General features: G+C 61.2%; 1 protein-coding gene across 1 annotated transcript; it reads left to right on the forward strand.

The window, feature by feature from the left end:
- Positions 1 to 26,001: 26,001 nt before the first annotated feature.
- Positions 26,002 to 58,971, forward strand: GSE1 (Gse1 coiled-coil protein). Its single transcript, XM_065898869.1, has 15 exons — positions 26,002 to 26,218; positions 36,153 to 36,352; positions 41,579 to 41,754; positions 42,185 to 42,382; positions 42,994 to 43,185; positions 43,647 to 43,945; positions 44,734 to 45,058; positions 47,413 to 48,026; positions 49,391 to 49,503; positions 49,742 to 50,012; positions 51,383 to 51,496; positions 52,302 to 52,667; positions 54,324 to 54,602; positions 58,084 to 58,187; positions 58,837 to 58,971. The coding sequence occupies exons 1-15, from the start codon at positions 26,002 to 26,004 to the stop codon at positions 58,969 to 58,971; spliced, it is 3,603 nt and encodes a 1,200-aa protein (XP_065754941.1).
- Positions 58,972 to 60,948: the final 1,977 nt, after the last annotated feature.

Below are 60,948 nucleotides of genomic sequence, written 5' to 3' on the forward strand. Positions count from 1 at the left end.
GTTTGCTGTCTCCTTCTCATCCACTTCCTCCGCAGGCCAAATGTAAGTCGTTCTGTGGAGCTCCAACTGTGTTCCAGGCACGATGCAAGGCTCTTTCTAGCTCATTATCTTGTTTAATCCTCACCTTAAAGCTGGGGAAGGGGTCGTGCTGCTTGCACGTCAACAGCTGGCAAAAGTGGTGCACAGTGAGCAAGGTGGCCCTTTGCCCGGCCGGGTGGCTGTCACTCAGGCTCAGGCTGGTGTCTGTCCTTTGACCCTCTCCCCTGCACTCTCGCCTCCCACCCACACGCCAGTGGGCGCTCTCAGAAGCCGTGTTTTGTTCTGCGTTGTCTCTGGCCGAGCTATGCTGCTTCTGGGATCTCAGTTCTCCGAATCTGCGCCCCTGCAGTGGCAGCGCGGAGCCCTAACCACTAGACCGCCGGGGACTTGCCAGAAGCCATGTTTTGACATTTGTGTTTTGGATGAACCTGGAATGAGGTTCACACCAAGATGATCAGGAAGTCGTGTTTAGGAAGAGATGGTGAAAAGATCTGCCGAGGGTGTGGGGGTTCCGTGGCTGGAGGTAGAGTGTGGTGAAGCCGCAGGACAGTTTCATAGCTGCTCGGGGCCTTGAACGCCAAGCCAGGACGTGGCCCAGGAGCTGAGCGGGCACTGCTGGGACTGGAAGTGTTTTCCTGATGACGGCAGAAGTGGTGAGGACACGATGCCACAGGGCAGAGGGGATGCTTCTGGCGTGGTGTTTGCTTAATTGGCATTGTTGAAAATTACTCACCTGCCGTTGATTTCGGCCACATACCCTGCCGCCCCGCCTCCACCCTGGAAGTTTGCTCCTGCCCTGGAAAGCAGAGCCCGGGAGTCCACACTGCACGCCCCCTCATTTGCAGGCCTGCCAGGTAGACGGGCCGCGGAGCTGAGATCCCATGAAAGCCTGCTAAAATAAGACCACTCAGGAACACGTTCTCTCCTGGCTTTACATCACAAATGTTGACAGTAGGAAACGGCGGCCAGGTTTCTCTCAAATATGAAAAGTGGGAACTAGGCAGGCGAAGAAATGAAAACCCGGCCCCCTCAACCCCAGACAGCAGCCTGGAGGGGGAGGGGCCCTGCCAGCCCCCATTTCTCCATCCGGGCAATGGGGTGGCACTGCCCTAGGGGGCTCTGAATACAGACGGGGTCGAGCGCGCTCCCCCTGCTGCACGTTGAGGTGTGCACGGCGTGGGGAAGAGCCCGGCCTTCCGGCAGCCTGGCTTCTCGCTGGAAGCTGCAGCCTGGGGGCCACTTCCCCGCGACGCGACGCGACGCGACGGCTTGGGGAGAGTAGCCTGAAGCTCTGCCAAGGTGGCTGGGGGATGGGCAGGGGCCAAGGCAGGCCCACCGGGAGGGTGTGGACCCCAGCCCCGAGTGCTTGGCCTGGAAAGGCCTCAGAACTCCCACGGAATGCCCGGGCTCCCGGGGGGGCAGGGAGCTAGGAGGGTCTGTGCTCCACCCGTGGCAAGGCCACCCAGGCCTGCGTGCACGGCTGGTATCTTGCAGGAAGTAGCAGGGGCGTTGGGAGGGGGCAGGGAGTCGCCGGTGGCAGAGAAGTTCACAACTACCAGCCCCAGGGCCTCCATGGACCCCCGCAGCCCGTGAGGTCTCCCCCCAGCGCCGCCGCCGGCCCGAGAGTCCGAGCACCCCCCTCCATGCACCCTCCCCTGCCTGGGCCTGGCCTGCCCTATAAAGTTGAAAGGTTTTAAATGCAAATATTTCTCTTTTATAGATGCCAGCTGTCTCCAGAGAGCGCGTTTCCTCGCGGCTCGACTTTATTGTCCAATTAGCTTCCAAATCTGGGTACTGGAGAGCCTGGGGGGCTAGAGGGGTGGAGGGGGAGGGGAGCGCTGGCTCCTGCAGCGCCTCTGGAGCTGGAAGCTGCCCCCCGGGGTACTGTGTCGGGGGTGGGTCAGAAGGGGGAGGGGTGGGGGGAGGGGAGTGGGCATCCCTCCCGAGGTTGGGTGGGGGGGCACCCCTCAGATTCTGGGCTCCAGGAGAAGAGGCAGGAGCTGGAGCGGGGGCAGTTAGTGGGTATTCTTCTATTAAAAAATAAAAATAAAAGCAGCCGGCCTGGCGCGCACACTGGCTTCCTTTGAGTCGCTCTGGAGTGTCGCCCCTCCCCGCCTGCTTTCTAGCCGCGCTGCGGCTTCCCCATTCACCGGGGCTCGGCGGCTCACAAAGCCGGGCAATTAGAATTGAAAATCTATGCAAAACAGCTGTTAACTGATTGTGAAGGAGTGCAGCTGCGAGGGGGTTGCAGCTTGGAGGCCGGCGCTGAAAGGGCAGGAAGTGTCGGGGCAGCCCTGGGTTAAGAGGCCACCTCCTGCCACCTCGTCCACCGGGGTCGTCTGGGCCCGTGTTCCTTGGGGGTGACCTTGGCTACTGGACAGCCGGCTGAGATGGCGAGTCGGTGGAGGCTTCCCAGGCCAGGCCTGGATGTGCCCCCGTGTCCCTGGAGAGCCCGGCTCCTCCCTGGGAGGGCAGAGGGGGAAGGGGAGAGAGCTGCCATGGTTTTCCTTCCCTTTATCCTTCCTGCGGGTCTGCGTGAGATGTGAACGTGCAGAGGCTGGGGCTGTGTCACTGCTACGAGACGAGAGTCCCCTTCCCCTCTGGGTACCCACTGTCTCTTGGAGGGGTGTGGGGAGGGGAGTCTGGGGCTCCAGCAATCACTGGGGAGGCCCAGACACCCCCAGTCCTGCCCCCAGCTCTCGCGAAGTGTGCTCTTTCCTGTCCCTGACCCCAAACCATAGGTCCGTGGGGTGGCCTGGGAATCTGTATTTCACACGCTCTCCCCCCCATGCCCCCATTATCCACGACCGCTGCCCTGTGCGATCAGCATATAAGAGTGAGTGGGACGCAGTGCCTGGAGAGAAGAATTCCAGAGGCGGGGATGGGAAAAACCTCCTTGGAAGAGATAAGATTTAAGCCGGGCTTTGAAGAATGGAGAGGATTTCTGGGCCAGTGATAGCTGGCTGAAGAGAGAAAGGGGACTTCGGAGTGTAAGCGATGGAGGTTTGGCGGCAGGGCAGGGCAGGAGGGGCTGGGACTGGAGGGGGCGGCTGGGCAGGCCCCCTGTCCCTCAGCCCTTGAGGCGCCTGGGGGTACCCTCTGCGCTGGTAGCCTTGGGGTGAGTGGAGCACACGTGCAGAGGGACTGAGCAAATCTCGGGGCTCTGGGTGGTGGGTCCCCCAACCCTCCTGGAAGGGAGGCTGATTTTCGGACACCAGGACGGCCAGTTGGAGATGCTGCGACACCCCCCCTCCCCCCACCCCGCTGCCCCTGCCAGGCCCTGATACATCTACAGCAGGTAGCTACAGAGAAATGCTGCTGGTATAGGACAACCAGGGTCTGGATCAGGCTTGGATCGAATGTGTGTGCCCTAGGCAAGTTAATTAACCTTCTCTGGTCTCCTCACCGGGCTTTGTGATGGAGGTCAGGAGGCCGCCTTGCAGGGCCCGAGGGGATTAAATGACAGGAGCTGAGCAGCTTTGGCACGTGTTAGGTGTTTGGTAAATGGCAGAAATGAACCTCCCTTCACACCCACACTGACGTCCAGGTCCCTGACGCTTGTTTGCCAATCAGGTGCTGAATGGGGTGGCTGGGGTGATGGGAAAATGACGGTGACGTGCAGCCCTTATGTGCTAGAACACCTGGTTCGGGTGGACGACACAGCCTGAGTCCTGCTGACCCCAAAGGACGCAAGGTGATAACGAGCAGGACGCAGGACTCCCTTCCCTGGTATCCAGGGCCCCTCATAGGCCAGGGGCTGGATCCGTGCTGGGGCTCGGTGGTGCCTCCGTTCCAGGGAATCTCACCTGACTAGTAGGTGCCCAGGTGGTGGTAGTGGTGATGGGTGAGTTGCCAACCTGCTCTCCTGTCTTTCCAGTTCCTTGCTGCCTTGAAGTGCTTCTCCTGTCAGCACCTACCCCCCACCCTCCACCCCGGGGCCTGGCATTTACAGTTCTGTATCTGGAAGGCTGGTGTGTTTGTTGAGTGACTGAACGCCCACCGTGTTGGTTAGAGGCGTGCCTTTCTTTCCGGCAGATCCCTTGTCAGTTGCCTCAGGGGGTATGTTTACGGGGCTCCTGGGGCTTTTCCTTAACTGAGGGCTTTCTGATTTCTGCTTCCTGCTCCAGGAAGCACGGTTCAGACTGACCGAGTCTGGGGGCGCGGGCAGGCACCCACCAAGCACCCCGTTGCCCCTGGCGAAAAGGAAGCAGGAACCTGGTGAGCAGGGTCATCAGGGCAGGTGTCCCCACTCTGGAAAGCGTCCCCATACGTCCCACCTTAGAACTGACCCTGGCCTTGGGTAAAACTTCTGCTTTTACCCTGAACCTTCTTTTTCTGCCCGGTTTTCCAGGCATATGGGAATGAGGGAGAGGAGGTGCAGAGAAGCAGCGTTTTGCCCAGGGAGGGCTGGGAATGGCTGCGGGGTGGGAGCTGCCACCAGGAGGGGAACGAACGGCCCCGGAGGGAAATGGAGGGCGGCCAGCCTGAGCCCAGAGTGGCGGGAAATTGAGTCCAGCTACAAACCTCGTTAGCGGGGCGCGCGCAGGCTGCAGGAGAGCAATTCCCACCCTTAAACTCAGAGGCCGTGCTCCCGGATTACTAATTTCCTCAGGCCAGGCGCGCTGACAGTGAGTGTCATCCATCTCCGCTCTGCCAGCACTCCTGGTGGCCGCCAGCATTTTCTGGCCAGGGCGCGCAGGCCAGCTCGCTGCTGCCCCCCGGCGGTCTCTGGGGATCCCTGCAGCTCCCTTCAGCCTCCGCGGGCTGTTCTTGGAAAGGGAGACAGACTGCAGGTGTGAGCAGCTCCCAGCACAGCTCCCATTGCACCAGCGTGCACGTGACCTTGAGCAACTCTGGCCTCGACTTCCTCATCTGTGAAACGGGGATCAGGCTACCCCTCTCGCAACGCAGTGGAACCAGATGTCTACAGGGGAGGGATCTGCCAACACTAAAAACTAGCCCACAAAATTTCATGTTTGGCCATCGTGGTCCTTCTCAAACAGGTGGAAGAACTTGACCCCCCGCCCCAAACCACCACCGCCACGAGGGCCTCCCCAGGGATGAAGGGAAATAAACTCGAGCACCTCGTCCTGGTGAGAGAGATTGGGAGGTGGGGCCTGGGTGTCCGGACCTGGACAGGGCTGGGAGGAGACTCCGGTCCAGGTGCGAGTAGTTTCATTTGTAAGTTACTCCCCTCCCCCCCCCGCAGCCTGTAATCCAGGTGGGAAAGGGTTGGAACCGCCCCCAGAGGTTTTTAGTTTTGTTTTTCAGGCTCTAGGCCCGTTGTTGAATTCTCTAACTCCTCCCTCCCCCTCCCCCTCCCCGATACTCCCGGCGTGGACGGAGGCACCCCCTCGTGCGCGTCCCGGCCGCGGTGAATCTGCCGGCCATTGCTGAGGATAAATTACCGGAGACCGCGCTGCGGAGACACTGTGTGGTGCGTAAATTAAAGCGTCGTCGGGCGGAGGCCTAGGCCCGCAGGAGGGAGGCGCGGCCCGGAGCGAGGCGGGTGGTGAAGCGAAAGCGCCCCTCCCACGAGGTGCCAGGGCCGGCCGGCGCCCAAAGGTAGAAGCCAGTAACGGCCCCCGGCTCGGCCTCGCAGGTCCGTTTCCTTTTTCGTTTGTGGTCGGCCAGGAGCCTTGTGCAAGGCGAGGGGCCGATCCGCGTGCGCTCGGTGGAAGGTGGAGCAGGGGAGTGGGTGGCTTGGCGGCGCCCGTCTGGGCCCGACCCCTAGTCCCCCAGCGGGCACACAGGCGGGTTCTGCTCCCCGCTGGCGCGGGCTCCGACTGCTCCAGGCCCGCCAGCGTCATCGGGAACAGATGGATGGGGGGTGGCAGGCGCCCAGCGCTCCCTCCCGTCGCAATCCTGACTGGCGCGGGGAAGGAGGGAGAGAGGGAGGAGGGAAAGCGGGGGAGGCTGGGCCCGCGGGGACGGCTGCGTGCGCGCCTGCCAAGCGCGGCGCGGGCATGTCCCGGGGCAGGTTTGGGGCTGGCAGAAGCGCGGGCTGGCACCGGCGGCCGAAAGTTGAAACCCGCAGCGCGGCGCAAGGGCGGCCGCTTGGGGCGGGGGGGGGGGCGGGGGGGGGCGGGGAGTGGGTACTGGTTTGCCTCCGGGCTCAAAAGTATGAAAGCTGTAGAGGATTTTCAAAAGAGGATGTACGGGGAGAGACCCCGGGCCGTCCGAGCAACGTTGGGAGCTTCGGACGTGCGGGGTCGGAGCCCCGGGCGCCGGAATGCGCCAGGGCCAGGGGCGTCGGGCGAGGCCTGCGCCCATTAAGCCGGCGCTTCCGGGAGACGCGGGCTGCGCTGAGGGTGGGCTCGAGGCTGGTCGTCTGCGCTCGCCGTCGGTGGGGGCGGGGCGGAGCCCGGCGTTGGGGGGTGGCTGGGGCCCGCCATTCTTCGCCGTGCCGCTTGTGGGTGCCCAGGAATTTCAGGACGCTCCCTGAGTCATTCTAGTCTGTCAAGTGCCTGGGTGAGGTGGGGGGGGGTGGGTGCCAGGAACGGGGAGGCGTTGCTTTGGGGCCGGAGGCCCAGTGGGTCGTGCCAGTTTCTGGAGCCGGGCGGCCTCGCCTGTGACCGCAACCCCAGCTACTTAATGACCCCCCGGGCGGAGCGGCGCCTCCGTGGGCTCTCCAGCCGCTGGGACGGGGGTTCTTTAAAGAACTACCCCCTGCCCCCTGCGCTGTGGGCTTCCCAAAAGTTCTTTCAAACGAAACGGGAAGGCGGAGTTCCTAGAATTTAGGGAGGAAGGAACATAGGCCCCAGTTCTTAACATTCAACCTTTTCGAGGTGCGGCCGAAAGAGGGGTTTGGGGAAGATAAACGCACAGAGCCGACCTTGTATCTCCCTCCCCTCCCCCAACACAGACCGGCTCCGAGGAAGTTTTCCTCCAAAAGGTCTCTAGAGCACGTGAGTTTATCCATCCACTCCTTGTTGGGCCTGCTTTGTGCCAGACACTGTTCTAGGCGCCGGGGAAGCGGTCGTGAGACGCAGGGGCGCTGCTCGCTTGGCGGGCGTGTTGCAAGTGACTGCTCCCTACTTTTGGAAGCAAGTGCCTAGTCTTGGACACCAGTGTATATGGGACCTCTGAGCAGGCGAGCCAGGGGCCCCCGGGAGCCTGAGGGTGGCACTTCCCCTACCTCCTAGTGTCCTCGGCTCACCTGGCCGGCCTGGCTGGGGAGGGGCGTGTACCCGGGCGCTCGTCGCTGCGCGCGCGCGTGTGTGTTTGCGGCTGAAACCCGACACCTCCCGCTGGCTGAGGTCGGGGAGCCGGGAGCGAGCCAGTGGCCCGGGAGTGGGCGGCGTTGCGCTTGGGTGTGTCCTCGGCGGCGGCGACAGCAGCAGGTGTTTCTTGGCCGGGGCCCCGGAAGCTCCACCTCCCCAGCGGGCCCGAGCCGCCGCCGCCGCCGCCGCCGCCCCGGGTGAGATAAGCAGTTTAGACAAACACTGGGCGACGGTGGCTCCAGCATGTGTCGGGCGAGGCGGAGCTGCGGGGCCCTGGCATGAAAGGTGAGCGCGCCGCGCCGGCGGGGGGCGGGAGGCGGTCTCCGCGCTCGCCCCCCTCTCCAAGTTCGCGGGTTCCGCTGGGGCGGCAGCCAACGGCTCCGGGGCAACTTCCCCCGGAGTGTGAACGGCGATAAGAGCCAGGCGGGCGGGCATGCGACCAAAGGTCCCCCCGCCCGCGGCGAGTCGTAGCCTGGGCGTCCGGGCTCCAGGCGGGGGCTCGGGCCGCCGCGGGGCTCGCGCTCGGTGGCTGCGTTCGGCGAGGGGCGCTTAGAGTGTGCTGCGAGTGGGGAGCAAGGGAGCTGGGGGGCTCTCGGTGAGCTGTCTACACTCCGGCTCCGGAGTGAAAACTTTGCGGCGGCGGGGGAGGGAGCGAGGGGGGGCGGCGATACGCCCCCGCGGCAGGTGTTGGCTGCGGCTTGGGGGGGGGGGCGCTTGCCCGCCGGAGCCGCACGTTTTGGTGTTTTGTCTTTCTCTCCTCCCCCTTCCCTCGGAGCTAGGGAGACCGCCGGGAGGGCGGGACTGCAGCCTCCGGGGTCTCCGACCCCCACGCCCTGCTTCCCAAGGGCGCGCCCGGGGCTCCGGCGCTCCTTTCCTCCGTCTCCGCTCCCCCTGCTTGTTGGAGCCGTTCCCCTGCCCCTCCCCCTGCTGAAGATGGCTGCCCCAGCCTCGGAGGTGGGAGGTGATTGCATCCGCCGCCCCCCACTCGCACTGTCCTTTTTCCCCTCCCCGGCCCTTCCTGCTCCGCCTGGATGCGCCTCCCCGCCCCCAGCCCGGCGGCCGCGCTGATGGGTGGCCAGTGGCCCGACCGAGTGGAGCCGATTCAATTATATTGCAGCACCAGAGACACCTCCTCGGCCGCCCGCCCGCCTCTCCAGCAGGCTAATTAAATTCCCTTCGTGGAGGCGGAGCGGGAGTTGGGCTCGCCCTCCCACCTCCCCCTTCCCGCTCCCCCTCCCGAGCTGGGGAGGAGGGGGGAGGGACAAGGGGACCACTTAGAAGTGTGCAGTGGAGACTGAGGCGCAGGTCCCGGGGAGAAGGGGTCGCCCGGATTGGGTGAAGTGTTGCCGCGACACCCCACGTCATGGGCCGGGGTCCCTTGCTGGAGCGCCGGCTTTAAGTTTGGAGGGCTGTGCGCACGCGGGGAAAGCACCTGCCCGCCGGCTGGGTGGTGGATACCAGCCGAGTTGAGTCGATTTGGTTCTTGTTTTGTAAACTGGTCTTTGTCTGGGAAGTGCGTCTAAAATACATTAAACCCTTGTTAACCCCTGCAGTGCCTTATCTGGGGCCCACACAGGCTGTGGTTTGGAAACAAAAAGCCGGACCACCGGATGAAAAAAAAGGGCTGCTTTTGTGAAAAGCTGGAACAAAGGACCCAGCGGATTCTGGGTGGGAACCTCCCCGCCTAAGCCGATTTCCAGGCAGAGGGACGGGAGGGCAGAAGGTCTCGTTGGGGCACTCTGAGATGTCCCCTGGTTGGCTGGCTGGGCCCTCTCCCCTGGGATTCGGCCCCCCCCCAGGGGAAGGTGGGGGGACCCCAGGTGAGCAGGCTGCTTCCGGGCTGCCCTCAGGATTACTTAAGTTCGGGGCATGTAAGTGTTGCTCAGCTCGTGTTTGTGAGTTGCCTCCGCCCAGACCCTGAGGCTCAGGCCACCGCCTGACTCAGCCCGGCCACGCCACAGGTGACGGGGGCCCAGGGCTCAGGCTCTGACGGGCAGCCCGTGTGTCATCCCGGCTGCCCCGGCTTCGCAGGGGAGTCACCGCCCCGCCTGCCCCGGGGACTCGGAAGCTCTCCGCAGGCCTGGCTCTGTGATAACAGCTACAAGGCTACTTCACGAGGGGCCCTGTCAGCGCAGTCCTGACCCCTGGGTGAAAGGGGGTGCTGGGTTGGTCTTTGTCATTTCGTGTCACTGCGGCGAGGAGGGAAGGGGGCCGCAGGAGCCAGCCAGGCTTTTGACAGTCGGATTTTCCTTTCTGTGAGCCGTGTGGGCGGTGCGAGTCTGGAGCTGGTGAGCGGCCAGGCCAGCGACCCGGGGTCAGCCCTGCCTTGGGAGGGGAGGCTGGGAGGCCCGTCCGGGTTCCAGGCACCGTCATATCTCTGGGGCCAGGCCCTGGCCTGTTGGGGACAGCTTTCCGAATCCTGGCTCGCTGGAGTTGAAAAGGGTTTAGAGAGCCCCCTGCTGGGTTTTCTACAGCTGCTGCCGGCCAGCCTTTCCCCCCGCCCCCCCGCCCAGTTAAGCTACAAGCCTCTGGGTTTGTGGCTCCTGCCTGGAGAGTTCTCAGAGTTCCGCGGGTGATCCTAAAGTGCAGACTGGGGCTGGGAATCTGCCCTAACAGTGGGCACACTGAGGCCCAGAGAAGCATGGGGCCAGCACCCGAGCCCACGGCAAGCAGCCAGACCCCTTTGGAAGCTCCCATGGCCTTTGCCAAACCGTGCCCGCGGGCAGACCTTTGGCCTCCTAACTTGCCTGTCTCTCGGGGAAGGTCAGGGGCTGCAGATCTGCGAGAGCCTTGTGGTTTCAGAGCAGAAGACACTGCCTGCCTCTGGGTTCAGCGTCTCTGGCCTCTGGCTGGAAGAGACCGCAGACTGCGCACAGCGCCACTCTGTGGCAGACCTGGGTCCTGCATCTCCAGGCCGGACACCTCCCCAGCCCACTCAGTCTCTAATGGCCTTTGACCCTTTGGCAGGTGGCGTCCCCGCTCCCCTCTCTGAAGGAGGAAGGGCCTCTGGGCTCAGAGCCCCTTCCTGAAGGGTGGGTGCCCGCGGCTCCTGCTTTCCCAGAAGAACGCAGGTGAGCAGGACCTGGCCGCTACCTCTCTGCTCTTGCCCCGGGAACTCGTAGGGGCTTGTGGAGTCAGCCAGCAAGGCAGGTTTTTCCTGGCCCCATCCGAAGGCTTGGAATTCCCAGCCTGGGTTACTCGAAGTCCACGCCAGGCTGGGGTTGGGTGGCAGCGCGTTAATTACCTCTGTTAGGGCGACACAGCAGCCTCCAAAGCACAGGGCTGCGTGAGGCCGCCCGGCCCCCCTCCTGTCCCGTCCCATCCCCTCCCCTCCCCCGCTTCAGCCGGCAGAGCTGTTTTTCTAAGCTACAGGGATCCATGTTTCGGGTGACATTTCAGCTTGGCCACTCGCTTTCCTCTCTCGCCGAGTGTGGTTTCCCCACGCTGGCCTTGCTCCCCGGCCGAGGCCACAGGCGGGAGGTGACGTTTGGGAGTGTTCCTGTCAATGAGAATTTATTGAGCGCCTGCTAAGAACCTGGCCCGTGCCCGCTGCTGGGAGGTATGCATACAGCTAACACCGCCGGTGCCTCCAGAGCGGCCCTGTGCACGCCTGCCAGAACGCGCGGGGGGCGGCGGGGGGGGGACTTTTAATCTCGCCTCGGCAGCGTCTTCTCCCCACCAGCCTAGCCTTCTCGCCTGCGCCTCTGCTCCAGCAGGAATGGAACCATGGGCGTTTGTGCTCTGTGCCCTGTACCTGTCTTTGCTGGGGCTGCTCTAACGCCTGGAATTCTCCAGTCAGCCGCAAATCCCAGGAGTCCCTGAGACCACCTTCCCCTGCCCCTCCCTTCCCCACGCCGTGAGCTGGTTCAGAGCGGAAGCTGCCGCAGGGCTGGGGAAGTGAGAGCAGCCTCTGGAGAGGGTGGGACGGAGGCCAGGCCTGGAGAGAAGCCCATCTGGGCTGCGGATGGGGGAGGGGGACTAGAGCTCACAGGCATCTGTGGAAGAGAAGGGATCTGGCTGAACTGGAGGCTTTGTGGGGTCCTGGTTGGATCTGGGGGGTCTCTGCGAGGTGACTTTTAACTGAGGAAGGAGGTGTGCGGGTGGCAGGAAGCCCCCAGACCAAGTGCTCATTCTTGGCTGTACTTTAGGCTCACCTGGGGAACTTCAGACTCCCAGGCCGGACCTGTGACCAGTTAAGACCCAGATCTCTAGGGGTGGGGGCCGGACATCTGTATTTTATAAACCCCCAGCTGAGCTAGAAGGGCCTTCTGCCGGGGGCAGGGGGCAGAGTGGGCAAGGAATTCCTCTCCTTGGGGGGAAGGTGGGTTCATGCTTCTTAAGGAGAACTGGGGTCCCACGTGGGAAGCCAGAGTGTGCCCTGTTCGCTCCAGAAATACATGGGACTGGGTAGCCCTCTCCCGGCCGGGGAGGCGGTGAGAAACAGTGCCCACGACCCCGTCGCTGGGTCACTGGATGGCTCTGGGCTTTGTGTTAACCTGGGGTCCACTTCTGAAGGTAGTACTCCTTACCTGCCCCCGGTGAGCTGCAAGCCCTTCTCCTAAAGGGGCCTTCAGGTGCAGAGTTATATTTGGATGGGTTCTGAAGCTCTGGCCAAGCCTTCCAATTCTGGAACCGGTTCCTCCAGCTGGAGGACTCGACGTGTGAGGAGTTGCACGTTTCCGTGGCTTTGGGGTGGCCAGACCTGGGTGGGGGGCATCCCACGGGCAAATGAGGACATCAGCCCTCCCACCACCATCAGTAGCCCCAGCTGTTTCCCATCTGTAGGATGGAGCTGCACAGGCTTTTTCAGAGGTTAGGGTTTAGATGATGGGTAACTTATGCCACAGCCTGCCCTCAATGGGTCATTGCACGGGAGGGGCTGAAAGCCTCAGGGGCCTGGGGTTAGCCCCCAAGTGTCTGTCGATATGGTGGTCAGTTCCTGGCCTGGGCGTTAACGTCCACCTCTGGCTCAACCAGTATGACCTCGCATGCTTTCCTTCCGGGCCTCGGGTTTTCTCGTCTGTAAAGTGGGAGGGGCAGCGGCACCCGTGTCCTTGGGCTGTCGGGGGTTAAATCTTTCTTATAAAGCCCGAGAGCTCTTGTGTAAGGGTATGCCAGAGGTGCGCAGATCATTCCCAATTCAGTGGCTCTAGGATCTCTGGGATTCTAACTTGTGAAACCCAGAAGGCTCTGTTCCCCTAGACCCGGGCCTTGGCAATGTTTGGTGTGGGGAGGGGCGGTGACCGCTTCTGCGACCGAGACCCAGAGGCTCAAGGTGCCAAATCACCCTGCGGACCCTCCCCTGTTGGGGCTACGGCAGCCAGACGTGTTCTTCTGGGGCCTCACCCACCCCCAGGGTCTTGACCACGTGCTCGCACACTCACCCCTTGCTCAGCAACTTGTTCCCGGCCCCCCCCCCCCCCAGCGCACCTTGGTGGCAGTGGGTGGGATTGCACCCCGGGTGGGGAGGAGGGAGGTGAAATGGCGGCCCCTCCCCAGCCCGGCCCTTCCTGCTCTCTGATGGCGCATCTGTGACCACAGGCAGCAATAAAAGGAATCGATCGGCAGGCTTTTTTTTTTTTTGGTCAGGTTATGCCGTCTTGAAGGAAATCCACGCGTCAAGCTGAGGAGGGCCAGGCCTGTCAGCAGGGGCGGGCAGAGGCCTCCTTTGTGCGCACCTCGGTCTCCTCTCCCCCTGAGCTGAGCCAGAGCCTGTTTGGGGGGGCGAGAGGGCTGGCTGCCGTCGTGTGACACGTGAGGTGGGGCTGTGTTCTCACTCTCCTGCTTGTCTTCCCCTGAGGGTCTGGCTTGTGGGGTAGGGACTACCCCCCTTTGACTGTTAGTTGGGAGAAACGGGGGGCCCCACGGGAGCTCGTCTGTCTACCCTCTGCCTCCGCGGGGGCTCTTGCCTACGTGCCATCAGACCGCGGGTAATAGGTGTGAAATGGAAGACCAGGGGACGTGAGCGGATTCGTCCTACTGAATTCCTGGTGTCCGTTTATCTTTGAATGCTTTTTTGTAACTTTTACATAGGGTATGCGGTCTTTCTCTGTTCGCTTAAACACGTGAGGATGTGCTAGACTAGATGTCAAAGTTGAAGACAGGTGAAGCTAAATTCTTCATCAGATGACAGTGTTGGAGGGACTTCTGCATCCCAGAGGTGGCAAGGTTGTGTGGTCGGCCCCTGCCGCCTCATGAGTGGGGGAAGGGTAGTTGCCCCCATTTACAGGATGAGAACACTGAGGCTCGGGATCAGCCCCCGTGGCTCTGCCCTGTGGGCTCTCAGGGCCCTGTTTCAATGGACTCTTGGAAAGGATTTCTGGTCGCCCCTGCGTGGGCTCCCAAGGGGAGTGGAAGTGTGGTCTCAGGTTGTAGGTTTTAAATCAGATTGATGGGACTTCCCTGGTGGCGCAGTGGATAAGAATCTGCCTGCCAGTGCAGGGGACACGGGTTCGAGCCCTGGTCCGGGAAGATCCCACACGCCGTGGAGCAACTAAGCCCGTGTACCACAGCTAGTGAGCCTGCGCTCTAGAGCCCTCGAGCCACAACTGCTGAGCCCGTGAGCCACAAGTACTGAAGCCCACGAACGTAGAGCCTGTGCTCCGCAACAGGAGAAGCCGCCGCAATGAGAAGCCCACGCACCGCAGTGAAGAGTAGCCCCAGCTCACCACAGCTGGAGAAAGCCCACGTGCAGCAAGGAAGACCCAACGCAGCCACACACACACACGCAAAAAAGAAGAAATCAAAATGAATTTAAAAAATATTTAAAAAAATAGATTGGTGGCCAGGCTTTTCTCTTTTCTGGACACATCGACTTAGCTTTTTTAAGGTGCAGTTTTCACCTAAATACGTGTCTTATAACTAAGAAGGACTTCCTTAGTAGGGATGCCAGTCCCGGGAGCCTGTCACCTGGGCCCGGGGAGTGCATTTTAACCACACAGCTGGTTTCCAAGTTGAAACCAGCAGGACTGCGTCGCCTTTCTCTTTGGGAGGAACTGTGTGTGGTGTGGTGTCCGTGCCGGGCTTCCCCAGCCAGGGCGCTCAGTGGGCTTCAGGGTTTCATGCTGCAGTTTCCAGCCGTGTCCGTGCCCCATGCAGCGAGCCCCCCATGGGTGTGTTCACACCTCAGGACTGATCTGTTGGCTACATTTCCAGAGGGGAGAGGGCTGGGCGTGAAGGCTTGACACATCTTTAAAGATGTTGCCAGATTCCTCCAGAGAGAGTTGCAGGGACTCGCTTTTCTGCCCGCCTGTACAACCCAGACCTTTAGTTACTCAATTCTGGGGTCCCCTCTGTGCCCCTCAGCCCTTGGCCTCCAAGGTCATCCATTCTGCCCACAAGGGGAGGAAAACCCTTTGGTCAGCCTCGGCTTTTGTTGCCCCCACGGCAGGTCTCAGGCATAGATCCCACTGCTCCTTGCCATGTGACCCAAGAGCCCTGGGGGGTGAAGCCTGGCACCCGTGAGAGCTAGTTCTGGCCTCAGCATCCTGCCTGGGGTGCAGGAACCTTATAAGTTCCCAGTTGGGGCTGTGGAGGGGGTTTTGTTTGTTTCTTTGGAGAAAGTGAAGGCAGTTGGCTGCTCAGCAGTTGGTGGGCGATGGCTGTGGCCAGAGGAAGGTGGCTGGCTTGACCTGGCGTGTGGCAGGGGTGGGACTATGGAGCTCATGGCTGGTGGCTCGTGACTGCTTTTGCGAAATTTTACCTGGTCGTCCTGTTCTGAAGCCCACTTTGGCTGCAGGGTAGTTGGTTTTTTCCAGTGGGGCGTTTTCTGATGTCTGGGCGTGGTACCTAGGGCTTTGAAGATGGCAGATGAGCCCAGGTGAGGAAACACCATTAGAACTTGGACCACGGAAACACCATAAGAACTTAGTACTTTACCTTTGACACCCTGGACTCCCTTGGTCTGGTAGAATATATTGGGGGAGGGTGTTAGTATCGGCGTTGGATATGTAAAGAATTCTTCGCTATAGGTGTCTATAATCTGGGTTCGTGGGTGCCAGCCACGTTCTACACACACATATCCCTGTGGGGTTTACAGATGGGCTTCTGCGAACATGGTCAAACTACGTGCAGAATTCAGTGGAAATGTTTTTCTGGGCAGGGGGTCTGGTGTGTCACTTTGAACCATTGTGAGAATGGAACTTTTGCAAAAGCAAAAAAACCCCACAGAAACCTCTTATAACTCGAGGCAAGTCCTGGCTTTGATTCACGTGGGACCCACCTGCGGTTGACAGGTGCCGGGATCACCCCGGAAGCTGGGGGTGGAGGTGACCTCTCGCTGCTGAATCTGCTCGAAGGTGTTGCTAACATCTGTGCTGAGCATCCCGGTCGCGCGCACGTTTATTAATCTCCTGTGGACCCTGTCCGTCACCCAGACCCACAGAGTTCCTAAACAGTAGGGAGTGGCGGGGACTCTGGCGAGTTGGCAACCTAGGGACAGACGAAGGGATGGTCGCCACGCTCGGGATTATGGTTGGTGGCTCCTACTTTTTCAAGGGAAATGGGAAATTTTCATTTTGACTTGAAACCAGTTTTAAGATATCATCCATTGAGTGACATTTCTTTTTTTAATTTTTAATATTAAAATACTTTATTAATATCTTATTAATATTAATGTTTAATATTTTATTATCTTGGCTGCACTGGGTCTTGGTTGCAGCACACGGGATCTTTGTTGCGGCATGCGGACTCTTAGTTGCGGCCTGCATGTTCCCCCACTAGGGATCGAACCCGGGCCCCCTGCATTGGGAGTGCCGAGTGTTACCCACTGGACCACCCGGGAAGTCCCCGTTGATTCACATTTAAACATGTCTTGACTTCAGGCCAAATAAACAGGTTGATGGATGAAAGGCAGCCCTCTTAGCCTCTGCCACCTGCTGTCTAGTTCCCCCCACCCCAACCCCGAGCTACGGATGGAGAAACTGAGGCTCAGACCCGACAGGACCCCACCAGCAGGTGCGGGGGAGCCAGGCCCGGATCCCCATCTTCTGGCTGGTTTCCAACCGAGGATGCAATTCCTTGACTTAACTCCTGGTGGTCCTGCCATGTGAGACTCTGAAGTTGCCCGTCTTCCTGAGCAGGGGGCCGGGCATCCCCCTTCTCCACGTTGAATCTGGTAGGCTGTGCACTGTGAAGGTGGGACTGACACATCTGTTCTGCAGGCTGAGGACCTACTAAGTGCCCTTTGGGCCTGGGGGTGCAGGTGGAGATGCCCGCCCTGCACAGACAGCTTTGTCAACACCCACTCAGTATTGAAGGGACAGGACTTCCCTGGTGGCGCAGTGGTTAAGGATCCGCCTGCCAGTGCAGGGGACGTGGGTTCGATCCCTGGTCCAGGAAGATCCCACATGTCATGGAGCATCTAAGCCCGAGCGCCACAACTACTGAAGCCCGCGCGCCTAGAGCCCGTGCTCCGCAACAAGAGAAGCCACCGCAACGAGAAGCCCGCGCACCGCAACGAAGAGTAGCCCCCGCTCGCCGCAACTAGAGAAAGCCCACGTGCAGCAACAAAGACCCAACGCAAACCCCCGAAATTAAAAATAATAATTTGTTTGAAGGGACAAATGCTCTTCTGTTCTCTGATCCTCTCTCCTCACCTGAGGGGCAGGGCAGGAGCTGCCTAGACACCTGGCTTCCTGGGCCCTGGGCTGGGCGGGCCCCGTTCAGCAGCGGCCTCTGCTTCCTCTTCTCAGTCCTCCTCAGAGTTTGGTCTCCCAGTCAGGTTTCCTCCCTTTGGGAGAAGGACCTGGCCTCGACCCCTGCCCTCCTGGCCTGTTTTCCCACCTGCCGGCCCTGGCCTGCCGCTCCATGGAAACTTGGAGGCGTTTGGCCGCCGCCTCCTGGCTAGGTTGGGTTCCTGTCCTCTGGGACCTCTGACCCCCACCTGCGTCCTGCACCCCGTGCCTCCGGGCTCCACTCAAAGGGCTCCTTTGTAAGGAGGCGGCCTGGTTAGCTCAGGGGCCTTGGGCACACAAAGGAGTCGCTCCTGGGGTTGTTGCCTGGGTGCCCTCCAGCCCAGAGCTGCCGGAATGTGGGATTCAGGGGCTGCAGTGGCCCCAAGGTGAGATCCGTTCTTACTCCCTGGCTGTGTGCCACCTCTGATCCTCCCTGCTACCACCTGTGAAATGATGCAGCATGTAGGTGGGCGCTCACAGCGGCCTGCAGGATGGGACGTGACCCCCTAGGAGGTGGGGGTCCTTTCCAGTGTCTTCTCGTTTACAGGGAAATTGCTGGCACAGCCGCAAGGAAAACTGGATTCCCACCCCAGCATCTCAGCACGCAACCCCAGACAAGGGTATGACTCTTCCAGCCTCAGTTTACCCATCTGTGGAGTGGGGGTCGGGACGGGCCATGTAGGAGGCTCCTCGGGTGACCTGTTTGCCGGGGGTCTGTTCCTGGAGTTACTGTGAAGGGTGATTGGGATGCTCTGGCCGAAGCCAGGCCTTCTTGTTGTTACTGCTGACGCCGTTGTTAAGGACCACCTCCGGGGGTCCTGGGTGCCACCCTTGACCCGGTCTCTCAGCCTTTTTTGTGTTAATTGTGCGCCTCCCCGGGGCTGCCAGCTTTCTGCCTGCCCCGCACCCCAGGCCGCCCGCCACCCCCTGGCTGCCGCCGCCCTTCGTCTGCCCGTCCCAGGCTGCTCCAGACGCAGCGGCCGTCAAACGTTGCTGTCATCTGCTGCCTGACTTCCGTCCTTTGCATGCACCGGAACCTCCGGGACTGCCGAGAGTCTGAGGCCTTGAACCTCAACCCCTAGGCTGTCCTTGGAGGCCTCTGTCAGCGGGCTGCTCCGGGCGCCAACCCCGTGCCCGTCGCTGTCCGCGGGCAGCCGAGAACCACTCGCTCTCCTCTCCGCCCAGGAGCCGCTGCCCCGTGAACCAGCTTGAGTGGCCCCAGCCCCTGCCCCGTGAACCAGCTTGAGTGGCCCCAGCCCCACCTACACCTCGCGGTGTTACCTGGCACCCACGCCCTGAGGGACTCCCGTGTGTGGGCGTCTGTCCTGAACGCTCTTCACCCCCGGACCTGGATTCAGCCTCCGGAGAGCCGCCCCCCAAGTGGTGTCGCTAACATGGCAGTGCGCAGGCAAGGGGGGACCCCCAAATGTTACCCAGCTCCCACCCTGCACCAACCCCCACCATTGGCTGCAGCTGCGGGGCGTTGCTGAACCCGTCTGCCGTGGCTGCCTGGGGACCCCAGAAGTTAGCTTTGCAAACAGCTCACGCCCTGGTGCTGGCTCTGGGAGGGGTGGGCTCCCGTTCCCGTTGACTGGGGTCCTGCCAGATACTTTCTGCAGCTCGTAAGCGCCTGCCTTCCCCGTTCTGTAGTCACTTCATAAACACTGCTGACCAACAGGGCTGCACGGGGCGGGGGATGGCAGCCTTGTCCTAAAATGAGCTGCCTCGTTAACTCATTTTACTCCCCGGCCAGGGTCGTCTCTGGACACACAGGCTGGCCTCCCCACCCCGATCCCCCTCCTCAGTCCTTCCCTCTGGTTCCGGGTCAGGATCCAGGCCATCTGCTACGGCCGTCCCCAAACCAAAACGAAATGGCTTTGGCTCGGTCCGCCGGTTACTGGGGCCTTAGCCTTGGGGAGTACGTCCAATTCTGGGACCCCGGGCAAGAAAAGGCCTCGGTCCCCTTAGAAACCTACAACCTGAGAGGCTGGCCGTCACTGGAAGAGAACATTAAGGCCTGAAGCAGGCCACCCGTGTGCATCCGGGAGCCAGAGGCCTTCCTGACTCTCCCAGGCGCCGCCCCTGCCCCCATCCCCAAGAAGCATTGCTTCGTGCGAGCGAGCTCGGGACACGCTAAAGGCACATATAATAATTTATTATGAAGCCGCTCGGGCTCCCGGGATCACGTGGTGCCCCCCGCCGCCGCCTGCTGGGGTCTCTGCTCAGGTGACCCCAGCCTTGTCAGCGCTGCAGAAGTATCGTCCCTTTTGGGGGGCAGGGCAGTGGCATGGAGGCCCCGAGCTGGGGGACACTTGTATTTGTTCACAAACATTTCTCTCTGCGGTAATGAAAAATTACCGAGGGGGGTGATTAGAGAATCCAAGTCCAGATTGCGCACGCGGGCCTGAAACTGAGGCCCCGCTGGGCCCGGCCTCGTGGGGTGTAATTACCCGGGGTGGGGGGTGGCTGTCAGGGGGAAGTGGGGCGGGTTGGTGCTTGAACCGGGAGCCAGCAGAAAATTCATCTCGGCTATTAGCTTGTAATTACAGAGCATGGAGGGAGCAGGCCTGAGGTCTGGAGCCACGGAACAGCGGCGTGAAGGCAGCGGTAATTATGGGATCGGTGGGAGGCCGGAGGGAGGCTGAGGCGCGCTGATTAATAACACCCTCCGCCCTCACGCAGGGCGGGGAGCCGCGCAGCGACCATGTTTAATGGAGTGTTAGGGGGCTGCCCGCCCCGCCCCCCGCGCGCCTTAAGTCCAGCTGTTTGGAACGTTCAGAGTCGATCGGGGTCTGTTCGGAAGCACCGGGTCAAGGTGGTTCTGGAACACGTCTGCCAAGCCGTCAGCCCAGCTCGCCCCTCTGCACTTGGATTTGTCGTTTTTGCTTTTTTCTTTTTTTTGGTTTAAGCTTTGTACTGCTTCTGGCCATGTTAGAAACCTGGGCAGGGAAGAGGAAAGGGTATTGGTTAAGGACACCACACTTTGGTAGAAGGAGCGGGAAGGGTGATGGCAGTCCTGGGCCGGGCAGTCCTTGCTTCTGAAGACCGACACCACCCGGGGGAGGAGGGGGCCGGCAGATGCGGTGCGCGCTGTCGGCCTGGTGGCCTTTCCTCTCCTGCTCTCAGCTTCGGGCACAGGGCAGGGGCTCTCGGCTCTGGGTGTCTGGCCGTGGCGGCTCTTTTCTCCTGGGGGGTCGAGGGGGCAGGAGGTGGACAGTAGCATGTGATGCAAATGAGGTGGCCAGGAGGCCACCTGAGCTCCCCGTGTGTCGGGGGCTGGTACAGCCGGAGAGGGAGCTCTGGCCCTGCCCCCAGGGCCGCCCCCGCCCCCGGCCCTCATCCATCATTGGCCTTCGTGCTGTTGTGCCTGTTCCCAGCTGTTAGGGTAGTGAATTTACATGAGCTGATGATGTAGACGAGAACTCAGTCGATGGCCAGGAGCACAGAAGTTAATAAATACCTCTCTGATGACGGCGTGGGGGAAGATAGGCACCACCTCTGCTCTGCGGGGCCTTCTCGAGGGTGCAGGGCTGCCCGAGGCTCCCTCTCCTCTCCTCTCCTCTCCACGCACCGCTGGGGCTTCCACGGTCGTGGTGGCACCTGTGGCGGGGTGTGGGACCCACCTGCCTGTGCAGGGCTGGGGGCAGAGCAGCCCTGAAGTGACCGTGAGCCTGTGACTCGGGGGTGCGAGGCACACGGGGGGGGGGTGTGCTCCCGGAGGCCGTGTCGATCCCCATCAGGTCCACGGTGACCCTTTACGGGGTCTCTGGGTCCCCCGAATTTGGCCTTTGTCTTTCCCCATCCTAGGTGCAAGGGGGCCGTCACCCCAGCTGCCGGTGGTCCCTCGGGCCCCTGCCTCCCCTCCCCTCCCGATGGGCACATGCTGAGAAGGAATGGTAATTTTAGACTCTCCTAACGAAGCTGCTCACTTGGAATTCTATTTTAAGTGACCTGACATCAGCAGAGCAGCTTTCCTGGCCCGAAGCTGCTCCAGAGACCACAACTGACACCACGACAGGGACGCTAGCTTTGGGGGAGCCCCAGGAGCCTGGGGGCGCTGTACATGGGGCCTGTGCAGCATGTGCCGGGCTCTAAGGAGGGGGGAGAGCAGGCTCGGGGGGGGGCGTCACTGGATGCCAGTAGGAGTGTGACAGTGATGTTCAGGTGGTGGCTGGTCCAGGAGGGGGCAGAGGGCGGGTCTGCCCCCCAGAACCCTGGTCACCAGGGAAAGGCGGGGGTTGTCGGTGAGGGTCTGGGTTCCAGGAGGGGCACCCCAGTTCCCTCAGCTCCCGCATCTGCCCCGCAGGAGGCCCCCGGTCTGGGGAAGACCCCATCCCCCTGTTGGTTATTCCAAACTCATGCAGGCAAGTCTGTCTGTTTGTGGGCCCCCCACTTTTCAAAACCTGGTTCACTACAGAAAAACTAGAACAGAGAGAAGTAAAAAGGCTAAAAACGAGAAAATTGTTCCTCCTGCTGTCACCTGAAGACCCCCACCCGTGGCCTTAAGGGGCCCGTGACACTTTGGGGTCTGCCCCAGGATTTGCCCCGTGGCTGCTCTCCACTTATTTGAGCACTCGTGCACCATCCTGCCCAGCGCTGGTAGCTGGCGGTCACAGCATGTCCGCCTGGGTCACCAGCTGGCCAGGCTGCCACAGGGCCACTGGGCAGAGAGCTCCACGTCTGCTCCCTGGGCCACGGGGACCGGTCACTGGGAGGTGCAGGACCGCTTCGCCTGCCTCACTTTGCCGGCCCCCCTCCCCTCTGTCTGGAGGTAGCATGCCGTGTGGGCTGTGGGGTGGAGCAGAGCCAGGCCCTCCTGCTGCGGCCGCAGGATGGGTCTGGATCTGGGCCCAGGCCCTCCTGCTGCGGCCCCAGGATGGGTCTGGATCTCGGCCCTGACCAGCTTTATGTATGTGGGACACAGGTGCTGTGTTCAGGTAATCCCAGCCCTGCTGTTGACCGGCTGTCGGCCCTTGGGCCCAAGCCTGGAGTCTCCCTTCTGTAAAATGGGCTCAGTGACACCTTTCCCTTAGAGGTGAAAGGATTTAAAGGTGGTGGCTAGTTCTCTAAGGAATGTGGGAAAGGGGAGGGAGGTGGTTAATGGCCTTGGATGGCATCAGAGGGGCCCGATTTGGAGACTTGGGGGGTAAAGAAGGTACAGAGTATCTGTAGGTGGTTGAACTTCCACAGAGGAAGGGAAATAGAGATTGAGGGTCGTGATCAATAGAGGACGTGGAGGTGGCACTCACTGTAGCAGTTACCTAACGCTGCGTAACAAGCTATCCCAAACCTAAACGTGTCGGGATCCGGAAGCAGCTCGGCCGGGCAGCTCTGGCCCAGAGTCTGGTGTAAAGGAACGGTTGTTGGGGCTGTGATCTCATCAGAAGGCTCCCCTGGGGCTGGAGGAGCTGCTGCCGAGATGGTTCATGCTTCAGTTGGCTGTTGGCTGGAGGCCTCAGTTCCCTGAATGTGGGATTCCCTACAGGTACTTAGGGCATCCTCACAACCTGGCAGGTGACCCCTGCCCCCCCCCCCCCCCCCCCCGCCATGGCTCCAGTGATCTAGGAGAGCGCAGGGAGGTGGCCAGGGGCCTTTCATGACCTCACTTTGGCGGTCGCCACGCTTCTGTCGTGTTCTGTTCAGTGGAAGTGAGTTGAGACGTCTGGCCCACATCGAGAGAAGAGGATTCGTCCCTGCCTCTTGAAGGATGAGTGCCAGACTTGGACACGTTTCTAAACCACTGTAGTCAAGCGTACCTGAGCTGTGAGTGTGTTGCACCTCTTGGTCTGGCCTCACAGTTGGGCCTTGGACTGGTCAGGTGGTGTCATGAGTGGTGAGAACGTTGCATCTGGGCCCAGGAAATGGGGTTCGAGTCCTAGGATGTGCTGCTGAGCTGTGTGGCCTTGGGTCGTCTCTGTGGCCTTGGGTCGTCTCTGTGGCCGTGACCGATCTTCGAACAGCTCCTGGCCTCGGTGTCCCCACCGATGCTCGGCTGGCCTCTCAGGATTGTCTGAGACCCTGAGGGCAGGCCCAGGGTGGGAGTGAGTGTGGGGTTGGGGGGGTGTCCACTGCTGCTGCGGCCTGTCCCAGGCCCATCACGAGGCTGTCTTGAGAGGTGACCCGACCGTCTGTGTGACCTGATGTCCCGGGGAGGATCTTCGTTTCTCTGGGGTACGGAGCCCCGGGGTCCCCTGTCACATACCTTGTCTCCGGGCAGCACCTCGTGGCGATGCCTTCCTCTAGGTGTTGGTCAGGACCTCCAGGACCTGTGCGAGCCATGCCCAGATGGGGTTCCCACAGGGTGGTGCTCCCTTGTGTACCACCACCCGCCCCCCAAGAAAAGAAACCCATCGGTCGCTCCACTGAGTGTGGGCGCTGAGGGTGCTTCGGTTCCGAGCAGGACCCAGAAGACGTCTGGACCGCCCAGAGCAGGTCCTGCATGGGGTCACGTCCTCGGTGTCCCCGCAGGCAGCAGGACAAGAGCTCCAGTCCCGCTCTGTCCCGGGGTGTCCTGTGTGTTCGCGTTGACCAGCCAGTGCCACTCACGGATGTGGAGAGCTGGGCTGTGTGACTCCCGGCCCAGACACGGAAAGGGTGGGGGTGGCGGTAAGAGGCACAGATTCGGCAGGTTGGGTCTCATTTTGCCCAGCCTGACCCATATGAGCCTAGCCAAGCCCCTCGCCCACCCAAGACCTGGGTTTCTGCCCCCGTCCGCTGACCAGCTACGTGATAATAACAGCGACTCCTGGGATGTGCCAGTCGTGCTCTGGAGCTTCTCATGTAATTTACCTCCTTGAACCCTCACAGAATTAACTTCACGAGGCAGACTTTGTCTTTATCCCCCACTTATAGATGAGGAGACTGAGGAGGCCCAGAGAGGCCAAGTAACTTGCCCAACATCACACAGCTGCAGGTGGCAGAGCCGGGATTCAGGCCCCAGTGTGTGGCAGCCTGGTCCATGCTGAGCCTGACCTCCAGGCCCCGTGGCCGGCAGCACCTCCTGCCCTCCCTGTTCACACCTTCCGTGGAGGAGGAGAGGGGCCCGAGGGGGGCCTGGGCCGAGCTTCTGGGACATGGCGTCCATCGGGCTCCACGGCCCTCCAGTGGCTGGCTGGGTGCCGGCTTGGCTGAGAAAGGACTCTTATTAGGAGCCTGTGTTTTCTAGTGACCAGCCCGCTGGGGCAGGGACCCTGCGCCCCGCTGGGTTCTCGGGTTTCTCTGGTGGGCTTGCGGTGCCTGTGGGCATGTAGTTCCCACCGTCTCCCCTGTTCTTCCAGAAAGAGGAGGCCACGCGGGGCCAGCCTCGGGTTGGTGCCGCCCCGGCCGCTCAGTGGGCCTGCCGCCGTGGGGCCCTGTCGCCCGGCGTGGCGCTGCCCACGTGACCCGCCGGCAGCTGGGAGGCCAGCCTGGGCACAGGGGCGCTTGTGCAGGTCCTTTATTTCCGAGGTGCGAGCCCTTTCCCGAGAGAACGGTGTTCCCTCGAACTTGCACCTGCCTCGATACTGCCTTTTATGCACCCCTCACCCCGTCCCTGCCGTGGTCGTTTATGCGGCCGAGCCCCCAAGATCTCTTTTGCCGCCTGCCCGGCGGGAGGGCGATGGTGGCCGCGGCCCGGCTCTCCGGGACCCTGGGTTCAGGGCGTGTGTCGGCGCCCGCGGCCTCTCCTGGCTAGTTCTGGGGGCAGGGCAGGTCTCAGGGGCCCACCCCTGCCTGGCCACCGGTGGGGGTCCCCAGTGTTCACCTGGCTACCCGCGGGGACAGGCATGGAAGCAGGTTGCAGTTAGACTCGAGTTGGACCGTATGCAGAGTGCTGCAGAAGTGGCGTGGGCTCTGGGCGTTGCGGAGAGCCCCTTGGGGTGGGGACCGTGGCCTGGGGACAGCACATGTTCCTGCCCTGTCATCTTCCGGGACACTCTGTGCTTGTGCTCTCTCACCCCTCCCATGACTCCCCAGGTTCCCTCCCCAGGTGACCCCGGGTGTTCCCTGGAGCTGTCTCTCCTAGGTCTCCATCTGGGGCTTCGCAAGTTTGTTTACCTCTCCCTGCACCCAGCCCGTTGCCCGTGCCACCCGCGAGGCCGTGCGCCTTGATCTATGCCTCTCGAATGTACCCACGGTGAGGGAGCGGGGATGTGGCAGGTGCCCCTGAGAGGGCAGGAGAAGTTAACCGAAGATTTACTTATGGCACCGTTCACGCCCGCCCGCGAGGGAGCCCGGCCGATATCAGTGGGGTGCGTGGGGCCGGGTGAAGGTTGACCCACCTCAGGACTTGAAAGGCCGGGGGCTCATGGGAAGGCAACTGATGTCACTCCTGGCGAGTGGCGGCTCCTTGGCCCGCGTGGCACCTGAACCTGGATCCCCGTGGGAAGGGGGCTTCCCCTGGACAGCGGTTTAGACCTGCAGTCGCGGGTCTTCTAGCGTCTAGGCGGGGTTTGCGCCGGGCGAGACCGCAGCAGGGTCTGCAGGTGGCTGTGTTCTCTGCCTGTGTCTCTCCTCTGAGGCACCTTCTCAGGGCAGACCCGCTGGGTGCCTGTGGCTTTGGGATTCAAGCGGGGATGGTAGCGGCACAGGACGGCTCCGGCCAACCCGCCTGGGACGATCCCGGGTCTGTGCCGCCTGCCCGTACGAGCCTGTTTGCTTTTGTGGTAGGAGAAGGACGTGCTCCCTCAGTCTGCAGAGCGATGTGCTGAAGGCCTGGCAGAAGTGTGTTCGTCTTCGCGATCCTCAGTGGCTCAGCCCTTTCCCTTTCCTCTGGCGTTCTTCTCTTTCTTGCGAGGACACTGGCCCCGCGCCTGTCGGGATGCTCTCAGATCTTCCGGAGAGGCTGTCGGCTCGGGCCGGGATGAGCCGTTGGGTATCTGGACTCACCGGGGTCCTGGGCACAGCGGCTCTTCGCTTACGGAGCCGAGAGGGTGGGGCTGCCCGCGGACGCCGGGGCCGCCGGCGCAGCTCCCGCTCCCCGCATGCCGCCCGCTGGCACCGGCCCCCCAGGCCGCGCAGACCCCGCTCCGGTGCCGGGCCCTCCTGCTCTCTGGGTGACTTCTGGTTCTTCTTTTCCTGTTTCAGGCATGAGCCATGAGCCCAAGTCCCCTTCACTAGGGATGCTTTCCACCGCGACCAGGACCACCGCCACCGTCAACCCCCTCACCCCCTCGCCGCTCAATGGCGCCCTGGTGCCCAGTGGCAGCCCCGCCACCAGCAGCGCGCTGTCGGCCCAGGCCGCGCCGTCCTCCAGCTTTGCTGCCGCGCTGCGCAAGCTCGCCAAACAGGCGGAGGAGCCCAGAGGTAAGAGGCGCGCCCGCCGGGCGGCTCCACGAAGCGGGGGAGAGAGCGGCCCCTTCCTTCCTGCCCAGGCCTCGCGGCTCCTGCGCTCGGAGGGCAGCAGCCGGTCCCACGAGCCGCCGCCCCGCACGTGCACGGGGCTCCGGGGGCGGGGCCGCTCCCGCCCACGTGCTTGCGCGCCCGCGTCCACACGTGCTGGCTTTTCTCGTGCTGCCTCGTTCTGGCGGGGACCGCGCTGCCTGACCCCCGCCCGTCCGGTGAGCCCAGCGGCCCCAGCAGCTCTGCTTGCCCCTGCTTCCCGCGCTCTCTGCTGCTCTGTCCTTCTTTGGCTGTAGGACCACTGAGGGGGCGTCCAGCAGCTGTGGCTTCAGAGGGTGGATGTGCTGCACCCCGATACGTCCCTCAGGAGCCCCCAGCCTGCCCCGGGGGCCTCTTCCCAGGTGGCATGTTTCGCGGGAGACCGGGAGCACCGGGCCTTGATACCCCCTCCAGACGTGGCAGGGAGCATGGTCTCTGGAAACCCTCTTTATCCCGAGTGCCCCAAAGTGGGGACACAGCTTAATCCGTCCAAGGCAGGGGTCTTGGGGTGGCATGGACAGGTGTCCCCCAGAGGTCCAGAGCCCCAGCTCCTGGTGGGAAGTGACGTGCTCTGTGACTTTGGGCAAGCGCTGACCCTCTCTGAGCTTCAGCCTTCCTGTTTGGTACGACGAGGCTCACTACAGCTCTGGCTTCGGGCACTTCTAGGGCTGTTAGTCCAAGGGCTGCTGGCTGGATGAGTGGGGCTGGCGGGCAGTTTGCAACCAGAGCTGCTGGGAGGCCTGGGCCGTTGCGGGTTCTGGTGCAGGCCTCTCAGGCACCCTCTGGACTCACTGCTTGGAGGCAGGGGGTCAGCCTCCCGGGCAGAGGAAGCAGAGACCCTGGGTGCCTCTGCCGGCCATCTGCCTTGCCCCAAATGTCCAGGGCCTCATGGGGCACCCAAAGAACACGTGTGCAGGAACTCTGTCTGTCTTTGTGGACTCTGGGGTCTCTGGCTCAGCAGAGCGGACGTTTGCCCCGACCGGGGTGGCTGGGGGTCTGCTGATTTCTGAATCTGACTTGTCTCCACACCCTTGCTGATCACGCAGTTGTTGGACGGAGGAGGAGTGTGAGGGGGGTAGACAGGAGTTGACGGGCAGCGTGGATGTGGCCCAGGAGCGAAGACCTTCGGGGCCCGGTTTCTGCATTGCTAGGGATCGCCCTCACTGCTGGTGTCCGCCTGCCCTGGGCTGTTCTGTCCACCCAGACAGACCTTCCCAGTCTCTGCACGCATGCCCCTCCTTGCCCACCATGGGACTCCTTGGCCACGCGGCCGGAGAGCAGAGGTACGGGGAGCTTCGTGCCGGCGAGGCCCCCAGAACAGACGTCCTGGGCTGGCTGCGAGCACCCCGGGAGCGGCGTGCACAGTGGCACCCTGAGCTGGGGCCTAGACTTGGGGGGTCTCTTCAGAGTCAGCGCGAAGCCCCCAGAGCAGAACTTGGTCCCTGCTTTGGTGTCTTCCTTCCCGGCATTCCAGGAGGCGGAGAAACAGGGCTGGCGCAGCTTTCAAAGAGAACTGTCAGCACGTGGGAGACACTGGGGCCATCTGGCTGAGTCACCCTGAGTGTCAGGGCTTTAGCCAACAGCTGTGTCCGCTCCCGGGCAGCTGGGCCCATCCTGGGGCGACGCCCCCCTCTGTAGAGGATGTGGCAGTGAAAGGGCGCGTTTCCCTCCTTGCCGAGTGGGCGGTGGAGAGGTCTGCGGGCGTGGCTCACGCGAAAGCCTGCCTTGGTGGCCTCCGTCTCCTCTCTGCTGCCCCAGGCTGGCGCCAGCGTCCGGCTCAAATAATGGGCCGGTGGACAGCCCGCGTGCCGGAGACGGCCGGGCCTCGCTGGCCGGGAGCAGCGTGTCCCGTCGTGGAGCGGACCCTGCTCCCCGGGGGCTGCGATCTGGGTGTTCTGCGTGACGCCCGGAGCTTTGTGACAGAGGATCAGGAGATAGAAGAGAGGGGCGAGCCACGCTGGCCTGAGCTTGTGCTGTCCGCCGCTGGTTGACCCGAGGCTATTCCCATCGTTCTGATGAGAAAGCCGAGGTTTGGGTTGGGGGTGGTGCTCAGTATTTGGACCCTGGGCTGCCCTGATGCTTGAGTTACTCTGTGTGTGTCCTGGGGACCTCATTTCTGGCTCTGGGGGCCCCAGGCAGTCTGGAGTTTAAAGCAGCAGTGATGAGATTCACTGGCAGTGCCCCATCTGGTGCACCCCAGTGGGGCTTTGGTTTGAAGAAATGAGCTCAGTTACTCTCTGGAGCATCCTCTGGGCCACATCCCATGCCTGGTCCCCATTTTTCTCACGGAGCTGCCCCAGCTCTGATGGGCTGTCTCCCGTCTGTAGAATTGGCTGGCAGCCCAGAGTCGTCGGCCCATTGTACAGGTGGGGAAGCTGAGGCTCAGAGAGGTCGGGTCATGAGCGTGAGGTCACACAGCTGGTGAGGACACGCCCTGTGCCCCTCAACTGCTGCTCCTTCAGCCTTTCCAAGTGGATGTGGAGAGCCGGACTTGGGACGGCAAGACTGAGTGCATGGTCCTGGCTGGGGGTGGGGGGGCACCCCCTTCCCACCCCCCAGCACCCACCACAGTGGTACAGGGAGCCCTGGGGGGGGCTCTGTGCTCCCCACAGAGCAGGGGACAGAGTGGAGATGTGGGCTGTCAGCTTCTAGAAGCCTGGGGGCTGTAGGGGCACAGGGGGGAGAGCCAGCAACCCCCAGCTCCCCTGCCTGCCTCTCCACCGGGGACCAGAGAGCCCAAGGGGGACGTTTGCTGGGCTTGGTGATGGCGGGGGTGGGGGTTGATTTTTTTTGCTTGTTAATAACTTTTTAAGGTATAATTCACGTCCCGGAAGATTCATATTTTAAAGGACACAATTTAGTGGGGTTTTGTGCATTCAGAGTTCTGCGACCATCACTCTTAATTCTAGCATGATTTGTCACCCCTAAAAGAAACCCTGTCCCCACGCCGTCCCCCAGCCCTGGCAGCCAGGATCCGCTGTCTGGACATCTGTCACCTGTGGGTGCGCGCAGCCCCGCGGCTGGCTTCCGCTCTCAGACCGGTGTTTGCAGGGCTGTCCACGCGCGGCACACTTCTCGTGGCTGGTTGGCACTGCACACCTGTCGCCAGGTGTGTGAGGAGGTGGACCCAGCAAGGGCTCTCCCCTCCTGCATCGCGGCAGTGACCGTTTATTGAGCACCGGCTGAGTACAGGGCAGTCTCCCGCTGCGTTCCCAGCACAGCCCTGGCCTCTGTTCTCTGTCAGTCTTGCTGGTGGGCAAAGCCGAGAGCTTCGGGCTCGCTGGTGTCCCGAGCCATAGGCAGCAGAGGGGACTCTGGAAACTCCACGGCCTCCTGCTCCGCCCTGGCATCCGTGTCCACCTTCCCAGAGAAGGGAGCCACCGCCTCTGCCGCAGCTGTCCCTCCCTGAGGGCGAGGCCCCCGTCTCTTCAGGGTGACCCAGGACCCCATGGCTGACCCCAGAGGGCCCTGTCCCCAAGGACAGAGGTCCCAGGTGGAGCAGGTACGGCGTCCCCTCCTGCACAGGGAGGTGGTGGGAGAGGCGGGCCCGACGGCAGAGCCAAGACAGCCGAGGCCACAGCCCCCCCCCGCCCCCCACAGGCCCCTCCTGCTGCCCGGCCCGTGCTGGTCAGCCGCGGGCTGCCTGGGTGCTGGCCGCAACCCTGGGCGCCTCCGGCTGCCTTGTGACCCTCTCCTCTGGCCCCGCCGCCCCCCACGCTGCGGAAGCGTCTTACCCTGAGCCGTGGCCCAGCTCTCCTCTCTGCTTCCCCGGCTGATGTGTTTCCTCACGTCGTGTCTCCAGGCTGCAGTTTAAAAATCCAGTTCAGAGCAAGTAATCCACGTGCCCGTCATTTGCTCTGCCCCCAGAGAGAGGATACGAGGAGGAGACATTGGCCCCCGCTGGGTTTTCATCTTTCCTGAGGCTTCTTTGCAGCCCCAAGGTCCTGCTCCGTGCCCGTCGGCCAGCGTGGGGCCGGGTGTCTTTCCCTGGGGGACTCGAAGGGACTGCCTGTCCGGGGAGGGGGAGGGGCCGTATCTGCCTGGCCCTGTAACGCACTCTGACGCGGGCGCCCAGCAGGGTGGACACGGACGCCGGCAGATTCTGGTTCACGCCCTTGCTGTGTGGCCTGGGCACGGAGCTCTACCTCTCTGAGCTGCCTTGTGTCCTCAGGATGAGGGTAGCGTCTAGGGACTTCCCTGGTGGTCCAGTGGTTAGGGCTCGGTGCTTCCAACGCAGGGGACGTGGGTCCGATCCCTGGTCTGGGAACTAAGATCCCGCGTGCCTCACGGCACAGCCAAAAATAAAAAAGTTAAAAAACAACAGAGGCTGGGGATAACGTCTCTGCTCCATAGGTTTTGCCGACGTAGGAAGAACACGCTCCAGGTGCGGCGCCGTGTGCAGTAGATGAGCCGGCCATCCCCACCTTCCCCCACCCCTGCGGTACAGCCGGGGCTGAGGGGCCAGGAAAGGAAGGCGAGTGCTTCCACGGCTGAGGGCGGGGCTGAGGAGTTGCTGCGCACGTGTCTTGAGGCCCAGATTGACCCCGTTTGCGGAGAGAGCCCGTCCTGTCCGGGCCGGAGGAGTTGCCGCGGCTGCTCCCAAACGTCCTGACAGCGTGGGTGCGCGCAGGCCCAGGGCAGCCGCTCCCTGTCACCTCGACCCTCGTCTTGGCTTTTGGAGAAAGGGAGTCCCAGGCTGTGACCAGGCCCACACGGCACGTTCTGGAAGGAGCCTCGGGCTGTACGTTTGGGCCTGACCCCCACGTTGGTCCCGGTTGTACCCGTGGGACCCTCCGGCAGTGACAGGCCGGGGCCCCCTTGAATGAGGCGTCCCGCAGCAGTGCCCTCGGCGTCTATCTTGCGGGGCGGGGCGGGGCGGAAGGAGCAGGGTGGGCTCCAAAGCCACACGGCCTGTGCACATCCCACGTGTCCGTCCCTCCCAGCGGGGTGTGGGGGGCACCGAGCGGCCTCAGGGAGCTGGTCTCCCGAGGGCACGGACCCCGGCTTTGTTTGGACCCGACGCAAGCAGGCTGGCAAGGGCGGCGCGGCCCAGGACCCTGAGCCAGGTGGGAGGGAGCGCGCTTTTCTCCAGGCGTGTTTGCTGGCTGCCGGCCTCACCTCATCTTGTCGCCGGCTTTGCAGGCGGGTCTGGTTTCCCTGGAGCCCCTGGAGGAGGTGGGAGCATCCCTCCCTCTGTCGGGGTTGGAGGTGGGACTCTGCCCGCCCCTGGTGCCTCACTCAGCCGGCCTGAGTCAGGAGGGAGGGGCGGCGCCCCTGTTCTGCCACCTGAAGTCTGCCTCTCTCAAAGAACGCAGCAAAACAAGTGAGCGGACACGCGTGTGTGTCAGTCGTGTGGCCGCAGGGCTCGGCGGGGCTGGGTTTCCCGGCGTGTCTGCAGCCCCATCTGTCTCGTGGCGCAGGTGTGAGCGTACAGGGGCGTCCTCAGTGCCTCGCCCTCCTTCTCTGTGCTCTGGGCCAGGGATTCAGAGGAGAGCGGGGCCCAGGGAGGGGGGCCTGCGCCTGCCCTGATGGGGGATGCCCGTCCCTGAGACGTTGGGACAAGAGGCCTCCCCGGGCCGTGTCGCTGCAACAGCGACTTTCCCTGTCCCCCTCCCTGAAGCCCCCTCCGCCTTCTCGCCCCCAGTTCCTCTCATGTCCCTTGATGCGCCCCCTCGGCCCCTCATGCCCCTCAGCACAGCGGAAGCCCACCGTCCTCCCAGCCCCCGTCCTGCTCATGACCACATCATCGGCCCCTGGAAGTGTGTCTTGTAAGAAGGACCACACCTTGCCTTTACTGGCTGGGGTTTAGTGACCGTCCTGTGACGCTACGTTGGGGCAGGTGTGCCCCGCCCGCTGGTGGCGTGAGGTGGGGTGAGGGCTCCTGGGAGAGGGCATTGGGTGGACGGGCCTCCGACTGTTCCCGCACCATGGAGGAGCGGGCAGAGGGCAGCCCTGCGGCTCTTTCTCAGGGGGGTTCTCCCTGAACCCACAGGTGGGTGGAGCCCTTGCATGTGCCGTGTGCCCGGCTGTCCCTGCTGCGCCCGGCCTGCGGGGAGTCCAGAGGGTCCCCCACCTCATTCCCCGCCTCCATGTGATGGTGGGGATCCGCACGTGCTCGTGGCTGGCGGGTCCCTGCCCGCACCGAGTGAAAGTCGGGGCGGGGGGACCCCTGCTGCTTGGCGCTGGCTCCAGAATCTGTCGCAGCCACCTCCAGCGGCACCCGGGCTGGCCCTGTGCTGCTGCAGCTCTGGCCACGGGAGGGGGCGTCTCGGGAAGGCGTCCCAATCAGGTGACCGCTGTCCCTCATCGGCTCTCCGCCCCTCCCCGGGTGAGGCGGCCTGACTCGGTGCAGGCTTGTGCCCGGGCAGAGGGAGGGCTGTGTGGCGGCACTGAGACCACACGCTGCAGAGCGCCGGGCAGGGGTGGTCCCGGCGCAGGAGCCGTTGTTCAGGGCGCCCAGGGGGTGCTTCAGGTCGTTCGGGTGGCGTCTAGGGAGCTGACACGCTGCACTTGTGTTTCCAGGCTTATCTCCGTCTCCCCTCACAGCGACTTCGGTGTCTCAGCTGTTAATTACATGGGCTCAGGGGGCCTCGGGCGCTAATCCGCGAGGTCAGATGACAGAGGTGACGCGGAGCGCTGTGCGCGGTCACCCCCTCCGCACCCGCGCGGGGCTCGCTGCCGCCTGCCGTGTACCGCCGGCTCATTACAGCTCGCGCCGCCCTGAGAACGGGGTCGGGGGCGATCGCGCTAATTGGCGGTTGCGTGGTCAGGCATCCATCTGGCTGCCGAGCGAGGCATCCGGCCCGGCCCTGAGGGACGAGGCTGCTAATTGCCCGTGGCCTCCGGGCGGGCAGGGGCACCTGGCCCCCAGGCTCCGTCTCTCGCCCTCCCCTCCTCCTTCCTCACTCACTGCCCAGCGCTTGGAAACGATGCTGATCCGTGGAGACCTGCTAATGGCGTGGGGCGGGGGCTCGGAGGCCGGAGGGGGGTGATCTGAGAGGTGGGAGGGGACAGGCAGCTGCGGGGTCGGGAGCCAGGTGGCCCTGAGTCTCTGTGCTCAGGTGGCGTGGCCACCGGGCCCTCCTGGCTGTGAGGCCCCAGGGGCTGGCACAGGCTGGGGCTCTGAAGTGTCTGCTCCAGCTTCCCCCCGTCTGCCCGGCCCCTCGAGGAGCAGAGCCCACCTGGCCTTGACCCCACCGTTTTCTCCAGGCAGTGCAGCCTCTCCCTTGACTGGTGGGGTTCTCGGTGTGTTTGTTTTCTTTCTTTTCGCTCCCTCTACCCCCAGGCGTAGTTTACACAGGGCGGCCCGGGGTGCAGGCCAGGTGCACGGTAGGTCCTCCTGCTTGGTGGCCGAGAGCTCTGGTGGCTTTCCACCCCCTCCCTGCTGTGTCCTTCCGGCTGCTGGTGGACGTGGCGGGAGTTCCTCGTAGGGGCCGCCCGCCTGCGTGTTTGGTGGACGGCAGCCTGCTTTGCTGGGGCCCCAGGAGCGGGGTTGCCGTGCCAGGGCGTGGGCAGTGGTGGGGACACAGATGCTCCCAGTTTCTCCAAGTTGCGCAAACCTGGTGAGCGCTCGGGGTACAGGGGTTTCCTGGCCGGGTCAGCCCACCGCCTGCCTCCTGCTTCTCCCTGGAAGCTGGCTTCTCGGGTGGGCCCCGCCAACCTGGCAGACACAGCTCATTTCAAAACTGTCCCACTGGGAAAGGAAGGCCGCCGACGTTGTCGCCTGTCGGCTGTCCCTAGGCGGGCGGTAATGACAGCTGACCGAGGCTGGAACTTGCCCCACGGCTGGGATCCTGACCCGGTGCTGGGTCTCGGTGGTTGGCCCGGCCGACTTGAGGTTGCAGAATTGTGTGGGCCGTGGTTGGCGGATCTGTTTGGGGAATTGGGGGTCACACGTCAGGGGCAGCAGCCTTCAGGTGACTCGTCACTGCCCACTGGCCGGGCACTGACCGGTTGCCGAGCGGCTCGGCCGGGGGCGGGTCTGGCTGGCCCGGGTGTCTCCCCGTGGGGCTGCCCCATACAGTTGTCCAAGCTGTGCACACGCGTAGGGAAGCACGGTGAGGCGGCCTGGACCGGGAGCGCGCTGCTCAGGGCGAAGCTCTGTCCCAGCGTCCGTGGGGCCTCGGTATCCGACCAGTCTGCCTCCTGGTCACTGCTGAGCCCGCACCTCGATGGTCGGGGCCTCTGGGGCAGAGGGAGGGGTGACTGTCTCCCAGCACCCTGAGCTGTAGGCTGCCGTGCCTCCCCTTCAAGCAAAGGTTTGATTAGGTAGCAGGAGCTTGCCCACCTGAGATGGTTTGGAGAAAAGATGAGGGTCTTGGCCCCTGGGACCCAGGCAGGTTCTGAACAAAATCCAGGGAGGATGTGCTGCTCGCGGAGGCGGGGGTCTGTGCTGGCCCCAGCTTCCTCCCCCGCCCCGAGGCCCCAGGTGCCCCAAGTGGGGCTCCCGCAGACAGACGCTGCCCAGTTGAGCCCGTCAGAGGGGAGCTTTGCAAGATGGCGTGTGTCCAGGCTGCTGCTTGGGACTGTCGGCAGCAGCCTCCTCGGCCGGGTCCACCTCCTCTGGCCGCCCGAGCTCACGCAACCCCCGCGACCATGGGCGAGCGCGGTGCCTGGGACGAGCTGAAGTTCTGCTCTGCAGGAAAATCTGGGGGTCCCCTGTCTGGCCTGCCCCAGATTCAGGGCCCTGGGTGCTCTCCGTGGCTCTCAGGTGCGGTGGGGTTTGTGTCGGGGGCCTGTGGGCCATGGGGCCTCGGGGGGGGGGGCATGTGAGGGGTCTCCTCTGTCCCCAGACTGCAGCCCAGAGCAGTGCGGGGTGTGGATGTGCACCCGGCCGAACCTCGTTGGGCCTGGGTGTGACTCTCGGGGACCCCAGGACCAGGCCCTGCCGGCAGCTCCAGCCCTCAGGGGCCACTCTACTGCCCACCTGCCGGGATAGATATCCCACCGGGCGGTGACGTTGGGGCGAGCCTGGGCGCTGCGGGTGGGGGGGGGGCGCACCTCCACCCCTCGCTCACAGGCGGCCCCGCCCCTCGCGGGAGGAGCAGCTGCCAGCCAAGCTGGCTGCAAATGGGTGACTTCCTCCCAGCCCCCCAGGCCCCGCCCTCTCCTCGCACCCCACGCACCACCATGACCCTGTGCCCCTGCCAGGAGCTAAACCAATCCCATCCTCCTGCCACCCTCCACACCACCCACCTCGGGGGGCAGCACATGGGGGTGATGCTGAGGGTGGGGCTTCTTTCGGAGGTGATGGAAATCAGGTAATGGCGATGTTTCCACAACGCCGTGAATGTGCCCAAAACCACCAACCTGTATGCTTTCAGCGCCGGATCGTAACTCAGTTCTTAAAACTTGAAATGAACGCGTTCGGTATTTTGGAAATACAAGCCTTCGTCAGCCACGCCCTCGCCTGTTCCCCACTCTGCCAGGCCCGTCCAGCAGCTAGGACGCCCACCCTCAAGCACACAGGGGGCTCGCAGGGAGAACTTCGGGCCCGTCTCGTGCCCACCCCCTCGCGCAGAGCCTCACGTGCAGCTCCTGGCTCTCGTGGGGCAGGTTCAGCAGGCCTCTCACTCACCCTGCGCCCCAGCGGCCCACATCAGCCCCGGTGACCCGGGGTGTCGCGCACGGCCCCCAGCTGCCGTGGGTGTAACTCGTCGAGCCACGCTTGCTCCGCCCCCGGCTCTTTCCCCAGCTGGGGGCGGGGGGAGGCTTGCGGGGCCTTGTCCGTGGGTGGGGGTGGGGAGGTACCGCCCAGATCCCAGGCTGGGGCGGGGCGTCCGCAGGAGCCCGCGTGCCCCTGCCCGGCTGCTGGGGGCCGGGGGGCACCCGCTCAGGCTGCTGTGTCCTTCTCCCGCAGGGTCTTCACTGAGCAGTGAGTCGTCCCCCGTCTCCTCTCCGGCCACCAACCACAGCTCTCCAGCCAGCACGCCCAAGCGCGTGCCCATGGGCCCCATCATCGTCCCCCCCGGGGGCCACAGCGTCCCTAGCACGCCCCCCGTGGTGACCATCGCCCCCACCAAGACCGTCAATGGCGTGTGGAGGAGCGAGAGCCGGCAGGTGAGTGTGCGGGGCGGGGCGGGGGGGGGGGGGGGGGTCCGGATGCGCCACAGGTGCTGGGGAGGCGGCCTCCGGCGGAGCGGGACTGGGTTTCGGGGTTGAAATCCCCTGCCCCAGCTCACTCCCCTGAGCTTGTCTTTTTCTCTGCAAAATGGTGTAACTACGGCACCTACCCGGAGGGTCTGTGTGATTCAAGAAGATTCACGGGTGTTAGTGGTCTTGGGCTGCCAAAACGAGCCTCACAGAGTATCACGGACGGGGGCTTATTTAAGACAGATTTATTCTAGAGGCTGGTGGCCCAAGTTCCAGGTGTGGACAGGGTCAGTTTCTCCTGAGGTCTCTCTCCTCCCTGTGTAGGCGGCCGTCTTCTCCCTGTCTCTTCTGTGTGTCTGTGTCCTGATCTCCTCTTCTTATAAGGATACCAGTCCTATTGGATCAGGGCCCATGCTAGTGACCTCGTGTTACCTTAATTACCTGTTCAAAGATCCTGTCTCCAAATACGGTCGCTTTCGGAGGTCCTGGGGGCTGGGACTCCAACATAGAAATCTTGGGGGGACAGAGTGCTTAAAATGGTATTTACACATCCTAAGCACTTGATAGACAATAGCTGTTAGGATTATTATCTATTCCACAAACAAGGAATCGAAATAGCGAAAATACCAGCACATATTTTCACAGATCAGATTTCCTATTTCTGTCTTAACTTTCGAAGTCCGCCTGCCCCAGGAGGCCCTTTCCCGCGCTTGCGGGGGTGGGGGTGGGTCCCTGGTATGACGTGGCCCTGCAGAAGGAGCTGGTGGCCTTGGGAGCTGCCCCCAGCCCCGGTGCTCCCAGCCTGGAGGGGCCCTTCCTGACTAAGAACACTGTCCCTGTGCTTCTCTCCTGGATTTTTCTGGTGTTCCCAGAGGGATAGCACCACTTGAAAATACTAATTAAACCACAGAGAAAGTGGAGGAGGAGGGGGGAGGGGGGAACTCTCCCCTCGCCCCCCTCGCAGCTCTCTGCCCTGCTGGGGCGGGTGGGGGGATGGGCCCCAGGACCCCAGCTGGACATCACTCAGGGTCTGTCTTTTCTCTGCCCTGGAGGTGGGGGAAGCCAGCCGCCGTCCACAGAGGGGGCCACCCTCAGGCAGGCCCTGACCACGGAGCCCAGTGGGGACCCCCTGAATTCCTGGAAATAGGCCAGGTGGCCGTAGCTCGACTCCCACATCAGAGGTGATAGACACTGCTGGGTCATCACCTGGCCAAGGCCCCCGTGCCCGCCTAGAAGCTGCTGCCTTGGCTTTGTCCCTCTACCCCGAGTGCAGTTTGGAGGCAGGAGAGCCAGGGCAGGGCCTGGTGAGCGGATCCTGGCCAGAGGGGTTTGGAGATGCCCAAGACGCCACAGTCCTGGTTTGAGGGAGGACGAGGGGTCTTCACCAGCATCTCCTGCCTCCAGAGGGGCCCGTTGCCACCTGGCGACCAGCCTCGACCTCGGGGCCCTAACCACCTGCGTCTCCCCTAACTCCCGGGGGCCCAGATGGTTTCCGATCCTGTTGCCACGTTCCTCGTTTGGCCCTGGCTGGTGACGGCCACCCACGGCCCAGATCCTCCCCTTTGGTCCTGTCCCCTGTGCCCAGCAGCTGCCCATCCAGACCCAGGAGCCTCCTAAACGACCCCCTCCTGGACACTCAGGTGCCTTGGCCTTGGGCCCCTTCCCCCCAAGCTCAGCCCTCCTCGGGGTGGAGGGGGGTCCTCACTGCCTCAGAAACACCGAGTAACCCCCAGAGGAAGGGCCGCGGTGGCTCTCTCCAGCCACTTACCAAGGCGGTGGTTAATGAAACACTAGTGCCACCAGGGAGGGTGGCGGGAAGGGAGCTGGATTAGTGGGTGATGTGCAACTTGTCGGCTCCGGCACAAAGGCTCAGCAGAGAATTGAATCCTCCTGGGGAGGGGGAGACCAGGAAGAGCAGAGTAGTGAGGGGGGAGGGAGGCTTCCTGAAGTCCCGGCACGTGAGTCACGGGGGGCCCTCCCGCCCACCGGGGTCACCGGTATTTCCCAGGTAGCGGGAGCTGTGGAAGGACAGATGCAATGATAGTCTGTTTTAAAGCTAACAGGGCGTGTCTGCCCGGCTGCCTAGTGGAAACCTCTCTAATCACCAGAGAATGAAGGATTCTCCTCCACCACCCCCCCCCCACTCCTTCCTTCTTTCATCTCTACAGCTGCGCCCGCAGCCGCTGCTCAGAAATGAGAGCTGCCCGCAGATGTTCCTTGGGGCGAGCCCGGCGGCAGGCCGGCGCGGGGGCCTGGACGCCACCATCGAGGGCCTCGGGGTGGCCGGCTGAGCCTCCTGGGCCCGGCCTGGTTTGGGGGCTGCTGCCCGGGCCCACCCCCCATGACCTCGTTCCCAGGTGCCTGTCATAAGCTTGGCAGGGCTCCAGCCAGACGGGCGCGTGGGTCTGGCCCTCTGGACCCCCTGCCTGCCAGCCCACCCCTCCCCCCGCCTCTCCAGCTCCTTGTTTGTCCTCGGCCGGGCTGGGAAGGTGCCATCTGGCCCAGCCGCCTTCAGGCAGGGCTTTGTCCTGCCGAGGGTTGAAGGGGGCTTCTGGGGACGGCGTTGAGCTGGGGCTGGTGCGTTCGGGGCCCCTCCCCTGGGACAGGGGCTGCCTGGGACCCCTCACTCTGCTGTTTGATTCAGCAAACAGTGCCGGAAGCGTGAGGAGGCGTGTGGTGGCCTGGAGTTGCCTGGAGCTTGTCCCCAGATTTTGTCCTTAAATCGAGGTCCCCTCAAGGACTTCACTGTCCTGGGCTGACGGTGGAAGCCCTTGGTTGCCATCTTCCTCCTACTGCGGCCTGAGGGGAGGAGGGGCCTTGCTGCCAGCCTGGAGGCAGAGCCCAGGTCACCCCGGGTCCCATCACCCCGGGCATTTATCGGGGGAGCCACCCTGGCACCTAGGGGGCCTCTGGCTGCAGCCACTGCGTCCCCGTCCAGAGAGCATCTGAGGGCCATGCCATCCCTTGTTAGTCCATCCCAGACCTCGGGCACAGGGCCTCTCCACTCCACGGGGGCCCCCGTGAGGGGCAGGCCCCAGAGCAGCTGAGGCGCCTCATCGTGGGGGTCAGCACTTGTACTGGCCTGACCCTGCGCCAGCAGAGGGAGGGGTGCGAGGGGGACCCGGCACGCTGAGGACAGCCCCTTGGGTGGTAGTGTCAACGGGGAGCGTGAGAGGATGTAGTGGGGTGGGCTAGGAGGTGCAGCTGCTTGTGCGAGACCCCCGCGTCCCGTTTACACCCGTGCACCCATCCCTGCTGCTCTGTGAGCCGCTGCTGTGATGGCACGTTTGACCGCTGGGGGAACCGAGGCCCGGGGCAATTATGGGACCCGTCCAGGGTCTCCAGGGCCAGACGGGAGCCACCCCGCGCCGGACCCTGTGTAGAAGGCTCGTAATACCCGGGCGGGGGTCCCGGGCTCCCTGCCCTGACCCGGGCTTGGCGCACGCGTGGGTCCCACCCTCGGCTGCCGCTTTGTGACCACCCATCCCGGGAAGGGCAGGTCGGAGTTCACAAACCACGAGGGCCCCGCCGTGAGCGGAGGGGCTATGCCCACACGTGGGAACAGATGTGGGTGCTCATTAAAAATTCCAATCAGCGGCCTGTCTCCTGCAATTAACGATCACTGCCGCGGTGCCCACCCACCAGCACGTTTGGTAAATATGGTGACGGATGGGCCCCTCATGCTCTGCGGGGTCACCATCTGCAGGTGTGGAGGTGGAGGGGTCGCCCAGGGGGCCGCGCAGTCTGTCTCTTGCCCCCCCACCCAGGGAGTGAGATGGTTGGGGGTCTCTGCTGCCCCATCTCCTGGCTCTGACGGGAAGGTTACTGGCAGAGTCAGGGCTGGAGGGACAGTAGAGGGTGTCTCTTTGGGGACAGACTCGTCACCGCCCCACGTTCAGTGGTCATTCCTGGACACGCGCCACATCAGTGAGGAGACAGAGGGTTGTGGCCCAGCGGAAACAGCGTGGGTTTGGGGTGGACAGACCTGGGCCCATGCCCTACTTGCTGCGGTTGGTCAAGGGTGGCCGGGCCTGGCGCCAGGTGGCGGGCGTCGTGCCATCTGGCCAAGGAGGGGCCGGGTTGTGGAGCTTCCGGGGCTCAGGGGAGGCCTGGGCCGAGATATCCTCACCTTAGGCTGAACAGGGTGTCACGGTGACGGAGCCCCCAGACTGGCTCCCGCGTCCAGAGCGAGAGCCCCCGGCTGCTGTTGACGCTTGGTGCCTGCTCTCAGCCCCCTCTCAGCCGTGTGAATGACCCCAACGACAGAACCTTTCGATGTGTTGTGGACGCTCCCGTGGGCGGGCGTGCAGGACGTTCCTCCGTGTGGCCGGGGGTTCTGGGGGCCGCCTCCTCCCCCATCCTGCCTTGCGTGAGCGCTTTCTGGTTTCTCGGGGGTCTGCCTTCCCCGCCAGGCCCCAGGTCACTCTCTGTGTCCGGGAGTCTGGGGCAGGCGGGCCCACAGCCCTGCCCCCATCAGTGTGCAAAGGCCCCAGACAGGTCTGGCCAGTTGTGCTCTGATCGGTGCCCCGGCCGCCCCGGGGTTTGTCCGGGGGACAGGTTGGCATGCCCTGCCCAAGGGCAGCAGCAGCTTCTCGGCCACGTCCTCCATGGGCATCGTGGGCCGGGAGGCATCTGTGACGCAGGCCGGCAGCTGGAAGCACAGCTGACGCCTCGGCCCCTTGGGATGCCGGCACATGCTTGGCGATCAGTGGCCAGGGGCTCCGTGTGGTTCTGTCACAGCCGCTGCAGTGCAGAGCTCACCGCCGGGGGTTGGGAGTGTGTGCGGGGACCACCATCATCCAGCTCCCGCCTCTGAGTTTGGAGCAGCTGTGACCTGTGGGAGATCCGTGCTGGGAGGGCACGGGTGGCCCTACTGTGCTGTGTCCCCTGGCGGGCACTCGTCTGGACCCCAGTCCGATCCTGGGGCATCTGTCCTTTCCTGTCGCCCAGATGTGTTTCAGTCCAGACCCCCCCATCATTGGAACCTGTGTCCTCCCTTCTTTCTGTTCCGCCTGCCATGCCGCTCACACCGCAGGTTTGGGTGGAAAACCCTAAGGAAAGGCCATCTCTAGATCGTGCTCTAAAGCTTGAACCCTCCCCCCACACCCCAAGTCTGGAGGAAGGCCTGGCTCGTCGTTGGCCGTGGTGTGAGCCGCCCGCCCCTGCCCTGACCCGCTGCTTTCTGTCCTCTAGCAAGACGCTGGCTCTCGGGGCAGCGGCAGCGGTCGGGAACGCCTCATCGTGGAGGCCCCGCTGCCCCAGGAGAAGGCAGGGGGCCCGGCCATCCCCTCCCACCTGCTCAGCACCCCCTACCCTTTTGGCATCTCCCCCAGCTCGGTGGTGCAGGACTCCCGCTTTCCTCCGCTGAAGTAAGTGCAGGTCGGGGCCCGGGGAGGGCACGCGAGCTGGGCTCTGGACCCCTGAGGCTTTGGCCGCCAGGCCGGCCGCACCAGCTGAGCCCAAGGCCGCCAGATGGTGGCTCAGCCCCGTCTGCGCCTGCTGACCGTTTCCACGCTGAGCTGACGGCTGGCTCTGCCGTCTGCCCGACCCTGAACCCCCAGTCTGGGGCTCCCGGGGCCAGGGGTCCCTCCAGGCCGCGGATAGCGGCCCTGCGCCCACTTGGTGAGGACGGCAGGGGGCTGGGGGGGCCCAAGGAGCAGCAGCTGCCCACCTGTGCCCTGGGCCTCCTGCCAGGACCTGTCCTTGTGAGGGAGGCATGGTGGAAGTGCCGGGAGGTTGGCCCGTTTCCCGGCCTGGGGCTCACCTCCGCCTTTCGTCCTCTGCCCGTCCCTCCCGCAGCCTGCAGCGGCCCGTGCACCACGTGGTGCCCCCCAGCACGGTGACAGAGGACTACCTGCGGAGTTTCCGGCCCTACCACACCACCGAGGACCTCCGCGTGTCCTCCCTGCCTCCCCTGGGCCTGGACCCGGCCACCGCCGCGGCCTACTACCACCCCAGCTACCTGGCCCCGCACCCTTTCCCCCACCCGGCCTTCAGGTGAGGCGCCCCAGACCTCCCCACCCACCCTTGGGCAGACACTGCTTGGGGCCAGATTCCCAGGGAGACCCCAGGCGGCCGCCCTTCCCAGCCCTGCAGATGAGCCGTTAGGACTTTGCCCCCGGAGGGAAATTCTGTCCGAGCTGGCCTCGCCCCAGCCCCTCCCTCTCCCGCCATCCGCTCCACTGGTGCACTTAAGCATTAAAGCGCAGAGCGCAAGGTTTGTGTGCGACCAGGAAACCCCGCTGGAGACGGCGCTGTACCACTGCTCTACGTAGAAGCTTCCTGGGTCCTCCGTGATGGGTCGGCAGTTATGCTGTGGACCACCCCTCCCCAGACCTGGATGTCTCCTCACTTGGCCTGGGGTGGCCAGCAGGGCCTCGGAGCCCTGAGCTGTTATCATCTGTTGGCCTCTGGGAGGAAGGGGCTTTGGGTCTGGCTGTGGACGTGGACTCTTTCTGCAGGGCCTTCATGGAGACTCTGTGGCCGTCCTGCCCTGTCCAGCGCCCCTGGATCAATAACCGTACCTGGCTGGGGCACCTGGTGGTAGGGCTGGGTCTCGCCTTTTTTCCTTTACGTTGCGTGTTCACTAGCCCCATCTTCTCGCACAGGATGGACGACTCCTACTGCCTGTCGGCCCTGCGGTCCCCCTTCTACCCCATCCCCACCCCCGGCTCCCTGCCCCCACTGCATCCATCAGCTATGCATCTCCACCTCTCTGGGGTCCGCTACCCGCCCGAGCTCTCGCACTCGTCCCTGGCGGCGCTGCACTCGGAGCGGATGTCCAGCCTCAGTGCCGAGAGGTAAGCCCCGTCCCAGGCCGGGTGTCCTCTGCTCTTCCCTCCCCGGATGGCAGAGCCTGGCTGGGCCGTTCGTGTGTGGCCAGGTGGGCTCCTTGGCCACTTGGGTCCTGGGTCTGTTCGCCTGCACACGGGGCGGTGACGGTGGGTGCTTCGAGCTCCTGGCCAGTGCCTGACGAGGCTGCGTCCTCAGAATCTCCAGCCCCCGGCCGTGAGCTTTCCGTGGCGCTTCGGAAGTCGGTGCACAACTTTTGATCTAATGGACTTTGAGTCTCTTAGCGCGTTAAACGAGAGTAGAACCCGCCTCGCCTCCCGTCACCGTTCGGATGGGAATGCTGGCTTTTTCAAGAAAACCTTGGTCTCGGTGTGTCAGCTCCTTGCTTCTGGGGGTTCTCCCTAGCGGCCCGGCCCGGCCCCGAGCGCCCCCGCGGTGGAGGTCACATCTCCCTCTGCTCGCCCCGCAGGATGCAGATGGACGAGGAGCTGAGGCGGGAGAGGGAGCGTGAGCGCGAGCGGGAGGCTGACCGCGAGCGCGAGAAGGAGCGCGAGCGGGAGCGCGAGAAGGAGCGCGAGCGTGAGAAGGAGCTGGAGCGCGAGCGGGAGCTGGAGCGTCAGCGGGAGCAGCGGGCCCGCGAGAAGGAGCTGCTGGCCGCCAAGGCGCTGGAGCCGGCCTTCCTGCCCGTGGCCGAGCTGCATGGGCTACGGAGCCACGCCGCTGAGGAGCGGGGCAAGGCCTCGGAGCAGCTGACCCCAACCCGAGCAGGTACCCGAGAGGAGGACCCTGCGCGGGGAGCTGAGTGCTGGGGGGCTCCCCGAGGAAAGGGCCCTGCCGCGTAGCGTCTGCCCGCCGGCCTGGAGCAGATTCACACCATGCCTTTTGCAAGCTACGCGCCTGATGTCCCCGGACAGGGAGCCGGGGGGAGAGGCGCACGACACAGAGAAGACAGATGCACGTAGACAGCTGAAAGACTGTGCACCGGGGTAAAACGTGACACAATTCTTAGGAAGGGATAGTTTTAAGTATTTTTTAGCCTTAGTTTTTTTTCTTTTTTGCCGTACGCGGGCCTCTCACCGTTGTGGCCTCTCCCGTTGCGGAGCACAGGCTCCGGACGTGCAGGCTCAGCGGCCATGGCTCACGGGCCCAGCCGCTCCGCGGCATGTGGGATCTTCCCGGACCGGGGCACGAACCCGCGTCCCCTGCATCGGCAGGCGGACTCTCAACCACTGCGCCACCAGGGAAGCCCTAGCCTTCGTTTTTACCATTTGATTTTATCGTACGTATGCGTAATCTAACTTGTAGCAGGCGGCTCGGGTGATTCCCAGAGTTCAAGTCTGCTTTGGCGTGTGGACGTGAGCCTGCCCCACACGCCCACACCCAGCGTGTCACCCGGATGAGGCGAGCGCCCGGGAGCATCCATGCCCCCGGCTGTCTTGGCCCGGCCGTGGGGAGGCCCTTGGAGGGTGGTGCACGTCTCCTCCGGGAGGATGGGCAGTGGGGCGGGACTGAGCCTGGCGCTGAGATCCCGCCGTGACAGCCTTTCTCCCCCACAGAGAAGCTGAAGGACGTGGGCCTGCAGGCGCCCAAGCCCGTGCAGCACCCCCTGCACCCGGCGGCCGCCCCGCACCACCCCGTGCCCGGCCTCCTCTCCACCCACGGCCTCTTCTCTCTGCCGGGCAGCAGTGCGGCCACGGCCCTGCTCCTCCAGCGCACCAACGAGGAGGAGAAGTGGCTGGCGCGGCAGCGGCGGCTGCGGCAGGAGAAGGAGGACCGCCAGTCGCAGGTGTCTGAGTTCCGACAGCAGGTGCTGGAGCAGCACCTGGACCTGGGCCGGCCGCCAGCGCCCGCGGACGCGGAGCACAGGCCTGAGAGTGCCAGGTGGGCCCGGGGATGGGGGCGGCGTCTGCACGAGGGAGCCTGCGTGTTGTCACTTGTCTAACCCCCGCTTTGGCCTGGAGGAGGGAGCGGTGAGGAGGGAAGGCGGTTGCTCGGGGGCGTCCGTCCCCGAGTAACCTGTGTCTACAGCCTCGGCCCAGCTGCTTCCCAGCAGCGATGCTCGCGGTGCCTGAAGGAGGGCGACGGAGAATATTCATTCAATAATTATGTCCTTTCCATCTCGCTCTGCCCAAACTTTTTTTTTTAATGAGAAGGGGGACTCCCTTTAATTTTTAATCAAACAAAAAATTAATTTTACTGCTTTTCTAATTTAAAAAAATACCCTTTTCTCCAGCCCTGTTCTAAAAAATTCCCAAGAGGCCTTTGCACCTGTCTCTGGGACCCATGGCTGCCGACACCTGCCTTGTGAGCTGGGCCCCTTCTTCTTACAGCTGCCCGTGGGGCCTCGCTGCTCCCCGTCTGCTGATCTGGCTGTCACCTTGTGTCCCCCACCCCACCTTCCCTCCCTCCAGGGCTCACTCTGAAGGGCCAGGCTGAGACCCACACCAGAGTTGGTGGCGAGAGCCTGGCCAGGCCTGGGGCACACTGGACACCGCTCGCCTTCTCCGGGCCCATCTCCCTCAGCTTTGCACAAAGGAGCTTGGGTGGGAGGATTTCTGAGCCTCTTGCCAGCCCCTGATGTCCATGGTGCTGGGTTTCTGGGTCGGAGGCGTTGTAAATGTCCACTTGTTCCCTCCCTCTTTCTCCAGTTTCTCGCTGACTGGTGGGTTTTTTTCTGTGTCCTTGGCATGGCTGGCCCGTCTAGCAGTCTGCATCCTGCCTCTGCATCCACTGAGGGGATTCGCTTGCTAATTGGGTGTGACCGGGAGTGCACTGTGGCCAGGCCCCTGCCTGGGTCTCCTACCTCCTCCGGCCTCTGCTCCGTTCAGCGTGGCCACAGCGAGGTCTGTGCTGCAGACAGTCCCTCTGCTTCTCTGGGCCCGTCCGAGGCTACATGGGCTATCTCGTCTGCTTCTGAGCTGCCCTCGGTTCCTCTGGTCCCCGTCACACCCAGGGGACTGGGCGAGCAGTCAGCACACGTCCAGCATCTCCTGATAAATTCAGGGCGTGCTGACACCCGAGGGTGGCTTCCTCTGCTTGGGGTTGCAAGATCCCAGCACAGCTGTCAGGGCCTGTGTGCTGCCGCCCCCGGCGGGGGTGGCCTCTGCCCCAGTCCTCACCTGGCCTCGGTGGCCCCCACAGCAGCGCGAACCTGATGGTCTTTTGGGCCCTTGGGCTCCGGGTTAGAAAACCAGCCTGTGCCTGGCTATACAGCGCGTGAAATATTGCTTCGCTAACAGGTTTCATTCCTCTGCTGTTTACTTGAGGACTTAGCGCTTCTCGATATGGTTCCCTTTCGTATCCGCCCAGCAGAGGCGCAGTGGCCTTGGTGGCTGTGATTAGCCGGCCCCCTCCTCGGCCAGGCAGGCGGAGCCCTGGGAGACGGCAGGCGGCTGCTCACGTGCCTGCCGTGGCCTCTGCCCTTCCCCTTCCGTCCCCTCAGACCTTACCCTCGGTCTCCGTGGCAGCGTGGGGCTTCCCTTAAGAAAATAGATAAACTTTGGAGAAACAGCGGCCACGTAGTCCTGGAAGGTGAATGTTGTTTTAAATGCACCGAGGAAAGAGGCACTTAGTTTGGCTTCGGGGCAAAGCTGCGTGTCTGATGGAAGGTCCCCTTCCTCCCTCCCTGTGTGTGAGGGGCGTGCGCTCTGGCAGGTGGCCTGGCTCCCTGGACAGGCCCCGGCCGGGGCCTTGAAGACCCTCTGGGCGTAGCTGCCGGCTGTGAGGGTGTCCACGGAAGCAAGTGTAGGCCGGGTGGGCCCCCGAGGCCGGCCTCTTGCTGCTGTCTGTGAGCACGGAGGGAGAGAGGAGGCCGGGCCCCCTCCGCATGGCTCGCCTGGAGTTGGGATCGCCCGGGGGCGGGTCTGTTCTCAGCATGCTGGGAATTCAGGAAGCAGTGGCACAGGGTGAGCTGCTGTGAGGTTGCTGGTGAGAGTCGGGCTCGAGCAGGTCTGGCCGGGCCGGGACCGTCTCTGCCCTAGACCCGCAGAGCCCACGTTGGGCTCCCTGTTCTCTCCAAAGCGGGCCTGCACACGCCTGCCGCGAGCTGTCCACAGAGAAGGCGGCGGAGCGGAAGGCCCGTCCTCCCTCCAGCCCTGGGACGTGGCCCAGAGGAGGCCTCCTGCTCACCCCTCCAGCTCTGGCCGGCTCGGGGCTCCCGGCAGGCGGCCTGGGGGCCAGGGTGGCTGGCGCGCCTGGGCCCTTGCGGCTGACGGCTGCTTCCGCTCCCTTCACAGGCCGGGACCAAACCGTCACGAGCCGGGAGGCCGCGACCCCCCGCAGCACTTTGGCGGCCCCCCGCCCCTCATCTCACCCAAGCCCCAGCACCACTCGGTGCCCACGGCCCTCTGGAACCCGGTGTCCCTGATGGACAGCACGCTGGAGACACGGCGCGCCCCCGAGGGCCACCCTCTGCACGGCCACCCCGCCCCGTTTGAGCCCAGCCGCCAGGCGGCCGTCCCGCTGGTGAAAGTGGAGAGGGTCTACTGCCCCGAGAAAGCGGAGGAGGGACCCCGGAAGCGAGAGGCCGCCCCCCTGGACAAGTACCAGCCGCCGCCCCGCGAGGCAGGGGGCCTGGAGCAGCAGGCCTTCCCCCCTGCGCCTGCGCACTTCCTGGCGGAGCTCGAGCCGTCCACCCAGACCGTCCTGGGCCAGCCCCGGGCCCCGCTTGCCCCGCCGGCCCCCTTCGGGGAGACCCCCGGGCCCCTGAAGCCGAGCTCGCCCTACCGGCCCCCGGCGCCACGGGGCCCCGACCCCACCTACGTCTACGATGAGTTCCTACAGCAGCGACGGAGGCTGGTCAGCAAGCTGGACCTGGAGGAGCGCCGGCGGCGGGAGGCCCAGGAGAAAGGTCGTGTCCCTGGCGGCTGCGGCCTTCCCTCCTCCCTTCTTCTTCCTCCCTTCTCCCTTCTCCTTCCTCCCTTCTTCCTCCCTTCTCCTTCCTCCCTTCTCCCTTCTCCTTCCTCCCTTCTCCCTTCTCCCTCCTCCCTTCTCCCTCCTCCCTTCTCCCTCCTCCCTTCTCCCTCCTCCCTCCTTTTCCCTCCTCGCTCCTCCCTCCTTTTCCCTCCTCCCTCTGGCTTTCTGCCCCGGGGTCTCAGCAGCTCCAGGGAGCAGGTTCACTGGTTTCTGCCTGACACTTCTGCTGGGAAGACAGACCCGGGCCCCTCGTCTGTCCTGCCATAATGCGTGTTATCCCCAAAAGCCAAATTGTAGACTGTCTGTGAAAACAGTTCCACAGACACGCACATTTAATAGGTGATGAACAGAGGCCAGTAAGACGGTCTGAAGTATTAACAGTGCAGCGTAAAGGGGAGGAGGCTGTCGAGAGCACGGCCCGGGGCCCGGCCGGGGCCCGGCCGGGACTCCTCTCCTGGGGCTGCTGTCCCAGTTGCAGGCGGGTGGGCGGCCTAGGGGGCAGGGGAGGCGGGAGCTCTGGCCGCCTCTCCTTCCTGCTCCTGCACAGGGTGGTGTGGGACTCAGCCAGCGGCACCCTGGGTTCCCCAGAGAGCTACGGAGAACAGGCGAGCAGGCCTAGGGCAAGCATGGCTGTCCCCTTCCTTCACCCCCTGTCAGACCAGGAGGGATGAGGGGTCCAGCCCAGTTTCTTCTGCATGGTGTTAAATTCAGCCTCTTAGCCGGAAGCAGGGGCCAAGGCCGAGGGAGTCTTGGTTGGTCTGCGTTGTTGATCTAGGCTAAGTTTAGAGCCCCAGAAAGATTTTTCTGCTCCACTCACCTTGTGAGAAGGCGGGGCGAGAGCCCCGGTGCCCTCCGGTGTAGGGGTTCTGTTCTCTGCACAGGAGTTTGCATGCATGCTCTGTACCTTTGAGGGGACGGGGACCTGAGTGTGCCTGTCCCCTCCCGAGCAGGAGGGAGTGGATGTGCACAGACAGCCTTGGGCTGCCGTGGACGTGGCCCCGGGCCTGTGTGATGAACGGTCCCCTGCTGGGGGATCGGTGCTGGCCAGGAGACCGCGTGGTCACTTGGGGTCTGTGGATCCAAGGGAAGCCTGGTGCCTGCTTTCTGCCCCCCACCTGCCAGCCCTGAGAAGCCCTAGGACTAGGGGTTAATGCACATTTCCACCTGGGGTGAAAGGAATCTGGCTTTGGGGGTGTTCAAAGGGCGGTAGGGCCTGGCCTGCCGAGTGGAGTGCCCTGTGTGTGTTCACTGGCGAATCGAGGCTCCCTGCCCAGCTGAATAGATCCGTTCCACCTCCAGGATACTACTACGACCTGGACGACTCCTACGACGAGAGTGACGAAGAGGAGGTTAGGGCCCACCTCCGCTGTGTGGCCGAGCAGCCGCCCCTCAAATTGGACACATCCTCTGAGGTATCTGGGGTTCGTCGCTGCGGTCAGGCTCTGGGCTGGGCTGCTGGCACTCACCTCGGTGCCTGCCTCTGGGCTTTCCCATGCTTGTTGGGACGCCGTCAGGGCCCTCCTCCTCCCAGGCCCGGCACGGAGTGGCCACAGCACAAGAGCTTCGAGGACCCCAGGAGGGGCCCCTGGGTCAGTGGAAGCACGCCACTGCCAGTGGTTTCAAACTCATTTGTTTTCTTTCCCAATCTAGAAGCTAGAGTTTTTGCAACTTTTTGGCTTGACCACCCAACAGCAGAAGGAGGAATTGCTGACCCAGAAGCGGAGGAAGCGGCGGCGGATGCTGAGAGAAAGAAGCCCGTCGCCCCCGACGGTTCAGAGCAAGAGGCAGACGCCTTCGCCGAGACTGGCGCTGTCCACCCGCTACAGCCCCGACGAGATGAACAGCAGCCCCAACTTCGAGGAGAAGAGGAAGTTCCTGACCATTTTCAACCTGACCCACATCAGCACTGAGAAGAGGAAAGGTGAGGCCTGGGTGGGGTGGGGCCTCGCCAGGAGGGCTGAGGGTCTCTGAGGAAGGAGGGGGGGCCGCGGGCTCCTGGCGGCGTCCTGGGGCTCTCGGGCTTCCTCTTGGGCGCCCCTCTGCTCTCACAGACTTGCCTCACTGTCTCCGCCGTCACACTTCTCTCTCCGTCGGAAACTTGCGCGGCCCCCTTCAAAGCCTGTTTTTTCTTGTCTCATCCCGGGTGGAATTGAAGACGCGCTGATGTTCTGTGTACAGCCCACCATGAGCTTGATGCCTGCTCTTGTCCCTTGTCAGGTCTCCCAGCACGTTCAACCCGCCCTGGGTGTGGGGTGGGCGGGCGTTTTCTCTTGGCGGCTGCTGTCGTGGCCGCTGGGCAGAGCCGACACCCACCGAGTGGACGATTTGCCCTGAGAGATGCTTCCAGATCGGTCTGGCCACCAGGGGCCATGTCGGGGCCGACTCTTGGGCTGGAGCCCGTGGTGCAGTCTGAACACTTTCTGGGGCACCTGCTGCCTTGGTCTGCCGCTCACGCTCGCTCAGTGCCAGGATGGTGGCGCAGGTGAAAACTAGGCCTTCCTGGGGTACGCACCCCCACGTTCCCCTTGCTGGTACTCGCTCACCTCTTTCCAGAAGGAAGAGGAAAGCAGAAGTGCTTCTTGGTCATCTAGTTACTTTCGCTTATTTTGGTAGCGGGGGTGTAGCATTCAGTTTTTGTGTTGAACCAGTGAGCTGGCGTTCTTGCTTTCTCTTGAAGGGGCAGTGATCCGATTACCAGGGCAAATCCCTGGGAATGCGCATAGTTTTCTTTGTAAAGAGAATCTTTGTGCCTGACTTAATTCCTGGAGGAAGCCGCCGGTGATGTGGCCACTTAAGTTTCAGTCTGCGAGAGGCCCCTGAACTGCGTCGGGAATCTGTGGCATCAGATGTCACCGGGTCGGTGTCCTTTTTCCCTAAACGGCAGCCATCGTGGGATTCGCACTCGCGTGGCGGGCGGCGGGGAGGAGACTGTGTCAGGAAGCAGCCTGTGCTTCCCAGGGTTCTATGGGGCTCTTCGGGGTTGCTTCCTGTGTCAGGGCCAACTTTTTTCTCTTTTAAATAAGAATTCGTTCCCAGAAGCTCGCAGGTACCAGTCATTCACTGCACACACACAGCTGTTCTCGAACACACCTGAAATGTTATGTAGTAAAAGCTGAGGCATCTGGGCTCGCTCTGCAGTTTCTTCCTCTAAACCTAGCCTGTCCCCGTGGCTTTCTGTTTCTCGTTCTAAAGGACTCGCGCCTGCCGGTCGCGGCCTGGGCTGGACTCCTGCTCTCCTTCCCTCCCAGGAGTGACACGATCCTCGTTAATCTCGGGTTGCTTTTCTCATAGACAAAGAGAGGCTTGTTGAGCTGCTCCAGGCCATGAAGCAGAGGGCGCTGTCAGCAGCGGTGGCAGACCCGCTCAGGAACTCTCCGAGGGACAGTCCTGCTGGGTCCCTGAGCGGTAAGGCCAGCCCCATCCGCCACCGCCCGGGACTGTCCCGGGGGCTGCCCAGGGTCAGAAGCCACCACCCCAGGCCCAGGTCGTCTTCCTCCTGGACACAGCGTGTGCTTCTTTCTCTCCATCTCTCTCTCAAGCTTCCTGCGCGTGGGAAGGATCTCCTCGGCCGCAGCGCGAGCCTTGGCAGTCGGGGCTCAGAGGGTTCAGGGGGAGGGTCCCGGCTGCAGCAGACTGTGCCCGGTGGTCGGCGTGGCTCTGGCCGCCGTCCGTCCGCCCAGCGGTGGCCCGGGTCTCAGCACCTGCTGCTTGGGCTCTGTGCTCCCGTCCATCCACCCTTCGCCCTCCTCCCGGCGTCTTTGTCTTGCTATTTCTGCCTTGCAGGCCCCTCCAGTACCTGCTTTCACACCTTCTGTCTCTCTCTCTTTTGTGGCTCTGACTCTCCTGCACTGTCGTGCTGACGGAGCAGGAAATCTTGTTGGTCTGGCCCTGTTCTCAGCTCTTAACTGGATCTTTCTGGTTGGGTCAGGCTACGTAACTTCCTGCCTTTTGGATGACCGGAAGCGACTTGCTTCTTCCTTCAGATTCTTCTTCTGCCTCTCAGATGCCCTCCTGGGGCACCTCTCAAGGATGGCCTTGCTGCTAAACACACCCCGTCTCAGACCACACAGTGCACACTGACCTTTAATTAAATGGCTCCGGAGTCCGGGTCCTTTGTCCTAGGTCTTCATTCAGTGTAAGCTCTAGACATCAGGGTTGGCCCGTTCACATTGCAGGTCTTAACGTGTTCCTCACTTTCTGTCTCTAAAAGAACCAGCCACGCAGCAAGCCTCTCTGGATACGGAGAAGCCTGTGGGTATCACTGCTTCCTTGTCTGACACCCAGAAGGCCACGGAGCCTGGGAGACTGGAACAGCTCCGGCCCCAGGAGCGAGTCCCGGAGCCAGCCCCCGCCAGCGGTGAGAAGGCCAGGCCGAGCGAGACCCCTGGGGGCAGGAAGGGCCTGAGCATGCTCCACTACATCCGGGGCCCCGCGCCCAAGGACATCCCCGTGCCGCTGTCCCACGGCATCAACGGGAAGAGCAAGCCGTGGGAGCCCTTTGTGGCGGAAGAGTTCGCGCATCAGTTCCACGAGTCCGTCCTGCAGTCCACCCAGAAAGCCCTGCAGAAGCACAGAGGTAACAGGGCCGCCTGGCTTTGTTGAGGAGGGCCGCTTGGGGTGCGTGAGGCACCTGGCGGTAGAGGCGGTTTTTGCCTCTGCGGGCAGGGTGGGGCCTGAGAGCGCACCGCTGGGAGCGGGTGCCCGGGTGGTGCTGCTCCTTGGGCCACACGTCAGGGAAGCTTAGCAAGAGGCCGTCTGAATTTAATAAGGCCCTTCGAGGAGGCTTTTCAGCAAAAACAGGATCCATGCCTTCTACAGCTGAATGATTTCCCAGCTTCCCCTACAGACTCACCTGGAAACCTCCCTGTCCTTTGATAACTAGACCCAGCGAGCACTTTGTGTGACACACTGGTTGCTCCAGCCCCATGTGTGAGCCCTCAGATTCATGCCCCTTGGACATTTTGGTGGGAATCACTGCAGGTCAGAGAACAGGGGTCAGTACATTTAATTCCCGTTGATTAGAAAAGAAGCCTCAGTGATTAAATCACTACTGAGTGTAAAATAAATTTCTGTACACTCCAGTAGCCAGAAGAAAGTATAAAAGAAATTTTATCACTGCAACCTAGAAGGGCTGACTATTAGACATACAGCTCTGACGTCAGTATCCTTCAGGTAAATCCTTCAGGTAAATTAATGCTGTCAGCAGAGATGAAATGATACTCAAAAAGCAAAGGGCAGTGGTTTTCGCAGTGATCTTTGAAGACAACTCTCCAAAGCAGGGGGAGCACTTTATGGGAAGTTTGTTGTGAATTTACTTGAATCGTATTTTTCCAGAAGGAAACGTTTTGACCGTGTGACTAGATCAAACCCCTCTGTGCTCCCCCCAACACACCCACAGAGGCTTTTCGGTGACCCGAGGACACATTTTTCCTGCCTCATTTCAACCATTCCCTGATGTTACACCTGTTTTGTCTGGACTTTAAAGTCACCCAGCTCCTGACAGTTTGGGCTGTACTGGTCCACTGACTGCCCGAGGCTGCTGTCCACGCGGGGAGAGGCACCTTGCGCCTGTTAGACCACTAGCAGCAGGGCCACAAGGCAGAGCGGACCTTGTCTACACAGGCCCCTGCCAGTGAGCGGCCTCCTGGTAGCCGGCAGGGCACGGGGTGTATTCAGGGACTGGAGCGCCTGCATTTCCTGACGAGTGGGGGCAGAACTTGAGGGCCCACTGTAGACCAAGCTCAAACCCACAGTTTCACAGAACACGATGTCGAAGCTCAGGGCTTAACACAGCTGAGCTCGTACACGTGGTGCGATTAATTGAATCGAGGCCTGCTGCCGTCTTATTTATTTACGGCTGCACTGGGTCTTCGTTGCTGCACACGGGTTCTTGTCTAGTTGTGGCGAGCGGGGGCTACTCTTCGTTGCGGTGCGCGGGCTTCTCATTACAGTGGCTTCTCTTGTTGCGGAGCGCGGGCCCTAGGCGTGCGGGCTCAGTAGTTGTGGCTTGAGGGCTCAATAGTTGTGGCGCACAGGCTTAGTTGCTCTGCCTGCTGCCGTCTTTACGGCTCTTTTTCAGCCCTCCTGATGGTCCCATCTTCGGTCTCCGAAGGGCACAGGCCTCACCATGCTTCGTCTTGTCCGCGGCGAGACCTCAGTCACGCTGACTCCGTCGCCTGCCCCCAGTACAGGTCCCCATGGGCCCTGTGATGAGCCGTCTTCTCTTCCCCAGGAAGCGCAGCTGTGCTGTGTGCAGAGCAGAACCACAGCATCGACGCCTCTGTCCACTACAACATCCCCGAGCTGCGGTCCTCCAGCCGGCTGCCTCTGCCCCAGCGCGACGGGCAGCAGGAGCCCCCCGCCGGGAGGAAGGGCCCCCTGGCACAGGAGGCGGACCCGGACTCAGAGGAGGAGGACGACGACGACGGAGAGGACGACGACGAGGACCCCCCCAAGCGCAAGTGGCATGGGATCGAGGCCATTTTTGAAGCTTACCAGGAACACGTAGAAGGTACGCAGGGGAGCGGGAGGCAGGCCCAGGCGAGGGGCCCGGGAAAGGCAGGGAAGGAAAGCTTAACAGGCCAGTCAGCGCCAGATTTTGTCGCCAGGCTGGGGACTGTTTCTAAGTCATGGCACTAGCTCTCAGGGTTCTCGGGGGTCCCTGGGCCACAACTAGGCAGAAACACCGGAAGGTACGTCTCCGTCAGCCATCTCACCTATTTCCAGAACCGTTCCTCGGGCTTCTGCGGGTGCCCGGGCTGGCTTACAGGGGCAGTTCCTCACGGACAAACGTGAGGCCATCCTCACCGGAGGAGTTTAAGCACCAGGCGCCCGTCCCCACTCAGCATGACAGTGCCAACCTGGGCCTGCTCGCCCTCTGCTGTCTTCCATTGCACTTCTAAACATTGTATCAGTCCTGACGCTTGTGGCTACGTACAAGGGTCCCGGCAAGTGCAAAGTTGCTTCACTTAGCCGAGCCCCACATGGCCAGGCTGCTCAAGTGTGCAGCATCTGGGCGACATGGTGGTGTCCCCCACATGCTCTGTGGTCCTCCTGGACTAGAGCTTTGTACAGGAGGCAAACCCTTGTTGGCCACCAGCATGTCAAAACCCAGGCCAGTGCCAACCCCAAATCATACAGGAGTCTTATCACGAATATCACGATCCTTTCAAGTGTTTTAAAACACGCCAAGTACAATCAAAAGGAATGCCCACATAGCCACAGCCAGTGTCAACTCCTGCATTTTATTTACTTTTTATTGACGTGTATAGTTGATTTATAGTGTTGTGTTGTTTTCAGGTGCATAGCAGTGATTTGGTTATACATTCAGTTCTTTTCCATTATGGGTTTATCATGCCAAGTACAATCAAAAGGAATGCCCACATAGCCACAACCAGTGTCAACTCCTGCATTTTATTTACTTTTTATTGACGTGTGGTTATACATTCAGTTCTTTTCCGTTATGGGTTTATCACAGAATATTGAATATAGTTCCCTGTGCTATACAGTAGGACCTTGTTGTTTACCCTATTTTATGTATAGTATCAACTCCTACATTTTGCTTCCTTTTCTCCTTCAAATGAAACCCTCGTTTTGAATTTATTAAGTACATATATATCCAGAAGGATATGTGTTAATAGCATTCCTTTTTATTTTAACACAGTGAAATGTATCCATCTTTTCTGGGTTTATTTTTTGGTGCCTTGTTGGAATTCCTTCCCTACCCGAAGGACATGGTAACAAATGCATAAGTCTTCAGGTTCTGCTTTTCTTATGCGTAGAATTCATTTCTGTGAATGGAGTAAGGCAGAAGTGTAACTCCTCCTTTCCCACCCAGACAACCAATTATCCTGGAGGTTTATGGGGTACCCTCTTCCCCATGGGGTGTGCTCCTGGCAGGCAGTGTACCCGCCACGTGCCCAGGCCTGTCTCTGGGTGCTCTCCTGGCCTGTGCTCCTGGCAGGCAGTGTACCCCCCACGTGCCCAGGCCTGTCTCTGGGTGCTCTCCTGGCCTGTCGCTGTGTCACTGCCGTAGCTTTGCAGCTCCCCATTGTCTGGAGTAACTCACCCTGACTTTTCTGACAGCTCAGCTGTTCTTGGCCCTTGGCTTTCCCTGGTGAATTTTAGGATCGCCTTTTTTGTTCCACCCAAAAAACTGGTAGGTTTTCAGGTACACTGAAGTGATAGAGTTGGGGAAAATGGCCATCTTTGATGGGGATGTTATCCCACCTGTGAATATGGCGTTGCATCATTTTTGCTCCGTGAGCGGCTGACTTTCCTTTTATTGGATCTAATTGTAGGTATCAGTTGTCACGGGGGATGTTTCAGTGTTTGTTGTCGCTTATTCCTTTGATGATCATAGCTGATCAGGCCTGCCAATAGAAAGTTGCATTCTTTCCTTTTGAATTTTGTATACATTTCCTTTTTCTCGTCATGCTGCATTGCCTGGGATCATTTGTAGACTGTTGGACAGGGACACCTGTGGGCTCTTTTCTGTGAAACTTTACAAGCGCTCCAGTAAGTTGCTGCGGAGTTTTCTGGTGTGCGGTTGTTGAAAGTCAACTAATGTATTTTCTAGATTCACTGAGATGACAGACTTGTTTTTCACCAGTGGATGTTTTCTGATGTTGCTCGCTTACTCCTTGCTGAATTTGACTTGGTAGTACTTCTAAGAGTTTTAATTTATATTCTTAAGTGGTATTAGATTGATTTTATTGTACTTTACCCTGCTATCATGATTGTTCTAGCTTCTATAAAACCAGTCAGGTAGCCTTCCCTGGCTTCCACTCTCTGAAACACTTCATTTTAAGGAGGGATTTATTCTTTTTTTTTTTTATTGGAGTAGAGTTGATTTACGTTTCATGCCCAGGAGTGGGATTGCTGGATCTTATGGTAATTCTTTTTTTGGTTTTCTGAGGAACCTCCGTACTCTTGTCCATCGTGGCTGCACCAGCTTATACAGGAGGGTTCCCTTTTCTCCACACCCTCTCCAGCATTTATTGTTTGTAGGTTTTTTGGTGATGGCCGTTCTGACCGGCGTGAGGTGGTGCCCCGTTGTGGTTTTGATTTGCGTTTCTCTAGTAATTAGTGATGTGGAGCATCTTCTCATGTGCTTTTTGGCCATCTCTTTGTCTTCTCTGTTTAGATCTTCTGCCCTTTTTTTTTTTTTGATTGGGTCTTTTTTTTTTTTTTTTTTGATATTGAGCTGCAGGAGCTGTTGGTATATTTTGGAGACCAATCCCTTGTGGGTCTCATTACTGCAAATATATTCTCCCGTTCTCTGCGTTGTCTTGTCATTTTGTTTATGGTTTCCACTGCTGTGTAAAACCTTTAAGTTTAATTCAGTCCCATTTGTTTTTTATTTTCATTACTCTAGGAGGTGGATCAAAAAAGATCTTGCTGTAGTTTATGTCAGAGAGTTCTGTTTTCCTCTAAGAGTGTTATGGTATCTGGTCTTACATTTAGGTCTTTAATCCATTTTGAGTTTATTTTTTGTGTTAGGGAGTGTTCTAAATGTCATTCTTTTACATGTAGTTGTCCACTTCTTATTGAAGAGACTGTTAAAGCAGGGATTTGTTCTTGATGGTTTGAAGTCGCTCTCCTGTTAAAACCAGGCTCAGTATCTTTTGGAAAGGCAGAGATTTTATTTTAAAACTATAAATTTTTAACAGCTTAAAAGTTTTCATATCTAACGCTTATCTTTTTATTCTTTCTTTTTGAAAAATGCATTTTAAGGCTATACATTTATCCTTAATTACTTCCTGACCTGTATCCCTTAAAATTGCCTTTCGCTGCTAGACCCTTGGTTCTCATTCCACTGGGTTGGATTTACTTTAGTGATACTTAATGTACTTACCAGCGTGATGGAGGGGGCTGGGAGCAGTGTGGTCCAAAGGAGAGGACTTTGTTGGCTGCTCTAGAGAGAGGGGAACACTCGCCAGGCCTGTGGCCCCTGCATACAGGAAATGTGTCAACATCACTTGTCTTTTCAGAGCAAAATCTAGAGCGGCAGGTGTTACAGACGCAGTGCAGGCGGCTGGAGGCCCAGCACTACAGCCTCAGTCTCACGGCCGAGCAGCTCTCCCACAGCATGGCGGTGAGTCCCGGGGCACCACACGTGGGGGAAAGGAATGAAAATCGGCTCCTGGGGTTTTTTCTTATTTTTGTTCAGCCTTTCGAGTCTGGGTTCAAGAGCACCCATACAAGTTTTGAAGGGAAATTGTGCCCTTGAGAGATGAAAACAGTCTTAGCCTAAGAGGGAAGCGTCATTCATTTGCAGACTGTGGATCCTGGAAGGGTGACGATGCTGTGTATATATATTGCCCGTGTCAAGTCTCCCCCTCCTGTGATTTGCTCAGGAAGACGGAAAGCTCTTGAGGCGAGAAGGACTCCCCTCGCAGCCAGGCTCAGCCTTGCGGCTGTGCTTCCTCCCGTCCACGGGATGGGGGCTTGTCTCAGATTGGGTCTTAGGTCTCGGCCAGTCCTGAAGCAGCAGGACATAAGTTTTATAGCGGCAGGACTAATTTTTCAAATCTCAGCGTTGAAGCTGAGACGGCAGGAGACCCTGTTCCTAGGAGCGAGCGCAGGTACTCTTAAGAATCCGAAACCTCGGGGACAGTCAGAGCTGGTTCTGCGTGCTGAAGGTTGGCCTCCAGCACGTTCGTGCATCCACACACACGTTTCCTTACCGCGTGAAATGAGTGCTTTACGTGAATTTCTCTCTCTCTCTCTCTCTCTCTCTCCAGGAGTTGAGGAGCCAGAAACAGAAGATTGTTTCAGAAAGGGAGCGACTCCAGGCAGAACTGGATCACTTACGGAAGTGCCTTGCGTTGCCTGCAATGCATTGGCCTAGAGGTTACTTTAAGGGATATCCTAGGTGACGGTTTCCCTTGCACTAGGCCGAACCTATAGTATAGAAATATTATCTATTTTATTACCTTGAATATTTAATATTTTTCACTGGGAGGTTTGAAGCTTAAAAAATGAGAATGTGCCATGCATGAAGCAAAGGATTCCAGGCTCCAGAAAAAGACGAACGCGCCTTGACTTCAATGCAATTGAATCGCCTTTGTAATTCAGCGAGCAACCCCTGTAGAACACCCAGGTTTTTCTTTTTAAAGGCAGTTTTATTCTTTCCCCACACCATGATTTTTTAATCTGAAGATGAAAGGCTCCATTACCAACACTAAAATCCAATCGTTTCTAGCCCCTGGGTGTGTAGGACTGGACCGGACCGTCGGTGGTCCGTCTTGGTTGCCATGTTACTAGGCCTCGAGAACCCAGGTGGTTCTGGCTGCAGGGGGTGGTGGCCGGTCTCAGTCCTCCCCGGGACTGAGACCTACCTTCAGTGGAAGGGAGGTGGGGTGCATTTTTAAGTAAAGGGCTTATTTCAGTTACTTTTTCTGCAAAATTTTCTTCAAAGCAACAGGTCCTAGGAGCACACAAAGCAACAGTGCTGAAGCCTTACCCAAAGGCTTTTCCCCAGAAAAGCTCTTACCTTACCTAAAGATAAAAAGCGAATCAACAAACTGAAGGTACCTTTCTATTACTTCACGGGGGAAAATGTACAGAGCTGTGTACACATTTATTCACACCCACCAGATTGTTACTGCGGTAGGGGTGTTTTCATACAAAAGTAAATTTTTGAGAGGAAAGTCAAAGGTGCTTCAGCCTTGTACTGTGTATATATATTAAAAAAACAAAGTTTTGTATGTTTTTATTACTTTAATTATTGTTATAAAAAAAGCCTGCCATTTTTAATATGTGGTTTGGAGGGATTTTTGTTGTTTGTTTTCTTGTTTGGGGGTTTTGTTTGTTTTTGTTTTGTTTTTCTGGGCAAAAAAAAAAAACCTTGCTTTTTAGTGTTTGTACTGCTGCTGGTCAGGACATTAAGATATTGAAGTGTTTTTAAAAAAATTAAAGAAGAAGAAAAGTAAAGAGCTTACCACTGGCACCTATGCGATCACTTCATTTTTGAGTTGCACCAGAGTGATGATGTAGAAAGCCATGGTTACGTCTCACTTCCTCTTGCGCCCCGCCCCTGCTCCGGACAGCAGCCAGTTCACCACAGCCCATGCTATGAAGCGAGGAGGGGCGGGCTCCAGGGGGAGCCAGGTCGACGCTGTGTGTGCACCTTCACGCACGCAGGCGCACATGGGCTTCGTTAAGAGCCTTTGAGGAAGGGAGCGGCTGCTGGGACAGGATGCTGAGGTGTCTTACGGCAGTCTGCGCAGGTGCAAAGTAGAAACCGTATAGGGTTTATTTATTTAGATGCAAAGCTTTGTACCAGCCTGAAAGTAGGGTGAACAGTGTCTGCGCAGAACTTCTCTTCTTGGACTGACGTACTGTGCCAACCACAGGAGCGGCTAGGAACGGGGATGAGGCAGGTTCAGGCAGCGTGAAATCTAGATCAGGAAGGCATCTCTTGCCCAAGTGGGCCTGAACCAGAGGCCAAAGCAGCCAGTGGTTGTTGGTCTGCCCGGGGGAGGGGAAGGGGACCCGAGCATCACGCCCCGGGCCAGGGGAAGGGCTGGCTGACCTTCAGGAAGGCTACTCACTGTGATCAGTGGCCATGCCCTCGGCCCCAGACCTTAGCTGCGCGGAACAGCTTGCTGGCAGATGGCGTTGTGTCACTTTATCTGTTCCCACACAGTCTGCTTTGTATATCTGCCAAGAATCTTCCAGTTATTAGCAAACTCAGACGAAAAGTGCCGCCAGTGTTAGCAGCAGTCAGCAAGTGCTTTTCTCTCTACAGAAACGACTTGACGAGAACTAAGGGCTCTTCCGGGGGCCTCCTCCCCTGCAAAGACACAGAGCGCCATGTGCCACAGGTGGCGACAGGTGTTCAGAGGGAGCCC

This window comes from Phocoena phocoena, chromosome 20, assembly GCF_963924675.1.
Source record: "Phocoena phocoena chromosome 20, mPhoPho1.1, whole genome shotgun sequence".
Classification (NCBI taxonomy): domain Eukaryota; kingdom Metazoa; phylum Chordata; class Mammalia; order Artiodactyla; family Phocoenidae; genus Phocoena; species Phocoena phocoena.

Excerpts from the sequence above, each read along its gene's own strand:
- GSE1 (XM_065898869.1), top strand. The coding sequence starts at position 26,002 with ATGAGCCATGAGCCCAAGTCCCCTTCACTAGGGATGCTTTCCACCGCG. Across the intron at positions 52,668-54,323 it reads AGCCCTGCAGAAGCACAGAG|GAAGCGCAGCTGTGCTGTGT; the intron begins GTAACAGGGCCG and ends TCTCTTCCCCAG. Across the intron at positions 58,188-58,836 it reads AGCTCTCCCACAGCATGGCG|GAGTTGAGGAGCCAGAAACA; the intron begins GTGAGTCCCGGG and ends CTCTCTCTCCAG.